Genomic DNA, 72,089 nt, shown 5'->3' with positions numbered 1-72,089 from the left:
TACTTCATGAGGATTATAGAAATCAAGAATGACCTATCTATTAGAGAATTTTTTTCTGACGGGGAGCTCACTCTCATCGCCCTTGGAGGTCTTACAAGAGCATGGGATGTGTTTAACACCACCATTCTCAACAATGACAAGATTCCTAGTTTTGATGAATTATTGGCTAGATGCACTCAAGAAGAGACAAGAATGATGGAGAGAGACAAGTATTCAAATGGAAATGAAACTACTGTTTCTTCGCTGATGCAAAGAGGAAGAACAATGATGGTCCAAAGAGACAAGGTCAAAGATTCAAATAGGAATTCAAAGAAGGAAAAAAAGGAAGGTGACAATTGCAATAGGTTTGGCCACTATGCTGGAGAGTGTCCTCACAAGAAGGATGCTCCACGGGATGATGACAACAACAACCACAACAATTTCAAAGGCAATGGCAATCAAGGGAACAACAGGTTCAATAATAAAGGAAAGAGAAATTCTCCCACTTCTCAATATGGAAATGATTGACTTCCCAAAAGGACGAGAAACTCCACGTATGAGGAAACTAATGTTGTAGAAAAACAAAATGAATTTTATCTTATTTCCACCCTCACTACTGCTTCTCCTCCGAATACTTTAGATCATTGGTTGATTGATAGTGGTTCTTCAAGGCACTTCACTGGGTACAAGGAGGCCCTCTCAAATTTGATTGAAAAGAAAACTAATTTGGAGATCATACTTGGAGACAATGGCACCTACCTCGTGAAATGGATAGTTACTGCCACTCTTCACATAAGTCAAGGTCAAACCTTTCACCTACAAGAAGTATTGTATGTGCCCGATTTGAAGAAGAACCTGGTGTCCATTTCTGTGATGGAAGATAAAGGCTTCAAGGTAGCATTCATTGATGGAAAGGTACATATTTGGAAAAGAAACCCTAAAGATGCATTTACACTTAGATTTAGGGTTAAAGGTCTCTATCAAGTTGGAGGAAGTCCTTTGGGAGCTATGACTTGCGATACTTCTCCTCAATCTGAATTATGGCACCGGAGATTTGCTCACCTTCATTACAAAGCTTTACATGGGTAAGGAATATTGTCACAGGCATGTCCGAGTTCAACATGAATCATGAAGGAATTTGTCAGGATTGTGAAGTTGGGAAACTTATAAAGGGACCATTCCCTTCAAGTGAAAGTCAAACTATTGGCATTCTTCAATTGGTTCATTTTGATCTATCTGGTATGTTTCCCGTAACATCATTAGGAGGATACTTAAACTATACAATTTTTGTGGATGACTTCTCTCACAAAACATGGATCTATTTCTTGAAGAAGAAGGACAAAATGTTCAAATGGTTTCGTTCTTTCAAAGCCTTGGTGGAAAATCAAACAGGGAAGAAGATCAAAATATTGAGGACCAATAATGGAACCGAATATGAATCAAATGAATTCAATGACTTTTGCAGAGAGGTTGGAATTAAGAGGGAGACCACTACTCCATATACTCCTGATAAAAATGGAGTTGTTGAATGGAAGAATCGAACAATCATAGAAACCATCCATGCCATGCTCCATGACCAAGGCCTACTGAAGTTCTTAGGGGAGAAGCTCCCAACACTGTCGTGTATGTTCAAAATAGGAGCTTGCATCAAGCATTGGATTTCAAGACACCCAAAGAAGTTTTCACTGGTAAGAAACTTGATGTTTCTCATTTTAGAATATTTGGTTGTTCCATGTATTTTCATGTGCCTAAAAATAAAAGAAACAAGTTAGAAGCATCTGGGAAGAAAGGTACATTTGTGGACTACAGTGAAAATTCAAAGGCATATAGAATCTATGTGCCTGGTCAAAGAGAAGTGGAAATAAGCCATGATGTCACTTTCGATGAAGATTATGCCCTTGGAAAAGCTAGAGATCTCCCTATCCCAAGGAAGGACAATGATAATGTTGTAGGAAAGCGGGATGAACCTCCGACAGATGAGTCGATCGCTGATGTTGAAGGCCCGATGGATCCCATTGATCCACCTCCCAATGATCCCTCTACCTCAGGGAAAAGAACTTTGTGGCTCAAAGATACTCTCGAAGATGCTGAAAGACATATTGCTCTAAGAGGGACATTCCATGAAAGTAAGAAGTCGAACAGGTACCAAGGGTACTTAGCTGCTATGAGTACTATTGTTCAATTAGAGCAATGTACATTCGATGAAGTTGTAAAACATCAAGTATGGAAGGATGGGATGAATGAGGAGTATGAATCAACCATGAAGAATAATGTCTGGGAAGTGCTTTCTAGACCCAAGGTCAAGTTTGTGGTCACTTCTAAATGGCTTTACAAAATCAAACATGGAGTTGATGGGAGTGCTGAAAAATATAAGGCCAGGTTCGTTGCTCGAGGCTTCTCTCAAAAGGAAGGAGTGGACTATGACGAGATATTCACACTGAATTCCCAATATACCACTATTTGATCTATTCATTCTCTTGTTGCCTCTCAAGGATGGAGCCTACACCAAATGGACATTAAGACTGCTTTCTTGCATGGCTCGCTTAAGGAGGAAGTCAACGTGGAACAACATCAGGGGTTCGAAGGACGCGTATGCAAGTTGAAGAAATACCTCTGTGGGTTGAAGCAAGCCCTTAAGGTTTGTTATGAGAGGATTGATAGCTATCTTATGAAGCTGGGATTTACAAGGAGCGATGTTGATCCTAACTTATACTTCAAGGTTGAGAAGGAAATGCCTCTCATTCTGGTACTTTATGTAGATGATCTTTTTCGGATAGGTGTAAACCCTCTCATTTATCAATGCAAGAGGGAGTTGGCTTCCGAGTTTGAGATGAAGGACTAGGCATGATGCACTACTTCCTAGGCCTCAAGGTCTAGCAAAAGTCAGGTGCTAATTTCCTTTCTCAAGGAAAATACATTGTAAAATTGCTCAAGAGATGTGGGATGGTGGATTGCAAATTTGTGTCTACTCTGGTGGAACTCAACTTCAAGAAGCTACGTGGAAGTGTTGTTGCGCCCGCATTGGCAAATCCTTCTAAGTATCAACAACTTGTGGGGGCTCTGATGTTCTTGTTAAACTCACGTCCAAACATATGCTTCAATGTAAATACATTGAGTCAATTTATGGTCGAGCCTCATCACATATATTGGATTGTTGCTAAGAATCTCTTGAGATATCTTCATGGCACAATAAACTATGGATTGAGATACACTGTCAGGAATTTGAGGCTACATGGATATACTGATGCTGACTAGGCTGACAGTGTGGTAGATTGTAAAAGAACGTTTGGATGTTGCTAACTTACTTCTCATTGGGGTCTGCGTAAATTTATTGGATGAGTAGGAAGCAGAAATTGGTTGCTTTAAGCACTGCTGAGGCTAAATACATTGCTACTAGTATGTCCTGTTGTGAAGTTGTTTGGTTGAGGAAGCTCTTTAGTGAGCTATTTAAGCATGTGTTGGATACCAATGTGATCTACTGTGACAACCAAAGTGGGATTCGCCTTTCATAGAATCTTGTGTTCCATGATTGCTCCAAGAACATTGATATCAGGTACCACTTTATCTAGGATATGGTACAGTGAGGAGCAATAAGGCTCCAACACATCAGGACTGATGAGTAGGTCGCAGATATCCTCAAAAAGCCCTTAGGGAATGTCAAATTATTAGCTTTTCAAGAAAGACTTGGAGTCGTGGAAAGACCCTCCTATGAGGGTCTCGTTCGAGTTAGACATTGAGCTCTAGGAGCTCCTGGGGGCTTGGGTCACTTCTTGGAGCTATGAGTGACCATAGTGTGAGTGTTTCACCTTCCCCTATTGGTGCGTTGTGTACATGGCGAGTGGTTCACCTTCCCCTATGATACCCCATGATGGTTGACATGTGTGTAGGGTGATTGGTTCACCTTCCCCTACGATTGACATATGCATAAGATGAGTAGTTCACCTTATCCTACTGATGCCCCAGCATACATCCTACCCATGTAGTCTGGGACTCATGGGAAGTACCTCTCATCTAACCAATGAGTTGGGAAAAGTTGGATAAGGACCATAGAACTACCAATGGATGCATCATGTACTGTCGTACTCCCTATGTCTAGGATGCATGGTGTTCAACAACTTGATCTAGGATCAAGTCTGATTGAGGTTCTACCTCTGGATTGACTTTTGTCAGTGGAAAGTGGTAAGGTCTTGTGACTCACTCTCGATTAATTCTTCTTCATTATTCATATCAGTGTTCAATAGAGCAGAGATGAGATGAGATACAGAAATGGTACATGACGACAAGATGGCATAATGATCGATGATGATGGATGGATTGGCAGGTGGAATTCTCCCTAGTTGAGAGGGAGTGTTAAAATTGGAAACTAGGGCCAAATTCAGCTTGGAACAACTCATTTGATGGAGATGATGGTTGTATTAAATTCCTATTTTTGAGAGGACCAAAATTGATATAAAGATCATCCAATTTGGACAAGCAGAAGTGCATTTTTGAATTTATGTACACACATGTGCAAATTGTTCAGGTCAACCACATCATCATGTAGGCTCATGAAGCCCAACGGACATGACTCTTCACCCTCAATGAATTGTATAAATACAAGTGACCTCTCACCTCATTTGGCATCATCATCACTCACACATTCTTCTCTCTCCTTCTCTCATTGGTTCATACAACATTGGGCATTCTCTATCTCTCACACGTGTGGCACAAGAAGGACGAATTTTTGGGCTGAGTTGCAAGGCCGAAAATTTCAGGAAGCTGACCAAGTTTGACCAACGTTGACTAGGGGTTCTTTAACCAGATTTGTCTGTGATTTTTGGAGGATTGTTTCTGTCTTTTTAGGCTACATTTCTAGGCACAGAAATCGAGATATTCTGGGGAATTTGACTTTTGTTGACTTTAGTGTTGACTGCAATTTTGACCGCAGAAAATTACAACACTTTTCTCTTTCCTTTGACTGAATTTGACTGGATTGTTTTGGGATGATTTTGACCAACAAGGAAGGTCGAGTTTGACTATGGTTCACTAAGCTCAAGGAGGCAAGTTTGACAGTTGTGTTGATCATCTTTCATTTTCTAGTTAGGGCTGATTTGACTGTAGATTTTGAGAGGGTTGTTTTGACTTTGAATTTGGCAAGTCAATTTGATTTGTTTACTCTCTCTCTCTCTGCTAAACATTTTGATATAATAATAAGAAGAATTGATCAAAGGGTAAATTTGCCCACATTGGGGTTTTTCCCTGGTATCCTCTTGTCTTGGCGTGTCTTTTGCATTTTGTTTCATGTTCTATGTAATTTCAGTGTCAATTTGATTAATGGTTAATGTGATTGCTACTGGAAATCTAAATTGGAAATTGTCATTAGGCTGCTAAAGGAACATTGAAACAATTGTGCTAAGCATAGAACATACTATTGTTAACTAAAATTAACAAATCTGAATCTGTTGTAACTATTCCTCAAAATCTATCCACCTCCCTTTAAACAGGGTCAACTCTGCCGCCTGTTCTCCAACTATCCTTTTATCCAATATTGAAAAAGTAATTTTTGTCATTTGTTGAAGTATGTTGTACAAAACCTTTTGCATCATATAACTTATTTGAAAAATATACTCCTGCTTTATCCATGGCATGGGTTATTTCCTCATGTAAAAATATAATTATTGGTAAATTCCATAGGAGAAATTGATTACTTTTTATCTGGACATCTAGCAAAACTATAGAAAAAGTGTCTAGCGATCAAACAACCCTGGTTTCCATATATCTGATATCCTAATGTCACAAAAGAAAGATATAGGAGTTCATCAATAATTGGAAATTCATTGTGTTTGGTGTTTCTCAAGATCTATACAATATTTCCTACCCTCTCTTTTCCAACAAAAGCTAAGAATTACATGTGCTTCAAGGAAAAGAAGCCCCTTCATGTGAACAACTTGGTCATAGACACCATTGAAGCCACCTCTTTTATCGACATTCTGCAGCTCAGATTTGAATCCATGACCAAATTGCAGAGGTAGCATCTTCTCGTGCCGAAGAAATTGCATAGATTGAGATTGATGGAAGCCATCATCACCTTAAATACATAAACTTGCAGCTGACATATACATTATACAATATTAAAAATTGAATACTTCTGTATAGACCTTGACCCCATAGCAGACCTATAAACAAAACATTTTTGACCTTCACTTGCTCATTTGCAAACACACTCCAAATTATCTAAAAAGCTCCTTGGATTGGCAAGATCTAAAATCTGGATTAGCATCGAGATGATACCAAACCAAAGCATTTTCTTTAGCTTCTATGGCAAAACCATCAGTAGTCTCAGTACATAATTTCATAACAGGCTCTGCTGATTTCTTCCAGTCAAAAACTTGCAGTGGGTTGTTGTTTTTCATTCAGTATCTTGGTTCATTTTGCAACTAAAGGCATTCCTTTCTTGCACTACTTCTGGCTATTGCTGAGTCCTTTGGTCTTTTGAGCAGCATACTTCGTTTTATCCTCTCGTCCAGCTTTCACAAGAGCTATCCTTTCTTTTTCTGCAAATATGTAAACTAAAGGCCTGGGTGACCTAGAAGGCTCGCATAATATACTTTCTCAATCAGAGGATGAGATAACAAAAATTCTGCAAATTTCTTTGCATTCTCCTTGTTTCTTAATGCACAAAGTCATTGTCTTGATTTTTCGTAAGCATAGCCAAGTGTCAAATGAAGTTAGACCGAACCTTCTCACATTCTGTAGGAAATAGATGTCTTTGGCCTAACTTCCCCCCTGAAATTGTATCTTTTGGACTCACGATTGTTACCAATACTACAACAACTGCCTGTTGATGGAGAGCCTCAAAACTTTGTTGCGTATTTATACTACACCGAAGTGTTTTTTTTGGCTTGCTTCAAAATATTATATGAATTCTTGCCAAGGTCGTTCTCTGGTGCTTGTGGATCTTCAACCAAAAGTAGATGTCGTCACTTTAAGTTTGAAAATCCTCCTATTCTTTGAATAAAATTGGCTACCAGATCTACAAGATACCCCAGATTTGATATAGATAGAACTTCAACATTCCCAACTGTTAGTCAAAAACTGAACCAAGATCTTAGAAATTCCCTTTATAACAAATGCAACTGGTTAGCAGACTCAAAAGATTAGCTATTAGAATGTGCTCAAAGCCAGAAATATTAAGCTGTGCATGCGATGAATAGAACTGAATGAATACAAAAAGTTCTAAATAATCTTCTCTTGAATGTCAGAACCAGTGACTTCTAAAACTCTGACAGAAGATGTACCTAGATCTAAAACACCATTTTCATGATATCAAAGCTTCTAATTCCAAGCCACCAAGGAAACATGCACCCAGCAACCAACCTGAAAATAAAGGATCAATCGTTTTGCAAAAATCGGCCATGCCAAAAACTGAGTATATACCCTTTAGAAAACCAACAAAATCTCCCAAACTGTTGACGATTTTGCAAAAATTCTCGCCTCTCGTCTAATTGAGACCATTCTGCAAAAACCCCAGGTTTGGAATTTTGAAATTTTCCTTCGATTGCTCGGAAACTACGCCCGAAGTTCACCGTGTGAAAATGCCCACCAAATTTTGACGGGTGGTTTCCAAAAGCAGTTTCGCAGGGGGGCTTCCTAGCATTGAAAACCGTGAAGGGGGCACCGCCATGAACCTGCTGCTTCCACACCGCGAACAGTTGTTTTCACTAGGAAATCATTATAAAAAAATTTCAACAAATTTGGGATAACAGTGTTTAATCAAGTTTATCATGTTTTTGATGTTAGATATTAATTAGCACTATTATAAATTTCTGAAACACTTAAAATCTTTAAATTTAAATTTAAAGACTGTAACTTGGATTTACAGAAATCCATACACTTAAACAAAATATTACCCAAAAACAATCTGGTTAGACTACCGCCTTTGCCTTTTGCAAACATCGAGCACACGGAAGGGGTCCGCGATTTATAATAGCTATCGATCTGCTGCAATGAGGCAAAACGTGCAAAACGGATTGTGATTATACTCTGCCTTTGGAACTTTCTGCTAACAATGTGACCAGGTATAATATCTAACCATATGCAAAATGCTTATTCTGCATAGCCAGATGCAGAGCATATAAGAGTTCTCACATTTTTGTAACAATCAGATTGGCTTATATGCTCCCCAAGAAATTCTGATTGGCGTAGTGTCTCAGGTGGCAACGATCCATAAACTACATAGCATAGATTTTTACTTTTTGATTCAATCGCTCTCTGCTTTTATTCGGTTTTCGGTATCCTAATCTTTCCAAGTACTCTTCAATCATCATGCCATAAACTGATTTCTGTGGAGATGCCAATTCTTGATTTAGAAAACTTCCTTCAAAGAGGAGGCTCAACGAAATATAGAGACCTAGAACCTTATGAATAGATTCTAGTTTCTAACAGTATTTGTGTTTTGGGTACAGGCAAAGTTGCATGTTTAAAAACCTTTTTCAGGTTAACCTCACCCTTCTTTGCATAGTCTTTCACAAATTGAATAAGCCCTTGAGCTGAAATGCCATCATCCATATCAACGGGACGGACACAGAAGAGACATCTTGTTTGCAATCCTAATGGAAAATCTTCAATGACTTACGGAATTTTCGATATGGCTTCATAATTGGTAATGAAGTAATTTGAAGACAATTTCGCATTTTCTGCAAAATGTTTCAGAATAGAATATATAATTTGGATTTATTAGACTTTGTGTAAACTGCAAAAATGGATGAGAGCAACTAATACCATTATGTTGTAATTTTTAGATAATAGTACTCATGGATGTAAGCAAAGAAGCTTTTTCCAAAACCGTTTATCAACCTGTGTATAACTTAATAAGAACAATTTGCCCATCATAAAAATGTACTATTTTATCTATAATATTAAAACAAACAGTTTTTTTCTGGTTAAAAAAATGTATACTTTGGATGCAATCCAGAATATTGAGCCAAGAGGAAACAACGCAACAACCTCCAAGCAAGGTGAAAGAGCATTCAGTGAAGAGTGAAGTAAAAAAAAATCATAACCTGACCTGCATGACTTCCCATGTGTAAACATTAAGCCATATCTCCCTGCCATGCTCGCTATTTGCTTCATCTCTCAAGCATCCATGCATACTATATAAAGCCAATCCTAACAGATCAATACAGAGACTCCCCAATCTAATATCAATTTCTGCATAGAAATACCTGTACCTGGTCATTTCATAGCTGTAATAAACTTACAATCGAATTATTATCAAGTAGTGTGCCTTTATGTATAACAAAATTAGAGCATCTCACCGGAACAATGATATAGTAAATTCAGTAAATTTATTGGAAGAGATGCTGTAATTTTTTGTTGTACGTGAAAGTAAAATTTAAAAACACTTCAGCCTTATATAAAACTGATGTTGTAATTTTTAATATTTTAAACAAAATTAAATTAAATTTAAAAAACTAATGATTATAATTATTAATAAAATATTTTGAATCAGTATAATTACATTAAAAATAAAATAATAAAACCAGAAATAATAATATAAAAGTAAAATAGAATTAAAAATAAAATAAAATTATTTAGTTAAAATAAAATAATCAATTTACTACTATGAGATATTTTAACTTAGGGTTTCATCCAAAGTGTTCTTCTCAAATCTGGCCTATAAAATAAAAAATTAAAATTACTTAATTAAAATAAAATAGTCAATTTACCTTTATGTAAACATTTTGAATCACAGTGTTCACACTTCATGGTTTTTCTAATCTCATGGTTTTTCCCCATAGTATTCTTCTGTAAGGTAACCTATTTAAAGGCATAAAATTCTAATGAATTTTCCACACATAAAAATAACAAATTGTAAATTTGTTGTGCCAAATTTGAATATTTTTGTGTGAGAGCTATATATAGACGCAGAAAATTCAAAACGCAATTCAGGGATGTCATATTTGAATCTTTTTGTGTGAGAACTATATATAGAGGCAGAAAATTTAGAGAGCAATTCAAGAATAGGACCTTGAGTTGACAATCTCACAGGTGACTATTATTGGTAAAGGTAAGCCTTCTTCTGGAGAACACCATACAAAGTCTAAAAGAAAAAGGGAAAATTTTGATAAAACTTTTCATTATAATTTCTTAATTTAAAAAACAAAATAAAAAATAAGAGTTATTTTCTCTTTGTTTTTATTATTTTTAAATTATATTTTAAGTTTCTTGCCAATAGTTTGTGTAATTAAAATAAAATTGTCAAACCAAAATCACCTATATTTTTGTATTAGAGTGCCTTATAGACAAAGTAAAATAAAAAAGGAAATCCCTTTTCAATGATTTTGTTTATTTATCTAGTCTTTATGTCTAAAAATTAGACTTTACTTTTGTATAATTATTGTTGTTGGCCAACATTGGTATCTTATAAGCAATTGTGTTTTTTTTTACATAGGGAAAATTTTGATAAAACATTTTTCATTATAATTTCTTAATTTAAAAAATAAACAAAATAAAGAGTTATTTTCTCTTTATCCCATTTCAATGATTTTGATTCATTTATCTATAGTGTTTTCGTCTGAAAAATTATGCTTTATTTTCGTATCAAAGTGTATTATAGGTAATGTTTTTTAAAAATTTTAGGGAATCTCATTTCAATGATTTTGATTTATGTATCTATAAAATTTAGTGTTTAGATTTGTATAATTATTGTTGTCTTCCAGCATGGAAGTGTTTTATAGGCAATCAAGGGTCAAGTTGTTGTGCCAAATTTCAGATTTGAATAATTTTGTGTGAGAGCTATATATAGACACATAAGATTCATGAAGTGATTTAGGGATTAAGACCTTGAGTTGTCAATCTCACAGGCAACTATTATTGGTAAAGGTAAGTCTTCCCTTATAGAACACCAAATTAGGCTTTATTTTTGTATCAGTGTCTTATAGGAAAAATTTTAAAAATTAAAAAAATAAATAATAAAAAATAAAAAATTTGATAACCTTGATAGTAATATTTTCTTAATTTAAAAATAAAATAAGTTTTAAAAAAAGGAAAATTTTGTTAACTTCATTAGTTATAATTTCTTAACTTAAAAATACAAATAAAAAAAAGAGTTATTTTCTCAGACCAAAACTACCTCTATTTTTTTTCTCCTACATGAGAGTGTTTTAATGAAAGTGTATTAACTTCACTCTTTAAAGTTTTTGTGAGAGTGTTTTAATGAAAATATATTAACTTCACTTTTTGAAGCTTTTGTGAATGGTCCTTATGTCTGAAAAGTTAAACTATATTTTTATATGTCATATAGTTGAAGTTTTCAAAAGAAAATTAGCGAGTCCCATTTTAATCACTTTGATTATACTCCATATGTCTAAAAAATTGTGTTTTATTTTTTTTTATGGAATCCCATTTTAATCACTTTGACTCATGTATTTATACTTCATATGTCTAAAAATTTGTGTTTTATTTTTGTATAATTATTGAGTTTAAGAGGCTCATTCTACACTCCATTATGATGTTATGATGTGTAACCCTATCCGTCCATCATCAAAGTTGAAATTTTACTCATGTTAGCCCAAAAAAAAAAAAAAAACTATACAAAATATTTAAATAATTTCAGTTCATAAAAAAAATTACACGTGAAGAAATTGGATCCCTCTCGGCTCATGTTGGATCCATAATTAAAGATGGATCTATGTTGGACTATTACTTAAACCAACTTAGATCTATCTTAACTCCGGATCTATCAAGCAACAAGAGGGATCAAATCTCTCGAGGTGCAAACCTTTCCTCAAGTTTTGGAGGGATCAAATCTATCGAGGTGTAAACATTTCCTCAAGTTCGATATTTAAATCTCTTTTTTTGGGTGCAAAACTTGAGGAAACGTTTTCACCTTGACAAATTTGATCCCTCTTGGCTTGATCAGCGTACAGGTTAGAATCTGGGAAATTTGGCATATTTGTGTGACATTGGCATGTTTGTGTGACACTCAAAATTCTCAAGTTGCTTGATTGATTAAAATGTATTCCTTAAACATATAATCTAAGTCAAATTTGTAAGACATAAATGTATGCCATTTAAATATTCCCAATTTTTATTACTATTATTCCTCCACTTCCTGACAACTCATCTGAAAGCAATAAGTTTGTTGTCAATATTTATTTGTCTTCATTATGTTGCCTCAAACTATATCATGTATGACAATATAATGGAACCTTTTATATAAAGGATAGCTACCATACAACCTTCAAGGCATCACAAGCATAAATGAAAGGGGTATGATCAAGGTAATGAGAATGAAGAAAATGCCACAAAACAAATTGAAAGAAGAATATGTCATTCGAAAATGCCAAAAAACAAATCGAAAGAAGAATATGTCATTATGCTACATCCTTTCAATGCCCAAAATATTGTGAGAGGTCAAAAGATTCTATTTGAATCCTTTTGCTAAGAAAATGTTACAACACATGGGTAGGATGCAAAGCCTCCCATATTTTGTCACGGGAATTAAAAACACACCTCAAAAACTAAAATATACATTTTCTTAAAGAGTTTTGTGCACACTAGTAGAGTTCACAATGGATATACGATAATAAATGTCCAAAGGGTCTAGGTTTGAATGGTGTCTTGGTAGCGCAATGGAAGGCGTATCCTGAAAGGTTTGGTCCTAATTAGTGTTAAATTAGACCCCAACAAGATAAATCAAAGTAGCATGGGAATTCAATTGATAGTAAGCTATGTTGTAAATCTAGGAAATACATGTTTTCCAATGATATGCAACTTGAGCTACCCTGGTGGTGGAAGCAACTTTAGAAACTCAAGGCTCCCTATAAAATAAAACACTTATTTTAGATAGATCTTGAGAATAAGGTTCCAACTTGGGAAGTACTCCATAAGAGAGCTCAAAATGGCCCTGTTCTAAGTTTTCTCTATAGGGAAAAAGGTGAATGTATTTCTCATTTCCTTATTGTTACCACTTAAGGTGAATGTATTTCTCATTTCCTTATTGTTTACCACTTCACGAAGTATAGTTTGCAATTAAAACATTGATTAGAGGATTATGGGTATAAGAAGTTTAAGATTTAGTTGAATCTTTGAGTTCTCAGTGGAAGGACATATAGGTTAAGGACTTGAGGTTTTTTCCATTGATTCTCGATTGTGGCCTATGCCCAGATAGGAATGAGTCATTGTTTTAGTGTGGAGTGTCATATGTTGTCTAGGTACTCCAAATAGTTAGTGTTTATTGAGAGAGTTAGTGGTCATGTGAAGGTAAAAACTCCGAAATAGTTGAGCTCCTTAAATATTGATGAAGGTATGGTATGGGGTTCCTTTGATAGACCCTCTTAAGGAATGTAGGTCCCTATGGTGCTAGGGGAGTTACACATTTAAATATGACACATTCTTTTGCCTTCCAGATCAAGTGGGTTGGACAAGTGGGTTGGACTAGTTTTCCTTCATACTAGATATTTTTCCAAACAATTATTAGTTCGTTGTTTTTTTATCTTATCAATTGGATGAAAATAATGTGGTATCCAACCAATAACATGAAAGACAATGAACCAATCATTAACATTACTTCTTCAAGATAAATACACTGTAAAAGGCACATGTTCAATCTCCCAAGAACATTAACCAATTCAAGCACATAAAACATCTCAAATTCATTAGCTTAGTCATTAAAAAGTATGAGAATCATTTACATACTCCATCATTCTCCAAGCTTCCAAGATTCATGTTCAATCTCCCAAGAACATTAACCAATTCAAGCACATAAAACATCTCAAATTCATTAGCTTAGTCATTAAAAAGTATGAGAATCATTTACATATCTCCATTATTCTCCATGCTTCCAAGATTCACTCCCTCACTTTAGCACAAACTGTTATTAATTATTTATATGTTTCCACCTTCAAACTGTAGCTATGAAGAACAAACAGGTTCTATGTTTCCACCTTCAAAAGGTAGCTATGAAGAACAAACAGGGCAACACAATGATGACAACTTTGATTCATTGGCATACTCTTGTCATGGCGAATGGTCCTATCAAAGAGTCATTCAAGGCTCCACACTTGGACTAATAAATATTGGTAAATAGTATGCAAATCCTGATTAAATTTTCACCCAATTTACAGTGTATTTATAAAGATGCTCTCTTGTTTGATCACTATTGGTGAGGTATAGGGAAGAATTCAAATTAAATGTATGTAAAATTATTTGTAATATGTTAATCATATGTAATATTCATTTCTATATTTGAAAATCATATTAAATTGTAATATTGAGTCATTAGATATTTTAATGTTATCAATAAATCATAAAAAATTTACTTCTTGATCTAAAATTTTCTTATATTATGATCTGGTGTGTATTTTGGTATTGAGTTGTTGGGAGCTCTAATTAATATTATTGATGTTTATGTTAGCTATTGTTATTAGAAATGAATTGGCCATCTATCTGGTTGACTTTAAAAATGAGAATTACACCAAAAGAAAACAAAAATAAATAAATAAAAATTGGACAACAGATAAATTGAAAAAAAAAAAAATATATATATATATATATATATATAAATTTGGAAGAAAAACCATATATATTCATGTATGCAGAGTTGCAGGATATATATTTTTTATCCATAATTCATACAAAAGAAATTGGATATTTGTTTGTGCATCTAAAATTTTACTATATTTTGGTTAATGTATTCCGTTGTGGAAATAGGTATTGGGTTGTTGAGAGCTACAGTTGATATTATTGATGCTTAAATCAGCCAATGAAATTAGAAAAAAAAGGGGAAAAAGACCAAAAAAATCTATCAAAACATGTATAAATATTCAAACTCACACAAAAAAAAAAAAAACATATACATACCATTTGCATCCATAAAAACCCACACCATTATACACAATTATGCAAAATTTCTCTCATATATATCTAGGATACATAAAACCAAAATAACACCCAGTGCAATCCATTTTTAAACCAAAAATACATCAACAAAGAGACTCTAGATAGCCTCTAACATCCAAAAAAATCATGCCACAACAAATACCTACATATCATCAAAATCATTGCCTATATTGGGATTCTCATTATCAATATGACCTAAGAATTAAAATAAGATAGTAAAAGCTTAACATGTTAAATCGAGATTTTGATAGTGATGAATACAGCATTTACTAAGGTCATGACAAAAGAGTTCAACAATCTATACCACTAACATCAAGCTACATAAAAGACTTGGTATTCTTTATTAAACATTTACATGTGCCAAAAAATGAAAATAAAAAACATTGAATAGCTGTGTGTATTGCCACCCAGCGACTTGAATTTTTTTTTAAATATACAAAAGAAAAAACACATCCTAATTTCCAAAAATGGAGGCCGAGTGCAACTGTTGCATATGCAAGTCCCAATTTGGCAAGGCCTTGGAGCCCTAAACAACATAAGTCCGTTGAATGAATGAAGAGCGGTCAAAATGCTTTTCGCAACAATCTGGTGATATAACGTTAGATAGATCATTAGTTGTTGCGGGGAGGAATCAAGTGAGTCTTAGGAGTGGATTACATTCTTCATGATGTTGAAGCTTCTCAGAACCTTCTTCTCCCGCTTGAAGTGCAACTTCACCCTCCACCTTTACTCGGTCTTGCTGCATCTGAGAAGACTCTGTTTGGGCATGCTTCTCTGATTCTTTTACAGGTGCTGACTGTGGATCCCCAACAGTTGGCATTCCCTGAACATTTTCAATTTGCATAGAATTACTCGCTGTTATCTTCTGTTTTGTTTTGGCAGTCTCATTCTCTTCGGAGACTGATTGTACTCCTCTATCCCTTTTTCTTGGAGGGGCTTCAACTGGAGAAGGCAAAACAACAGAACCAACACCCTGAGAGGGAAAAATGTTAGGTACAGTGCCCTGAGAGACAGAATCATCTGCAATATGACTGTCATACATTAGTATCCCAATAAAAAAATAACAACAGTATCATCAAAGCAACATGCAAGATAAAATAATTCACATAACAGAATATGTAGCAACCCACCAGCCTGTGCTTCAAGTGCCTGTAAGGCTACTCGGGCAGCGTTCGTTTGTGCTTCCTTTTTAGTGTTTGCAGCACCCCCGGTATATTCAATCCCAGAGACTTCAACAGTACATACATAAGTTGGCGAATGCAACTTTCCAGAACCTTCGCAGCGATAGTTAGGAAGTGGTAAACTACGCTTTTGTGTATACTCCTGAAGCAGATTCTTATATCGTCCCATCTCATGCTGGCATGACAGAAAATAAAATGCCTGAGCATTGCCATTACAGCATTCAAAGAAGGAGCTATGGCAAAGTTCCAATTACTCTTTTTTACAGAATGAGCATACATCAATTCAAGAAAACTTACGAAAAAAGATAACTGCATTTCACTATTTAGCAGGGATTTTATATTTCCACATCACCATGGCATTTGACACAAATGGCTGTCTATGATCATTTATAGTGTAATTTAAGCATAAGTGTTGCACCAGAGGAAAGGAATGAACAAGCTTACCTTCTTGTCTGGAAGGTAAGAAAGAAAAATGTACCTTGTGTTTGTAAAAAATAAAGACAGAAAAGCTACCTATTAAATGACAAAGACAGAATGAATAGCTACTTTATTAAATGACAGAGATAGAATGAATGGCTACTTTGCTAAATGACAAATATACAATTATTTTTTTGTTGCAAAAAGCTTCCAGAAACATGTCCATTGGGACAGTAACTCATAACAGGGATTTCCAGCTTGGATTCCATGTCTGAGGGGTATTTACTCAACCATATTTGCCTGGCACTTGCACCCAGTCTCGTCCATTTCCAGCATTGCGTTAGGGTGGAGTGGAGTACAGTTAGAATGGAACGAACCCTAGTAAATGGCTCAACACTCCATCAATCTGACCAATAATCCAAGGCCCCTTGCTAGTTTTTAAAAGCAATCACTGCCATTTTTAAGAAAAATCTAGGTTTTTCTAGCTACCTAGGAGAATCCTGAAGAAAACAGGACAGATTTCAAATATCAGCATCATAACAGAACAGCCTCGTCTTTAGAACCAAACCTTTATGAACTGCATATGTATGCTTTGATAGATGAATCAGAGAATAGAACTAGCAAGGTAAAGACCAGAGTATGCGGATCAAGTATAATCCTGAGGAGAAGCAATCAATCTTACAAAGTGAATTCAACCCTGACAAAGTGAATTCAACCCTTATAAAATTTCTCTTTAACCCGAAATACAAGAAATGAGTTCAACCCAAGCTCCCTAACCCAACTTAACTAGCCCCTAGTGAATTCACCCATGAAATACAATAAACCACTGCAAGTTATTTTAAGAACCCATTGTGCTTGTCGTTTAGTGGAAGCTCAGACTGATTGTCGTGAAGATGATCCAAGTTCGAATTCAGGCTGGCAGGCTGCCGGTAAAACTGTCAGAAAGCCCTGGAATTCTCACAAAGCAGAAAGAAAACGCTGGAAATACCACAAAGAAGCAAGCAGCTGCAGTTGCCAGGCTGAGGAGGGTTAACACTAACGAATTTGCAGAGCATGAGTGTAAGTCTTAAGATGCAGGTACAGAGAACTTACCAGTGGATTAGGAACGAAACCCAACTCCTCTAAAGCAACTCGCGCTGCAGCATGCTCAGCAGCCTTGCGGTTCCTGAAATCTGAGGGAGGAGAAACATAGCTGATCCCATTGACAATAACAGTTGATGTGAATTTCGGCCAATGGGCAGGCCCTTCTTGTGTAGTCTCGTAAGAAGGCTTGGGCAGGGATGCTTTCTGCACATATTCCTGCAACTGGTTCTTAACATATATGAAAAGGGGGAAAGAAAACCCTGTAAGAGAACAGAGAAAAATTTACACAGAAAAATGAATCATGTAGAAAAGATAATTCAAGACATATGCTAAACCAGGAAAACAGAATAAATACTTCAAGTGTTCACCTCCTTTGGTCATGGAAATTTGGTGGGATCTCTGCCTCTTCAACCTCTACGAAGACTTCTCCTGTGCCCTTGTAATGGCATGAATGTTGTGACAGTGCATCATAATAGTGCCTGCGTTTCCTGAGAAGGAGGATAAGCGGGTGAATTCACTAGGGGCTAGTTAAGTTGGGTTAGGGAGCTTGGGTTGAACTCATTTCTTGTATTTCGGGTTAAAATAATTTCTTGTGAATAAATACAGTAATTTATTGGGGTGAATAATTTCTTGGGTTGAACTAATTTCTTGTATTTACAGTAATGTCCCAGAATGCTTTTAGTTCAATGCGACATGGTTTAGGGTTTAAGCCAGTTTTACTGGTTCAGATCAGACCGCAAGTGGAGAGGAAGGGCTGCATTTAAGAAAATAAATATTTTCCTTCTAATAGCGTAGAGGCTGACCGGCTGAGTATTCATAAATACTTTCCCTCTAATAGCGTAGAGGCTGACCGGATGAGTATTCATAAATACTTTCCCTCTAATAGCGTAGAGGCTAACCGGATAAGTGGTCAATGAACTGAAAATTTAATATTTTGTAACTTCTAATTTACGTTTTTTAAACTGAATTTGATTTTACGTAGATTTGGGTAAAGACTCCATTATTTATTTTCATGTTTTTAATATATATATAAAGAGAAATTGTTTGTAATATTTAAGGTTATTAGCTAATAACATTTAAAATAAAAAATCAAGTATTTATGAAGAATATTGGATTTTTTTTAATTATTATGTTATTTTTTTTAAAGGTGGGAAAATTTATCATGTCAAACTACTAATTACGAAAGTTATTTTTTTGCTGCTATCTTGATGCAAGCTGACGAAAACTAGGCCACCATTATTCAAGGAAGACGAGGCCATCTGGAATAACCCGATGTGGTCCTTAAGGGGGGCAGGGTTCACTACTATCAACCAGGTCACAGTTATTCAAGGAAAACCAAGCCACCTGGAATAATCCAATGTGGTCCGTAAGGGGGCAGGATTCACTACTACCAGATGCCTTTGGGGCAGGATTCACTACTACCAGATGCCTTTGGGTCTTAGGCAGTTAACCTGTTTCCTTACCTCCAAGAAAGACGAGCTCTTAGCCAAACATAAGCAGTTTTAAGGCATACTCTCGTCCTAGTCATTTCTGGCTGTTATATACTCTCGTCCCAGCTATTTCTCACTGTTATCCTAATGCAAGCTGACTCATCACCTTTATCCTTATTTAAGGAAAAACAGACCACCGTTATTCAAGGAAAACCAGGCCACCTAGAATAACCCGATGTGGTCCGTAAGGGAGCAGACTTTCACTACTACCAAATGCCTCTGGGTCTTGGGCGGTTAACATGGTCTTGGGTGGTTAACATGTTTCCTTACGTACGAGGAAGAGGAGCGCTTAGCCAAATATAAGCAGTTTTAAGACATACTCGTGGTCATTTTATATGGTATTGTTTTTTTACAAAAAATAGTTCTTTAATTTGTGTTTATATAATTTTAAGAGTTCAACACATTGTACTATTTTTTTAAAGTGGACGATTGAGTTTTAATAGACTTTTTTTAAAGTATTTGGAAAAAGTTATTTGCTTAATTTTTGTTGATATAATTTTAAGAATTTGATTTATAATAAAGTTGTTATGTTTAAACCAATTGAAATCTATTTTAGAATGTTCACAGAGTTTGGACTGAGAGTGAATAGGTGCATTTTTAAGGCACTCCATCCAAGTGGGTGTTAGCCTACTAAAAAAAGATAAATATGGATTTAAGATGAATATAAGTTGGTTCATTTGTTTTAAATGTTATCACTTAGGTATATGTTTTAAATGTTATCACTTAAATATGTATGTATGTAGTTATTTCTTTTTTAATGATGATGTTTAAGATTTCTGGATAATTGTGTGTTCTCATTGAGATGTCCAACGTTTCTGGTGAACACTTCGCCCATCTTTAAGGGCATAAAACTTAATTTGATGATGGTTAAAAGTGTTATGCCATAAATAAATAGAGATAGAATATTACCATTAGAGATAAGATATAACAGTTATGAATAGTGAAAAGGATTTGGACGTGGCTATAAGAAATGTTAATTTATTTTATTTTATTATTAATTATTGAATATTTGGTGGATAGAGAAATATAATGCAATTAACTTAATACAATTAAATTAAAATGAAATCAAGTAATAAATAATACATTTATTTTTTATATGGTTGAATTATCACTGAACTGCAAAGATTATATTTAGAGACGAGAATGAGAGTAGTTAGGTGTTTTACAACCCATTATATGTGGGAGAAATGTTTTGAAATTTGAAAAATTACAAATCAATTATGTATGTATGTAGTTATTTATTTTTTATTCAATTTATTTTTTTGTTGTTTAAGATGGATCCAACTTCTAAATTCGGGTTTCTGTGATCATAATGAATTAAGAGTCGTAGAAATTGCATAAGAGAAATTTTTGGCCGATGCCTTTCGGACCAACAAGTGTGGTTCATCATTAGGCTCAGATGAATAGGCACACCATATTTTTCAAAAACTAGTTGTTTAATATATTCGTTACTAATTAATATTTGTTTTTAATAAATTAATAAATTAATATCATAATCTAAATATTATTTTCAAAAACTAGTCGTTTAATATACGCATTACTTAATATTTTCTTTTAATATATTAATAAATTAATATCATAATTTAAATATTATTGTTCAAATATAGTCATTACTTGAAATTATGGTCTCTACATTGCTCTCTATTTAAGCCTTTGCCATCGTCTGCCTCTTCATCTGGTCCTGATGATGAACCACACTTGTTGGTTCGAAACGCGTGGATCAAAAATTTATCTTATGGATCCAACTTGTAATTTTTTTATTGTAATGTTGTTCATTCCATTATGCCTTGACAACTTCTCTCCCATACTGGTTGTGTAAAGCATTTCGTTAGTCTAGGTATAACACAATTTCACCAAGTAAAATAACTCATTAAGACATCCACTTTTACCAAATTCATTTAGACCTTGGACCATTAACTTATTTCTTTAATTTAAGGAAGGCAAACTCTATACTTTAAAACCAAATTATAGTTTTAACTAATATTCATAAGACAATCCATATCCTCGTCTAAATTTTATGTACAAGGAGAAAGCTTAATTTGATGATACAAGGAATGTTAGTCCATGAAGAAAGCTTAATTTGATGATACAAGGAATGTTAGTCCATGAATAAATAGGATAGAATATGACCATTAGAGATAGGAATGAGAGTAGCTAGGTGCTTTACGACCCATTATGTGGGAGAAATGTTTTGAAAATTCAAAAAATACAAATCAATTGTATGTATGTATTATTCAATTTATCTTTGTGTTGTTGTTTAAGATGGATCCAACTTGTATTTTTTTTAATGTTTGAATGTAATGTTATATTCATTCCATTATTTCTTGACAACTTCTTCCCCATATGGGTTGTAAATCTCCTCGTTCCCCCATGTTGGGTTGTAAGGCTCCTTGTTGCATGTTGTGGTTGTGCTGGTGGCGGTAGTCTGAGGTGGCTTTGTTGCTGTTGTTGGATGAGTTGTAGCATCTGCTGGAATTTTCTCCCTTCAGTGTCGTTGCGGGTGGATCATACACAGAAGGAGAGCATAGTCAAGGTTGATGATGGCAGGTACTGTGAAGGTTGTGGTGCATGTTGTGGTTGTGGTGGCGACGATAGTCTGAGGTGGCTCTATCATTGTCGTTGGATGAGCTGCAACATCTACTAGAATTTTCTAACTTCAGCATAGTTGCGGGTGGGTCATATGCAAAAGGAGAGCATAGTCGGGGTTGATGATGGGATGGTAGGTAGACTATTCTTATGTTTCTACTCTAGTACTCCGACCTAGTTTTGTATGGTCATTTCTCCTAGGTTTTTGGATGCTTTTACAATATCTTAGGAGGGACTTATAAGTTTCAGCTTTGATGAGTTATTACATGATATGGATACCCCCTTCTAATGAAGATTTGAATACCCTCATACTATTACAAATCATAGTATTAATATTATTGACCATTATTATTTCCTTCAAGATGGTATATCCCCTAGTTATATGATTTCTTTCACTTACGAGGACACCACACTCTACCATATTTTGTATTGGTTTCATAGTCATCGTTAATTGTTCATGTTTTCCACCTGCGATGAACCCACCCCCCCCCCCGCGGATCTCTGTTGATATGAAACCTCCGTCTGAACAACTCTTTTCTTGCAGCTCTGCCCTGAGAACCTGTGGATTGGGATACTCTTGTTGTAGCGACTATGAAGGTTGTGGTGCATGTTGTGTTTGTGCTGGTGGCGATAGTCTGAGGTGGCTCTTGAATCTTCTGCTTAAGAGTATGAACTTGATCCCTGAGCTAGACCCTCATGGATACAGATTTCCCATCCAGGGATTTTATAAAAAATTGGAGAGGTACTCCCTTTGGCAGATCTAGGGCTCGACATTTTGGTTCCATCTACTCTTTTGACATGACCTGGAAATTAAAGGTGGAGTGGGGATCCGATAATGCTTTCTTGGATCTGTTGATAAGACTACCTATCCATTCAACTAAAAGAAAAATTTCCAACCAAAGATGGCATATGATTATGCATATAGATCTGGCTCTGGACACGGGGGATTCACTTAGTGAACCTTTGACATATCACGTGCATTCATGGCATATTAAACAATACCCTTAATTTGGCTAAATATTGGAAAATCCCTCTAAAAATCACATTGTTTAACCCCTTACCAATATGAACCCAATACAACTTCCAAATTTAAAAAACCCCTACTTTCACTAGATATTGTAGGTATCCATTTTTTCATTAACATTTTTTATACCCCTTTATATTTTTTCATTAACTTTGAGCTCCATTGTTTATATTTTCCAATATAAAAACCCTTTACCCCCTATATACCCCCAATATATTATGCCATTTTTTCCTCAATATATATCTCCCAATATGAACCCCTGTGGTATGATATTTCTCCCCCAGTGAAGCCCTCATGGCTCTGGAAGAGAAAGGAATTGAGAGCATCCCTGCCACCAAAAGTGTCAAGGAACAATATCCAATCCTTTCGATTCCCAAATACCGACAGATCTGAATGGAACCCATTTTCTTATGATTGGATGTGATCCATTGGATCTTTGATGGGAGGTTGATCCGGGTTTTGCGACTAAGCTTTCTTGAAAAGCATGCTCCCTCATCTTTGATCAGGGCCTAGTTGAAACCGAGACATCACTCTTTGTAGTTGTGAAACCCGCCAATCATTTTTTCAATCCAAGTATTGCATCGAAAAATACTGCTAGCATATCCTCTATAAGTTGTCACACACACGACATCATTGATCTGGAAAATCCGTCAGTTATAAAAACTCCATATTGCGACCCTGACCTTAGATCCACACGAAATAGCAAGGAGATCATCCACTGCAAAGCCTTTGAGCCTGCAATTGAGATAAAATGATCAGATCCAACAAAGAGAAACGATGTTGTCCATAGATCCACTTTGTAAGAAGCATGATCTGTCCCGATGATAGAAAGAGCTTCAACATTCATCAAACTAACCCTCCAAATATTTGCGAGACCCCTTTCATTTACTTCCCATTTGCATAGATTTGAATCAGGAAACAACCTCCATGAATCCCATGATCAGATCCACCCTTTGTGGCGACGATCCTGCAGATCTTGCGTACATAGAAAAAACCCTAGCAGAACTCATTGTTCCCCCTGAGTAGCTAGGTGCTTTACAACCCATTATGTGGGAGAAATATTTTGAAAAACAAAAAAAATATGAATCAATTCTGTGTATGTATGTAGTTATTTATTTTTTATTCAATTTATCTTTGTGTTGTTTAAGATGCATCCAACTTGTATATTTTTTTTTTTTAATGTAATTTTATATTCATTCCATTATTTCTTTTGACAACTTCTCCCTATACTGGGATGTAAAGCACTGTGTTACTCCAGGTACAACACAATTTAGCGAGCTAAAATAACTCATTAGAACATCCACTTTTACCAAATGTCTTTCAATCTTAGACAATTAACTTATTTCTTTATATTTAAGGAAGACAAACTCTATACTTTAAAACCAAAATATAATTTTAACTTAAATATTATTCACAAGGCAATCAATGTCCTCATCTAATTTTACATTCATGATATATTAAAAAGTTGAAATCTTAGACAATTAAAATATTTTAAAATTAAAGAAAATTCTAATCTAAGTAATCTTTATAAAAAAAATCAACACCCTAAATTATTATCATTATATTATATACAACTCTAATGGATCTTTAAAAACATTTTTTTAAACAAAATGCAAGTTGACTCCATCATAAATATCAAAAAAATAAATTAGATAAAAAATAAGAACATGGTCTAACTTATAGACGAAATGATCTTTTTTCGAGGCATTTTTCCAGGTTAATTTTAACAAAATTTTGTAGAGATTTTTTTTTTTTTTTTAGTTTAAGTTGTTTATTTTGTAGGCTTCGAGTGCCATAGGGGTTTTCAAGGTGTTGAATCCATTGATGTATTCAAAAATGAATTTTAAATAACAAAAAATCACATTCTTTCTTGAAATTATTTCATCAAAAATGAATTTTAAATAATAAAAAATCACATTCTTTTTTAAAATCATTTCATCAGATTCTCATGAAAAAAAAATGTGTTAGACTAGGCCAAAAAGAAGTAGTTATGTTTCATCTTAAATATTGAAAAAATAAATTAAATAAAACATAAGTAATTACTTTGTTATATATGTATGAGATGATAAAAAGAAATGTCTTAGACTACGCCAAAAATAAGTAGTTATGTTCCATCTTAAATATTGAAAAAATAAAATAAATAAAACATAAGTAATTACTTTGTTATATATGTATGAGATGATAAAAAAAAAATGTCTAAATCCATATTAAACATATATGTATTAAGTAATTTAGAGAGTATTAAGTAATTTAGAGAGATTAAATTTGTTGACGTGCAAATTTTTTTAATAAAGAAAAACAAAACACATTATAAAAATAATTATTTAAAAAAATTATACACCTAAATAATTAAAAAAATTATACATCTGAAATTTGGTATCTTTATTTGATAAATCTACATTTAAATTAAATTATGTTACCTAAATATTATTATGTAGGTCAATAACATATAAGTTTAAATCTATATATAAACCAAATATTTTTTATAACAGTAAATCTTTAATATATCTCAATTACGATTACCATTATTGATATTGTGGGGACGGTCTTTTAATGTTTTTGGATTAGTTTGGCATGTAAAATTCATTAAAAAAAAGAGCCTTAAGAAATTTAAATATTTATATTATTTATTTTAATATGATTCTAAATATTTAGATTATTTATTTTATATTTATTTTTTTCAGTACGGAAAAAAGCTGTATAGATTAAGTATAATTAAATTTTATATTTAATTTAATTGTTTTGATTTACCATTTTATAAATTAAATTATAATTACATATATTATTAGATCATTTATAAAAAATACTCATTTTCAATTTCATAGATTTTGTATATTATATATATTTTGAGGATAATTTTAGAATAGTTTTTCTCAATTTCATTATATAGTTTATATGAAATAGTGTTTGGTTTTGGAATTGTTATTTTTCTTTTGATTTTTTTTAAATGGCTGACTAAATTGGGAATGCAATGGTTCTCGTATTCTCACGACACGCCCCAGCACAATAAACGGGTAAGTCAAGGTTTGAATCTGTGACTTGCACAAAGGCACGAAAGCTTTAGTAGTGTTCCATGGCCAATAAGTGGCACTTTTAGGGTTTTTTTTTTTACACTTTAGTAGTGTTCCATGGCCAACAAGTGGCACCTTTAGAGTTTTTTTTTTGGGAACTTGTTAACTTATTATAATAATAATTAATAGACTTAAATGAAAATAAATATATTAGTTATAATAATAGCATTTGATAACAACAAATAATTAAAAACCTACAACAAACATATAAATTAAATGGCTAATAAATAACCATAAGAATCAATCCATCCATGACAAACATCAACCCACTTCATATATATCTCATTTTGTTAAAATTAAAAAATCATAAAACAAAAAATAAATTATAAATTTATCCGAGAAGAAATCATTTGGCCTTTGAGGGAAATTTCCACGCATAGAATTCCCCTCTTAGATACAGTCCACAAAAGTCCTTATAGAATGGGCATATTAGATTTCAAATGCTCCTTATAGAATGAGCATATTAGATTTCAAACATAGGGCACACTTCGAACTAGTATATGAAAATTATTGACCTTTATTGGAAAGTGAAATTTTTACTAAGGCATGTGCTTATGGACCAGCATGAGCACCATGAAGATGTTCTTCATTCCTTGGAACACTTACACGAGCACTTGAGGGAGTTGGATTACAGAATGGAAAGAATTAAACAACATCTAGACATATTTCTTACAATAGAGAGAACATCCAAGGACCCAAAAGAACCCATCTAGGTTGCAGTCTTAGATTCAAAACCTTAAACTCATGTGTGTCATGTCCATATTTTGTGTCTCTTTTACCACAAAACTATCATGTAAAGCTTTTTAGGCTAATACAACTTTTTAGACTAATACTCCAATCATATTTTGAGTAAGGTAGTTTTTTAAGTTTTCTGTTGTCATTGTTCTTTTTGAAAAATCATTCATACTAATGCACATTTATTTTCATAATAATTAATTTTCATTTTTTTAAATTACATATTTAAATTTAATATATATATATATATATATATATATATATATATATATAATTTAGATAAAAAAATCTCATATACTCTTTTGATATATAATTTAATTATTAACCAAATAAATAATAATTAAATTTATCTATAACATACAAAACTTTTATTAATACTCACGAAGCATTTATTTAGTTGTCATCAAAATTTCAGACCGTGGAAATACCGTGTTTCCATATGCCTCAAAGTTTTTAAAGTTTTTGAAGACATATAGAGTTTGGATATTTGGAAATGGTATGATAGGTAATTGTATAGTTTCACTATAAATATAAGATATGACTTTATATATGCCAGTTATATAATAGTTTTTGTTTTAAATTGTATGTAATTTTCTAATATAATTTGGATTTTTTATTAAATTTAAAGATGTTTTTGATAATTTTAATATTATTTTATAAAAATAAAAATAAATTTAAAACATTTAAAAATTTTAATACTAATTTTATTAAACATTTAAAAATAAAAATTTATTTTTAATGAGATTTGGTGTTTAATAAACACAAATTATTTTAAATGGTTTTTTTTTTTAAATAAAAAAAATAACCAATACACTTATTACATAACTTATTGTTTTAGTATTTGCTTATAATATTGAAATCAAATTATATAATTAATCTTTACTCAAGTTATATTAGTCTTTACTCAAGTTACATTAGCATTATCGCTTATGTACGTGGGATATGAGTGAGGTTTTTTTGGTTGAGTTCTATAAGTTTGTTTTTGTTTTTTTCACATCACTGTGTTAATAAAAGGGATAAACTTATTTTTTTTTTAATGGTTATATAAATTTTGTCTGGAGTAAATTCATTTTTTTCTATAATAATACACAATGACAAAATGACAAAGATAGAATGTGGTAGTTGACATTCACTTAATGTTATTATACCTATCATTTGTTAATGTCAATGTACCTAATTCAATGTTATAATACTAGGTTGTAGAAACTCCAATTCATAATTAATTTTTTTTTAATAATAAAAGTTGTAATAATTTTTTTTAGGAGTATATATATATTGTAAGGAGCTTCCAAGAAAATTTTAGCATTTCATGGAGGGTACCTTGTGTAAACCTATTAAGACACTTAACTCAATAGGCAAATCAAGTAAGACATGTAACAAAGGCACCCGACCTAGGAGTAATATAGATATTGCTAAAAAAAAGAAAGAAGTTTCGAGGTGGAACATGGACATAAAATTATCCTAGCATTGAGGCCCTATAAGGGAAAATTGAAGCTTGGTCATACACTTGAGGAAGCTTTTTTTGTATGATACCTAACTAGTTACTTGGATATTTAGGCTTATATTCCTCATAGGTAAGGAGAGTGTGGAGCACATCCAAGGGCTCAATTTGTAGCAAGATGGTATGTCCTAACACCTCTGGGAGGATGGAGGGATATCACATACGAAAAGCTATAGTAATATGCACAAGGCATAGGGTGAATCTTTAGTAGTTATTATGTCTAATATGGGACGTATGCGTGATCTCCTCACTAACAACTTAAGGCAAGAGGCATTTATAATTTGTAGGATAGGTTCTTACACTAATGTGATGTTTACATTGGAGTAGTTACCTCATTGGCCCACCTCATTAGTATTCCCCATCTATTGACCTTAGACTCTTCCAAGTGTCACAATAGCTTGATTATGGAAGAGGGTGTTGAGAATAGCAACAAAAAATGCTAAAAATAGCATTCAGAATATTTCAATTTTAATTTGTCCTTGAATTAAAATTCAGATTTAGTCTCATCAGCTGCTTGAAAAATAATTAATTAATTCATCTTGGATTAATTAGTTGGAGAAATTCAAGCTAGAAGTCTTTGTGAAGTCATGCAATAGTTATCCCTTAAATTAAGGAGATTATCCCTTAATTAAGGAGATGAGGATGAGTTGTAATTAGTTAGCTCAGTTAATTGAGTTATGTCCAGTTAAATTAGTTCCAAATAGTTTGAGGAACTAATTGTGAGTTCAGTCAGTTAATGCATGCATGCAACAAACTAGTGTACTCCAGATAATTGAATATTCTCTCATAAATAACTCATGCATGTTTATTCAGAGAAAGATCCAGTTGAGATTAAAGACATGGACAGTGTACTATCAGTTGGAGGAATTTTCCTATAAAGGAAACTCATCCATGCAGAAGGAACAAGGTTCCTTGAGGATTGCGCAGTTTTACAGGGTGTGAGATCGGTGTGAGTGATCAATGTTACACTTGGTAACAGTAGGATCACCCAGGAGAAACGACGCAAGGAAATAAGCGGCTTGGAGGGCAGAGGAGAAGGTTTGTGAGAAGCCTTGTTTGCCTGAGAGCATCTAGGAGGATTGTACTGAGAGCTGGCTAGCTGTGGGAGCTAAGGCTTTGTGTAAGTCTGAGATATTTCCACCTTGTATGATAATACAGATAGCGGGGTTTTTAGCCGAGGCTTTCCCCATAGTATTCTTCTGTGTTTCATGTGCATTGATTATGCTTCTGGTTATATGTGTTCTGCTTGATCTTTCTCAAATCTATTAAGCTTCTGCAAGTTTGATTGTAGAAGTAGATTAAGTATTTTGCTTTAGTTATATTGCATTATCAGGTTAATCTACAGTCAGAATTTTTACAAAGGGTAGTTGAAAAGAAATCGACATTGAACATGCTTTTGGAAAAAGAAAATAACCTTGTAGTTGTCATGAGGGTTATCAAGGGGGGACATATCTTGCTCAAAGAGATATGAAAAGGAGGAAACACGAACACCATGTTAGAGCGCTAAAGGAAAAGCTTCATCTAATCTTAGGGGAGGATATCCTTTCAAACAAAGCAAAGAATCATTTGAATTTTCTTGGTAAGGAAGTTCCATCATAGATACATCTCTAAAGCATTTATGGATTATTGGATTAGAATCTAGTGAAGGCATAGCCTAGCTTATTATTCATTTTTTCATATCTTAATGAAAGGATCATTGAGATTTCTCTTTAGGGATACATAATGCTATGAAACATACTTAAAGATACCTAATGTTGAAGTAGTCATTTTATATCACTGAAGCCATGGAGTCCATGTTTTGACCACTTGACCAAAATAGTAGTTTCTCAACTTGTTCAGGAAAAACTACCATCCTTACTAATGGAATTATGGCACCCACGTATTCTAATAATTATTAGGAATACAAATAGCAGGTTTCTTTCTTTGGATGAAAAATAGAAGGATAACATTTAAATGTCAATTGTACATATTTTCATGGAGATGAACTTCAGGTAAGGGTTTCCACATATCCTAGAGATTAAGTATGGTAAGGGTGTGTATCCCAAAACTCTAGACTACCAGGGTTCCCATGTAGATGACCATATTATTGGCAAGTACGACATATCAAAAGCTAATGTTGGATTATTTTCTATATCAAATGGGAAGAGGCATCTTAAAATGATATTTTCAAGATGTAGGAGGAAAAATAGAGGTGCAAATATATCAAGAATGTTTAAAGAAATTCAAACCAACCTAACTATCAATACAATCAAAAGAGGAGGAAGTTGAGCATCTTCATTAGAGAGGTGAAAAGGATAATGCACAAAAGGAGGTTTCATCCCTCATTCACTCGCAAAAGGCTAATCAAGTGGAGTAAGTTTGGTCATCATAGAATTCCTCAAAAGGTGAGCATGATCCTATGAACATCGTCTTTATTCCTTTAGGCCTTTGTTGTGAGAATGTAAAAGAAAAAAAGCCTCTATAGGGTTTTATAGGCGATGGGAATTGGTAGTCCATTCTCAAAGTTAAATAATATGCACATGTATTTTAGTGTGAGTGTTAGAAGGTTTGGGGTACGTGTAAGCACCATGAATGGGCTTAACAAGAAAAGTGATAATAGGGAAAGGAAGAAGATGATTTGAATCCTCAAAAAATCATAGGTATATTTTAAGATTATCTAAGAAGAAAGGAAATGATGATGGGAACCTGGGAATTGAAGAGAGCTTAGGTTAATTTAACAAAATAATAAGGAATGGGATTGTGGATAGGAGATATCATATGCATCATGGAAAGAAGAAAGAAAAGAAGGAGATTAAGTGTAGGAAACAGAAGAAAATCCATAGCACCCCTAGAGTGGGGCATGCTTAGGAAGGTGAATTTTTTTTCCTTGCTTCCGTAATGGACAAATGATAATAGAAATCTAGGATTGCATAAACTGGGAAGTCAACTAGGAATGCTTGCTCTTTTAGTTCAAGGTTGAGACCCATCCTCTCTTTCCTTTTCCTAGTTTCATGTGCATAGGTAAAGGTTTCCCAATTATACATCAAGTTTCGTGATGATGAATGAGTAGGAGAATTCCTATTCTTACTCATCCATGATATCAAGAGTTAAGGTAATTATTATTTCATTAAATTCTAAGGGTTTGAGTGCTTCTCCAAAAAAATGCAATTAGAAGGTTTGTGTTAATAAAACATAGAAATGATTTCTATTCAAGAAACAATATGTATTAGTTTAGGTTCTATTGTATCTCTAAAAGGTATATTAAATTTTTGGTTTTCCTAGCTCAAGGCTCCAATGGGAGGTTAGGGGGTTTAATAATCACTTAGATAATTTCAAGTTAAGAAAGTCAAGTATGTCACCATATACCATCTAGATAGAAATTTTCTACCCCATAATGGATAACAAATATTTGTTTGTTATACATATGGTCCTTGTATTAATAGACAAGTTTGCTAGGATGAATACTTTCAGGAACAACAATTATGAAAAGGATTTTGTAATAACAAGAGGTGCCTTGGATTTTGTGTTGTGTGAGAGGGAAGTATTAGGTGACAACTATAGAATGGATCTAAGAGCTCCATAGTTGTACACAAAATTTAAGAAACCAATTTATATGATGCAAAACCTTTCAAACTCACTCCTACTTGGAAGAATAATAGACTCGTTGAGGAAGGCATTCCAAAGAGAATTAATAGATTCCTAATTAGCAAGAAGTTAATGTCTACAATGAAGAGGAGTGGACCATTATATAATGAGTATTCCACTTATTTAATGGTCAAGGGATTGTTTATGGTCACATGTCATGCTACCACTGGCCATGATATTGTTGATGTGTGCACTTTACCTTGTTATGTAGCCCCACATAACAATAATTGACGTGGACCAATATAGTTATGCCATGTGTACTTGAGCTAAGCTATCACACGATCTTTGGAATGGGGGTGCATTTATCAACATCCAATTTTTCTATAATTTGAAGGAATGATTCAATGCACCAAGGGCCTTTTGAAATTAAACCTTCATTACCTCAACAATGAGGAATTTAAGGACATTGCAAAAAGAGAATGCAATGGTTATAATCCTGAAAAATATGAGTGAGCTATATACATTGTGGGCAAAGGAAAATTTTCAAAATTCTTAGGCTGACTTAGTGGCAATTGAATCTCATATTTTTTTAGATAAATGAAAACAATTCCAGTGGTGTTTTTTCAAAATATGAGCTATTGGTGCTAAAGAAACAAGAGGATGCTAGGAAAAGTCTATTGTCTTGGTAAGCAGTAAAATGGCAACAAAAAAAGTAGAGTTGTTTAGTTGGCTAAGTTAGATTAAGGCACAAAATTCTCTCATCATTATGAAAACATGAGAGAAAAAAATACCATTTGGGACATTTGTGAGGAGCATGGGTAAAAGGTGACAAAGTTCCATGAGATTGCTAAAGAAGGGGTAAGTTACTTTAAAAACTTATACAATGATTGATCGAAATCTGGACTAGGGGCAAAAATTTGCTCAAAACTCAAAGTGCTCAGAATCGCTCAAAAACTAAATGACCGCATCTATCTTGGCAATACGATCCCAACGCAACTCATTTCACTCAAAACGGAGATCGTATGAGAAAGATAAAGACTTTTATCCACTTTGTCAAACATACAAAATTTTGGGTATAGGGTTGACTAGGATGCTGACTAGGCATCTGTACAGCCCAGTCAACAAAAAGAATATTCCAAGGAATATTTTAAGGAATATTCCTTGGAATATTCTTGAAATAGTTCTTGGAATATTCTTGAAATATTCCCAAAATATTCCTTGGAATATTCCCATAATATTTTGACAGGTGGCTCAATCGCATTGTGACAAGTGTGGACATGTTATTAGTCAACGACATTTGAGGTGGACCAATGAGAGGTTGACACGTGGCAAGCCCGGAGGCCGCCACATGCCCTCTCAAAGGTAGGGTAAAATGTTATTTGGGAGGCCGGCGGAGTTGAACCCACGACCTCGCTTGCACAAGCCCCACACTCCACTGTTATGCCACAATCATTTGACTTAACAACTATGCATTTGAGGTTTTATTTAAATCTCAAGCACTGAAGGTTTGGAGGTAAGGGGACCAGCCCCGGTTCCATGAGTGCCATACTACCCAATGTTGAACATGAGGGTGCTAGCGGCAGTTGGTGGTGGTTTTAGCAGGTCCGACACATCCGACACTGCTCCAAATTTGGCGGGGTTAACTAGAGTTTCTCGATATTTGGTGGAGTTTTCCTAGGGAAAACTAAATAGATCATAACTTTTGCAATTTTTGACAAATTTTGGATCAGAAAGAGTCATTACTAGATGATTTGGATGCTCTGAACACAATAGAACAATTGTTAGAGACAAAAAGACACTTATGTATGTGATTTCCTACGTTGAAGTTTAAAAGAGCCTAGGGCCACCAAGAGAGGAGGTCAAGCCTAGATCAGCTGAAGTCTAATTGTAGAGCTTGGATAGTCATTTTTGGGGTTGTTTAGTCTTATGAATCCAATGGATTAGGTTGCAAAGCCATTGGAGCACTACAGGTGCATGTAATCAGAGAATTGACTATTAATCCAAAGAGGGGCTAGCCATTGAAGCAGGTCTAATGAGATGTAACCCAAGAGGGGTGAACTACTTTATCAACTTTGTGTTATGAGTTTATGTGTTTACTTCTCTTCAATTTACTTGTTGTGAATGTATTTTAAACAACCAATTAACCTCATAAATTTCTCATAAAAGACACTCAACACTTGACACATAATTCCTCACATTTTGGTTAATTTGAGATGATCCTAAACACATTTTTTTAATACTGATGAGGGAGCTTGCATAGCATTAACAAGTTTGCCCAACATTTAGATCAAGTTGGTATCAGAGCACTATTAGCTCATTTTAACCCTGAGATGGTTTTCCAAGGTTAGCTAGAAAATTAGCTATTGGTTTTGTATTTGTGCAAGGAGAATTTAACTGTGTGCAAGTTTATGTGTGTAAGGTGAAGAAGGGAGATGGTCTGAGATGATTATTTGTTGAGAAACGTTTTGAAGCTTTTTGATGCATTACAAGTGTGATGGCAGCTTCAACAAGTGATGTTTCTAATCCATCTTCCTTAGAAAGACTCTTTGATTTAGAGATGTTGCAAGAGCTTATCATCATGAGAGATATGGTGTAAGAGATGAATGAAGATAGGAAGGAGAACACTATACTTCAAGAGGAGTTGATGGCCATGAAGGAGGAGAAGCAAGAGCTTCTTGAAAGATGCATGAGATGGAGATTCAACTCCGTGATGCCAAGGAAACCCTAGCCATGTATGTGCATGAAAATGAGGTATGCAATTCAAATTTATCTTTAATTTCCTCTCAAAATGAATGTTTTGGTGCTTTTGAAAGACACACTAGAGGAATAGGGTCCAAATTATTGATGAAGATGGGCTATGAAGGTAAAGGGTTAGGAAAACATGCACAAGGCATATTTGAGCCAATTGTTGTTGAGGAAAGGCCTAGGTATTTGGGTCTTGGTTATGGACAACATGATGGAGAATGCTCCAAAGCCAAGGAGGCACATGAAGGTGTTCCAAGAAGGAATTTCATTACATGTTCATTACCTCAAGCTTGTGAAGTTTTTGTTCATGAGGAATGCAAAAGTTTTATACCCACTTTGCAAGAAGATGCTCATAAGCATGCAACTAGTGGAAATGGCAAACAAGAGGATGTTGAAAGCTCTAAGGTCATTGAAACCATTGTTGGTATTTCGAAGAGAGTCACTACCTCATCAAATTCACCTCTTCAAGATGGCGTCAAAGGTGAATGTGCAAGGTATAAATATGCCTTTAATAAAGTTTCTTTTGATTATGATAAACATGGTAAATCTTCACATAAGATTTGGAGAAAATTTACATGTTCCTTTTGTGGTTTGAATAACCATATTGTTTCAAGGTGTTGGAAGAGGATAGCCATACATAGGAAAATTTCAAAACAAAAGGGACAGAAAGCCAAAGGTCCATTGGATAATGGAAACCATGTTGAAAAGAAGATGCAATTATTTTTCACTCATTGCCATAAGCAGGGTCATCTTGTATAGAAGTGTTGGACTTTGCATCCAACAAGTCATCCACGACATTTGAAGAAGGTGGAGAGAGATTTTGGCAAGAATGGAAAAGAGGATTCCATATTTGATGTAGGTCAGGATGATACACAAGATGAAGTGTAGCTGAAAGAAGCGCCATTGAAATTGTTTGGAAAGAAATGGTTAGATTTCTTAACCAATTAAGGCCTTGCATTTATTTTGATAATTGATGCAAATCTTGCCTTATTGATGCATTTCCTTGTTATTTGGATGCATTTTTTTTCTCTTGAAAGTGTGCTACATATTGCATGAAGCAAGATGTTGGAAAAGTAGAGTTACGTTGACTCACTTAGATGCAGCAAAGATGGAAATTTATAACTACAAATTTGCATGCATGTTGCATTCTTGAACTTGCATGTTTATGCCAGGAAGGTGTTCGAAAGTGGAGTATGTTGACTCACTTTATTGCAGCAAATTTGGTCATTTCAACTCTTTAAGTACTCATACATACCAATGGGATTCTTGTACTTGTGATTGTACTTGTGAGAGAGTTGAGAATTGTTATACATACATGAGAGTTTGTGTGTGAATAGTGGAATTTTTAATAGTTTCATTGTGCTTGAACATGCATGAGTGATTGACTTGTGTTGGTTGATTGCTTTGTTAACATGTATGTTGTCAACTTGAGAATGTTGATCATTTGCACATGCATGAGTGTCGGCTTGTGTGGTCGATTGATTGTTACATGTATGTTATATCAACTTGGAAGAGTTGATTTTGTCTCCAAAGATGAAAGGGAGATGTGACGAATTGTTTCATGAGAATGTGGAATTCTTGTTGTAAATCGTCAAGTTGTTGTACATGCTTTTGCTTGACTTGAAAGTCAGTTGTTTGAAGAAGCATGTTTTTTCGATAGTTATTACATCAAGATGTAAGAGTACATGGCGATGTTCACATGATGTGACATTTGTTGCTTTGAAGAAGCAAAAGGAAGAGGTCGTCAAGTTATATTCTTGCATGAGTGTTTTTCAAGGTTAATGGTGTTTCTTGTGACAAGATGTCGCAGGATTTTGGAAGGTCCACACTTGAGCAAGAGGCTCATGATTAGCCTTCATTCTCAAATCATGACATGAGCAACATGTTAATACTGGAGGATGATGGAATCAAGAAGCGAAAGTGGACAAAAATTCCAAAAAAATTGCAGCCATTGTAGACCATTTGATGTGTTGACGCCAAGAAGCGAAAGAGATGGCGAATGCATTCTTCCAGATGTGGAATTTGGAACCGTGGAGGTAAAATAATGGTCATTTATTTTCTTGTTATTACTGATATTGGAACTCATTGCTGTAGTTCACTCAAATGGGCTTAACTTGAAAAAGTGGTTTCTAAGGAGAAGCTTGCATCGAATGCATGTGTTGCAAAGGAGGAACATGATTCTCAGTGGGAAAGCCATCAGTCAGCTTTCCAATCGCCGAGGGATCGCTTTGGTACAACATGGTGTTTAATCAACAAGCAACCAACAAGTGTTGGAATGGGTCAACAGCAAAAGGAGAACATTGGTTGAAGTGCCAAGCCATTTGCAAAGGCAAAGCATGTCAATGAACCCAAGTGGTTGTCATGGAGATTTTTCCAAGTAGAATCAATTGATAAACTTGGGAAGGAGAAGAGTATTCAGCTCTCATCAGATAACCAACTTTTGTGGGTCCAAAACCTTGTCAGTGGGAAGGAGTGATCCGAATCTGGATTAAGGGCAAAAATTTGCTCAAAAGTCAAAGTGCTCAGAATCACTCAAAAACTAAACGACCACGTCTGTCTCGGTGATACGATCCCAACGTAACTTGTTTCACTCAAAATAGAGCTCGTATGAGAAAGATAGAGACTTCTGTCCACTTTGTGAAATAGGCAAAATTTTGGGTACAGGGCTGATTGGGATGCTGACTAGGCATCCGCACAACCCATTGAGAAAAAAGAATACTACAGGGAATATTCCTTGAAATATTCCGAGAACATTCTGACAAGTGGATCAATCGCATTGTGACAAGTGTTGGCATGTTATTGGTCAACGACATTTGAGGTGGACCAATGAGAGGCTGACATGTGGCAAGCCCGAAAGCTGCCATGTTAGGCCCCTATAATACTAGTGACTCCCCCATTACTATTGTCATTGTATCCCTTATTGTTATTATTGTGCCCCTATTGTCCCCATAGTGTTATTAGTATGCCCCAAAGAAACCCACTATTGTTATTTTTGTGCCCTTATGTTATTACTGTTATGTCGGCTTGATTATATTGTGACCCCTTAGACTCCTATATATAGAAGGGAGGTTTAGTCATTTGGATCATTGAAGAATTGTTCATTTGTGTAATGTAAAGGAGGTTTCCCCCTCGAAGAGGCTTATTTCTAAGGCGTTCATCTATCTTTTCTATCTTTTTGTGAGCTGATTTCATAACATTTGGTATCAGAGCTTTGGATTTGAGGGTTTCGCTGCTCCAAATAGGCCATCGTGGCATTTTCGCTATAACTTCTTCTTTTTTTTTGCGATGGTTCAGAAGCTAAAAAAAAACCCCTTTGAGACAAAATCATGTTGAATCTTCGGTCCTAATTTCAGATCCTGTCTCGCTATATTTTCGGAGATATAATCTGAGGAAGTTAGGGTTTTTGCAGACCCCCGAATTACATTCCAAACAGGTCACCTTGGGAAAATCATCATAACTTTCTCTCTGAGCATCAGATTTAATTTTCATAAGAAGTTATAGAAAGAGGACGGACTGTATTTTTTTGGGTATAATTTTCAGAACCTAAAGTTGAAATAGTGACCCGCAGCGCATCGTACAAGTTCGCTCTACTGAACTAGTCTATACTCAGGTCATCGTGGGAGATTTGGCATAACTCTTCATTGGAGAATCCAATCTTGATTAGACTTGCGGGGTTAGAAAGATTACTCAGAGGGTTACCACAAGAAGCAATTTCAAACATGGGAGATCCAAAATAACAGAGATACATTAAATTCAATATCGAGCTCCTACAAAGTGAAAAAAGGTGTGTAGTTTTTTTAAAAATTTTGCATAAGCTTGGTCTGAAAAATTAGTTTAAAGGAATTCAAAGGGCATAGTAAAGCATTATTATCGGTAATTGATGCCCCGAAGAAAGAAAATGGAAACACCTAGTAAGCAACCTGAAAGCTCTAGCATGACTCATGAAGAAGAGGAAGAAATGCAAAATGATATATCAAAATTACGAGACCAAGTGCAACAAATTTCACTCGCACAAAAAGTAACAGAAAATAAGATGGATGGTTTAAAGAAATGCGTAGAAGCTAAGATGGATGGTTTAAAGAAAGGTGTAGAAGCTAAGATGAATGATGTGGAAGCTAAGATGGACGGTGTGGAAGCTAAGATGGATGGCATGGAAGCTAAGATGAATGGCATGGATGCTAAGATGAATGGCATGGACGATAAGATGGAAGAATTGAAGATAAATTTGAATAAGTTTCTACAAGAAATGGTCACTAATGGTGAAAGGGTAGTAAAGGAAACTCATGATGAAAGCAAAAGAAATGTTAATCATAATTTCATAGACTCTAATGTTGGATTGAAGACCCACCATGTTCCAAAAATCGATATGAGGAAGTTTGATGGCAAGGATCCCGGAACATGGATACTACAGATGGAGCAATTTTTCGATCTCCATAATGTGCAAAACACACAAAAGGTACGTATTGCAACTTTATATTTGGAACCAAATCAGTTTGTATGGTATCGATGGCTTTGCTCTCGTAAACAAATTGTCACTTGGGCAATTTTTATGGAAGAAATGATAGCACATTATGAGGATACAAAAAGAAACACCTTTTTTAGCCAATTGATAAATCTCAAACAAAAGGGTTCAATGATGGAGCACATTGAGGACTTCCAAAAATTGAACATAAGGGTAAAAGATATTCCAGAGGAGCATAAGATTGATGTGTTCATAGGGACTTTAAAGGATAATATCCAACATGAGGTTCGCCTTTGGGAACCTGATTCATTGGAGAAGGCATTTAGGTTAGCAAGAAAAATGGAAAGAAAAATTATGGCAACCAGGAAGCCTACCACTCACAACTATAAAGATGGAAGTGTTGTTTCCCCTAGCCTTCCATAACCTACAAGGTTGACACCACAACAATTGGAAAAAAAAAAAAGAGCAAAAGGGCTTTGTTATAGTTGTGATAACAAATACACTAAAGGTCATAAGTGTGCTGAGAAGAAATTATTCTACATAAATTATGAAGAGGAGGAAGAAAAGGAACAAGAAATGTCAAAAGAAGAGGATATACTCCAGGAACAAACCCTAGATAAAGAAGAAATGAATCCGACCATATCTTGTAATGCATTGGCTGGAATTACCACTCCTCAAACTATCAAGATAGAAGGACATATCAAGAAGAAAAAGGTAATAGTGTTGATCAATTCAGGAAGTACCCATAATTTTATTCATTGTAAGATAGCAAAGGAATTGAATTGCTTCCTATATCCAGCACCAGAGTGTCAAGTGATGGTTGTAAGTGGAGGAACCATAAATTGCTCTAGAAAGTGCCATAATATCAAGCTATCCATGGGAAAATATGTATTGAATAGCCCAATGCTTTCCATTCCAATGGGTGGTGCTGATGTTGTACTAGGAGTCCAATGGCTATAATCCTTGGGTACAATAGCTTTTAATTTTCAAGAACTTTTCATGAAATTTTGTGCAGAAGGAAAGGAAGTTGAATTAAGGGGTATTGCAGGGAAACCGGGAAAGATAATCAGCTCTAACAGTATGACAAAGCTTCTAAAGAAGGAACAACGAGGTGTAATTGCACAATTATGTTCACTAGAGGTTCCCACATCGAAATCATCTATTTCTCCAGATCTCCAAAAAGTCTTGGACAATCATTCCAAGGTATTTGAGACTCCCAAAGGTCTCCCACCTATTCATGATTATGATCATGCTATTCATTTGATTCCAGGAAGTGTTCCTCTAAACATCAGGCCATACAGATATCCCTATGCCCAAAAGAGTGAAATTGAACGTATGATTGCAGAAATGATAGAGGCTGGTATAATTCAACCTAGTCAAAGTTCTTTCTTTGCTCCAGTAGTATTGGTGCACAAGAAGGATGGATCATGGCGCATGTTTCCGGATTATAGGGAGCTCAACAAGCTCACTATTAAAGATAAATTTCCCATTCCTGTCATTGATGAATTATTGGATGAATTACATGGATCAATTTACTTCACCAAGTTGGATCTTCGTTCAGGATATCATCAAATCAGAATGAAGACTGAAGACATTCCGAAAACAAATTTAGAACTCATGAGGATCATTATGAATTTTTGGTCATGCCTTTTGGCCTTACCAATGCACCTTCTACATTTCAAGGTTTGATGAATTCCATTTTCAAACCCTTCCTTAGAAAATTTGTGTTAGTATTTTTTGATGATATACTAATCTACAACAAGTCTTGGAAGGATCATGCTCAACATGTTGACAGGGTGCTCAAACTATTGGAGGAGAAACAATTATATGCAAAAAGCTCCAAATATTTCTTTGGAGTACAAGATTGGAATATCTGGGTCATATTGTATCCCATGAAGGTGTTAAGGTAGATCCTAGCAAAATTAAAGCCATTAAGGAATGGAAAATCCCCACATCCATAAAGTATCTGCGAGGATTTCTCGGGTTGACAGGGTATTATCGCAAGTTTGTTAAGAATGATGGGAGAATAGAAGCACCTCTAACAACATTATTGAAGAAAGATGTATTTTCATGGACTCCAGAAGTAACAAAGGCCTTTGAACATCATAAAGAGGCAATGTGCCAAGAACCGGTCTTAGCTACGCCAGACTTCACAAAAACCTTTATTGTGGAATGTGATGCTTTAGGAAATGGAATTGGTGCTATTTTAATGCAAGATGAAAGACCCATTGCTTTCGAAAGTCGTCCAATCAAAGGAAAGTATTTACAAAAAGCTATTTATGAGAAGGAAATGTTGGCAATACTACATGCACTTAAGAAATGGCGACCCTACCTAATGGGAAGACACTTCAAGGTAAAAACGGATCATGATAGTCTTAAATACTTTTTAGAACAAAGATTATCCTCTGAAGAGCAACAAAAATGGGTCACAAAGATGTTGGGTTATGACTTTGAAATCATCTACAAAAAAGGGAAGAAAAATGTTGTGGCAGATGCACTCTCAAGAAAGGATGAGGATGTGGAAGCATTGTTGTGTGCCATTTCTATTATCCAACTGGATTGGATAAATGAAGCAAGGGATGAATGGAAGAATGATGAAGAAGTGTGGGCACTCATTCAAAAGATACAACAAGATCCTAGTACATCTGATACATTTAGCTGGAAAAATGATTTGTTATGGTACAAAGATCGCTTATACCTATGTAAGAATTCCCAACTCAAACAAAAGATTCTTATGGAATTGCACACTTCTCCCTTAGGAGGGCACTCAGGATTTTTAAAAACTTACCACAGGGTTAAGAAGGAACTTTTTTGTGATGGCCTTAAATCGGATATTCAAAAGTTTGTGGCGGAATGTTTGGTTTGCCAACAAAATAAAGTTGAAACAATTAAGACCCCGGGTCTATTACAACCTTTATCCATTCCAAGCCAACGTTGGGAGGAGGTTTCAATGGATTTTATCATAGGTTTACCCAAGTCCGAAGGAAAGAGTGTCATCATGGTGGTAGTTGACAGACTTACCAAGTATGCACACTTTTGTGCATTATCACATCCATTTAAAGCCAGTGCAGTTTCTACTGCATTTATGGAAACAATTCAAAAGCTACATGGAAACCCAAAGATTATTGTAAGCGACAGAGATCCCATTTTCACTGGAAATTTTTGGACAAAATTATTTTCTTGTCTCGGTACTCAGTTAGCTTATAGCTCATCTTATCATCCTCAATCTGATAGGCAAATTGAGATAGTAAACAAATGTTTGGAAGGATATCTTCATTGCTTTGTATCTGATAAACAGACAAAATGGGTCAAATGGTTGCCTCTGGCTGAATGGTGGTATAACACTTCCTTCCATACTACAGCAAAAATGACCCCATTTATGGCACTTTATGGATATCATACACCATCCATCACATCATATTTAAGAGAAAATTCTAAGGTTCAAGCAGTGGAACATCACATCGAGCATCAACAACAAGTTCTCCAACTCTTAAAGGATAACCTCACGTTGGCGCAGAATAGAATGAAACAATAGGCAGATCAACATCGCAACGAAAGAAGTTTTGATGTAGGTGACTGGGTATTCCTACGGCTACAACCATATAAACAAGTGTCCCTCAAGCAAGCTAAGAAGGATAATAAATTATCACCAAAGTATTATGGTCCATACAAGGTGTTGCAAAATATTGGTACTATGGCATACAAATTGGAGCTTCCTGCAGCTTCCCAAGTGCACCCAGTTTTCCATGTTTCATGTTTAAATAAGGTTATAGGTGACAAGCTCCCAATTCAAACAATATTGCCAAAACTTGACGAGGAAGGAAAAATCATATTGGAACCGAAATCAGTTACAGAAACAAGAACTCGACAACTACGAAATTGATCGATTTCGGAGTATCTCATCAAGTGGAAGAACTTATCCTCTGAAGATTCCACATGGGAGGATGAGAATTTTATACAGAAGCATCCAGAACTACTCAAGCGTTGAGGACAACACTTTTCAGAAGGAGACAGGCATGTTAGGCCCCTATAATACTAGCGACTCCCCCATTACTATTGTCATTGTATCCCTTATTGTTATTATTGTGCCCCTATTGTCCCCATAGTGTTATTAGTATGCCCCAAAGAAACCCACTATTGTTATTTTTGTGCCCTTATGTTATTACTGTTATGTCAGCTTGATTATATTGTGATCCCTTAGACTCTTATATATAGAAGGGAGGTTTAGTCCTTTGGATCATCGAAGAATTGTTCATTTGTGTAATGTAAAGGAGGTTTCCCCCTCGAAAAGGCTTATTTCTAAGGCGTTCATCTAACTTTTCTAGATCTTTTTGTGCGCTGGTTTCATAACACGCCACGTGCCCCCTCAAAGGTAGGGTAAAATGTTATTTGGGAGGCCGACAGAGTTGAACCTGAAACCTCACCCGTACAAACCCCATGCTCCACCGCTATGCCACAATCATTTGGCTTAACAACTATGCATTTGAGGTTTTATTTAAATCTTAAGCGCCGAAGGTTTGGAGGTAAGGGGCCAACCTTGGTTCCATGAGCGCCATATGACCTAGCGCTGAATAGGAGGGTGCTAGCGGTAGTTGGCAGTGGTTTTAGTAGGTTCGACAAATCCGGCACTGCTCCAAATTTGGCAGGGTTAACTGGAGTTTCTCCAGATTTGGTGGAGTTTTCCTAGGGAAAACTGAAGAGACCATAACTTTTGAAATTTTCGACCAATTTTGGCTAAGAAAGAGTCATTCCTAGATGATTTGGATGCTCTAAACACAATGAAACAATCTGTAGAGGCAGAAAGACACTTATGTACGTTATTTTTCTACATTAAAGTTTAAAAGAGCCAGGGCCAGCAGGAGAGGAGGTCAAACCTAGATCAGCTGAAGTCCAATTACAGAGTTTGGATAGTCATTTTTGGGGTTTTTGGGTCTTCTGAATCCAATGGAGCACTATAGGTGCATGTAATCAGAGAATTGACCATTAATCCAAAGAGGGCCTAGCCATTGAAGCAGGTCCAAAGAGATGTAACCCAGGAGGGGTGAACTCCTTTATCAACTTTGTGTTATGAGTTTATGTGTTTTACTTCTCTGAAATTTACTTGCTGTATATGTGTTTTAACAAACTAATTAACCTCATAAATTGCTCATAAAAGACACTCAACACTTGACACTTAAAAGGACACCCCCCATAGATATAAGACTATAGATCAATGTTAAGGGTTTAGCAAGAAGATTTAAACCCATCATATATTTTAGGGAAATTTCCACTAAGAAATTTGGTTTTTTAGGTGGTAGGCAAATATATGATGTAGTTGGTGTAGTATAAGAGGGTCTTCATATGAAAAATCCATGATTGTAATAAACTATAAACTATTCTTCTAACTAGTGAAATTTATTTGTCTTATGTTATTTAATTGATAGCAAATAATGAATAACTCACTACTACAATCTTCACAATTAAAACAAACGCCACGAAAAATAAATCAGGAAATGAGAAATAATGAATACACATAAAATGACACTAATATTTTGGGCTAACATCCCCGGAAAAACCCCAAAGGGAAAATCGAGGTAGCAAATGAGGGTTTATATTTTATCTCTTTAGCAAATTAGACAGTACATAAATATGCTTGCCAAACACTAGCAAAGTTTTTGAAAAGTTTCTCCACCTTTCCAACTGATAGATCGACCTGGAAACTCTCTATTTCCCTTGTAAAATCAAACTTGGCCTCCTCTAGTAAATATGCACAAAAAACGTTGTTATAGAAAATATGCACTAGCTGGAAACTGAGGTTTTGTTGATCCTGCACTCCTTTGGTGATCCTTAACTTACACTAGGAAACCTGCTCTATCCTTTGGAATTGATTCTCGACAACTAGAAATACGATTTGATGCCTAGATCTACGAACTGGAGAACTCACACCCACGGGTATGCCCTTCCTATATAAGAAATCAACCTTCCCTCTCTCTCTAGAAATATACGAAAAAATCTCCCCTATAAATCTCTCTCCAATTTCTACTGAACCCTCTCACTAGTGCTCTGTTGATTCAAAATATTCCTTTGTTGAATAATTCGCACTAGGAAATCTGCACTAGCTTGCTCCCTTACACATTTTATGCATCTTATGTAAGCCCCATCAACTTTCTCTTATAATTCTCTCAATGGAGCACCAATGACCAAGATCTAATCATGATCGATGGCTTAGATCATCTTAGACCCCATCAAATTACTTTTGAGAAGTCTCTAGAGAAAAATTCGATTTCCTTAATTAATACACTTTAATTAACCAATTTTCCTAAGTTAGACTTAGGAAATTTTAAATATTTGGTTAATTAATTTAATTAAGGTGTTTGAGAGCCATATCTCGCAAAACCATTTGTGGGTATTGGAGATCTCATGTTCCTTAGATTCTCTGACACCTTATAGACTAGAACACATGTCCAATGCTACCACAATAGACAAAAACTAACACTCCCTCTTAGCAAGGAAGGTGTTCTCTTTTCTCTAACATCTTTCTCCTCTACAACTTGTAGTTGGAAAAATCACGTTGTTGATGTGTGACATTTGTTACACCTCCTTTCTTCACTTCTCATTGATCTAACTCCCTGTCGCTGGAAATCACTGTGAAGAAACTAACTAGCAAACATTGTCCATCAACTACTATGCATACTTTGATCTCACACTGTTGATGCCTCTATGTTATTGTTGATATGTTTCTATTGTATCTACATTGATGCCATCAGTGCAACTATGTACTGATCTCCTCAATACCTAAAGCTCTAATCTTCCATAGGGTTGATCCCTTTGAAGCTAGACTCCCTATGAGTCTCAATCTCACAATGGGAAATCACTTTTGTTGGAACTACATCTACACGATGCAAATGAGAAATTCACACAACTTGTGCCACTCCAACTAGCTCTACACTATCTCTTGAGAATTGACTGCAACTATCTCTGCTAACACTGAACCTACTACTAAGATACTGTGGACCCCTGTGGCAAGGGTGATGGTCCTATTGCAACAACTGGAACTAATCTAACTGATCTCCATGTTGCACATGCACTTGACCCTTCCCATCTTCACACGCTAGGGTATCAAGCTCCTTCTCCACCTAGAAGTATTGTTGTTATCAGTGCAAACTACTCCAATTTAGCGGCTAACTCATCGATCTCTGCTAAAGTTGTTATATGCTCCTGCTTCTTTTCCTTTGTCCTTTGAGGACATGAGGAGATGTTGTAACCCCCCCTCCCCACATTTACCCACTTTTACAAGCACTCCAGTTAAATGTGAATTAGATCACTACTATGACATGACCCGACCTCCAAGTTCCAATTATGGAAGTGGGTCTGACAAAATGACAGATTTATTCACAACCCTCCGAGACCACATACTAATAAGAAGGCTGCAAACCACCCCAGGTGGTCAATCCTTGATATGGACCCCTTTCTACTGACCCAGACCCATAATCAAACCCTTGACATTGCTTCCATATGGTTATGAGGCTATAACCACACTCACATGCTTTCCTCCATGCGATTATGGCCCAAAAGCTCTAGTTTTATGCTTGCAGATCCAGGATCTGAGCCACCCTTTTAGGATAGTCTCCAGACCACTACCCAGAAATGCTTGTAACTTTCCATAAGCATAAATAAGATGCTAACAATGCTAATCATTCATAACTTGAACAAGAACTTGACCTAACCATGCTTAACCATGACAAGCATTTCGTCAAACATATGACAAACATAGAAACTATAGGTCATGAATGCATATATGATCTTATGAGTCTAAACTTCATCTAAGAATCACCAAGAAGGTCTAATTCCCTCTCATAATAGTTGCAATAACACTTGTTATCCCATGCATTCATCAACCATTCATTAGCATCATATCAATTCATGAACAAAAGCCATAACTAGAACATATTATAGAACCATGTGTATAACCAACATTTAACCAAAATGTTAACCACGACATAACAACCATTAAATCAACATAATAGCAAGTACAAGTGCTCATAGATTACAATGGGAAAATGGCTCTTATTAATGTATGCAAAAGCCAACCAATTTAGGGACTTCCACCTACCACTTGACCATATATTAGGTTGAACCAAATATTCCTTTCAACCAATCACCCCCGTTCCATATTCCAAGCATGAATGTGGGATCTCATGGGATAAACCAAGACATAAACAAACAAGGGAATCCAGAGGTTAAACCACCTCCACCCTCAAGCTACCGTGATCTCACCTAAATCAATCCTGAGATAAAAAAAATAAACCAAGCTTGGATGCCTCAAATTTATTCACCATACCTTGAGGAATTTTCCTGTATCCACCCACTTGTCATGGGATTCTCAGAGAAAACCATCTCCACCCCCAACCCTTGGGAATTTTCCTAAGACCACGTCCCCCGGTTCCAAAACCCTCTGGCAATCCAAAGCTCAACAAAGAATGAATCCCATCACACCATGGCTATCCAGGAAATGGTAAGGAAAGGTTGAAACCATTGTCAAACCAGGAAAAATGCTTATCGATGACAACAAATGAACAAAATAAACAAATGCATGTACCATGCATTCACACCTTGGCTAGGAAACACACATGCAACCTATTACTTGCAAAATCTTCCTATTGAAGTCATTGATCTAGCCTTTTCCTTGCTTTACTTCGCTTTCCTTGCTTTCCTTTACTTGTTTTATTTCTCCTCTTGGAGATCTCTCTCTCTCTTTCTCACTTGACCCATGAAAACACTGACAAAAACTAAATCAACAAAGTTGTGAACTAATTCTATAATGCCTTTTTATCATTGATATCTCCCTTTTCTTCATTTTCCCTCTAATTTCCTTAGCATGCAAATATGTGTCTCTTCACATTCCTTTTCTCCTATTTTCCTTTATTTTCATAATTAAATGCAAATTATTGCCTCTTTGCCTTTGCCAATGCGTTTTCCAATTTCCATAGCCATAAATAAAGCAAAAGTGATGCCCGCTATAGTGTTTTTCTCAACATTCAACTTGGAATACGTGTCCCATGACCTTGGTCTTATTTTTCCTTTATTATCCTTCATTACATGAAACCTTAACTTGAGGCTATTATAGACGCGATGGATGAATTTAGCACACCTAAAGCACTTGACCTTTGACAGGTCTTTCTTCTTCTTTTTTCCTCCCATTGAGCCTTGTCCTTGACTGGGACCCTTCTTTGCCTTTCCCTTACTTGCAAGGGCTACGTTCTCCTCATCCTCCTCCTTTGGTCCCTTGCTACTATTGTTGATAGTAAATATTGCAAGATTAAGCCTCAACTCATCCCGAGTGAAGTTAATCCACAAATGATCCCATCCAGGTAGCATATCTCGCCCAAAAATAACTTGGACAAAATTATGCTACTTCTTGGTGAAATTGTTGAGAGTTGTCCATACTAACTTGCTATCTTTTGGTTTCTCTCGCATTGTTGTGAGGTCATCTTTGACCATCTGAATTATAGTGAGATAGGATGTAAACATTTCTCCCTTCTACATCTCGATGGTCCTAAACTTCTCCTTGAGAATCATCTTATAATTCTATGATAGATTCTCATACAACTTTATGATGACATCCCACAAATCCTTTTCCATATTCTTGTCTGCAATGTGTGGGGCAATGTGATCCTGAACCCAATCTAGCACCATCCTCTTAGCTTTGGACTTGAAGGTTTCCAACTTTTGTGCATATGTTGGCTCTTCCATGACATTTGTCATGAATTCCTTTAGACCGTGCTCATCCAACAGGAATTGCATTTTGGCCTTCCATGTGCCAAAGTTAGAGGCATGGTCAAGTCTGCGATATTTATCCCTAAGTCTTATAGTGGCCATCTTTGTGAAAATCAAATATGTGGAGTTAAATAAACTGAAAATCCCTTTCTCCTTTTGGTAACTAGATTTGGCCTCCTTTGTTACTCGCATTCCCCCTGGAATGTGCAAATTTGATCCTGTACTGACACGTTTATTCTTGCACTGGACTCCAGTGACCTTCCTGAAAGTCACACTACCTACAATTTCCTTCTAGGTAAATCACACTGTTGGCCCTGAAACTTGCACTGGATGGACTAGTTAGTCTATACGTCCTTCCCACTACTAGAATTTCAATCTTGTCTCCCTAGCTGGAAAAAATGGAAACCCTATGAGAAATTGCGGGAATTCCTCCTGTGTGTTTTCCTCTTCTTTCTTAGCGCAAATTTGAAACTACAAACCCTACTATAAATATTTTTCACCCAATTATACTATGTGAACTAACTTATCTACTTATTGGAAATACTTCCTGGCAATACCACTACTTGCTACCACATATCTGAAGCAAAATCAATTTTTTTCTCCTCCTGGATTTGAAAATTGTTTTTCTCTCCTCTGCAAATCAAACCCTAGCTTGGCCTACATAGATCTGGATCCTATGCTTTAGATCTCCATCTGAAACTGCAAGATCTTACTTCTTCCAATTCCAAGGCTCAGATGTGATCAACTACTGCTCTGATACCATGTGAAAAATCCACGACTACAATAAACTAGAAATCATTCTTCTAACTAATGTAGTTTATTTGTCTTATGTTATTTAATTAATGAAAAATAACATATAACTCACTATTGCAATCTTCACAAATAAAATAAATGTTGCAGAAAATAAATCAAGAACTAAGAAATAATTCACACACATAAAATGACACCAATTTTTTGGACGAACATCCCTGGAAAAACCCCAAAGGGAAAGCCAGTGCATCAAATGCGAGTTTATATTTTATTATCTTCAACAAATTAGAGAGTACATAGATTTGCTTGCCAAACAATGGAAAATCTCTTGAAATATATCTCCACCTCTCCAATTGACATATTGACCTAGAAACACTTTGTTTCCCTTGCAAAATCAACCTCAGCCTCCTCCAACAAATGCGCACAAAAACGTTGTTGCAGGAAATACGCATTAGCTGGAAATTGAGGTTTTGTTGATCCTAGACTTGCACTAGGAAATTTTCTCTATCCTCCAAAATTGATTCCTGATAACTGGAAATACGATTTGCTACCCATATCTATGTACTGGAGAAATCGTACCGACATGTACGAACTTCCTGCAGAAGAAATTGACCTTCCCTCTGTCTTTGGAAATCTGTGGAAAATATCCCTTGGAAATTTCTCTCTAATTTTTGTTAAACCCTCTCACTAATGCTCTATTAGCTCAAAGCCTTCACTTGTTCAGTAGATCACACTAGGAAATTCATACTTCCTTGCTCCCTTGCTCATTTGATGTGTCTTCTCCAAGCCCATCAACTTGCTCTTATAATTCTCTCCATGGGAGCACCAACGACCAATATCTAATCATGATTGATGGCTTAAATCATCTTAGACTTCGCCAAATTACTTTTGAGAAGTCTCTGGAGCAAAAGTTAATTTCCCAAATTAACACACTTTAATTAACCAGTTTTCCTAAGTTAGACTTAAGAAATTTTAATCATCTGGTTAATTAATTTAATTAAGGTGTTTCAAAGCCATATCTCATGAAACCATTTCTGGGTATTGTAGATATCGTGCTCCTTAGCCTCTTTGACACCTTAGAGACTAGAACACATGTCTGATGCTACCACAATATCCAAAAACTAACACTTCATACAATTAAATCAAACAAAATATAGCTTTTCATTACAAAGCTTAGCCTTCCAAAACATATGATATAGTTATTTGGCTATTTCTAAGACTTATTTCAACCCACATTGGGTTTTTCTATACGTGGTTAAGTGTACTAAAGGTTGTTTATATTATGTTACCCTTGTTGTGCTAGTGAATGGATCAACCTCTACTTTCTTACTTTCTTTACTCCTTCTAGAGGGCTTTAACAGGTTCATCCCTATCACATTTATTATTTTTACTTATAACAAAAGGTATTAGTAAATTGATTATATCTTTAAAGAAAGAAGGAATATTAAGGGGATACAAAGGAATATTATTTTGATACACCTATTTTTTGTGGATAATGTTCTCTTTTTTGATAATGAGCCTTGTTGTGATGCTTTGAGATACAAAAAGGTGTTGGAATTATATATGTGTGAATGTTATGTAGATAAAAGGTTTAAAATCATCCATCACTTTTAATGGTATTCTTAAGGGTAAAGAAGCTTCCATAAAGGATGTCCTTCCTTTGATGAAGATTTCTTCAACAAAGGAATGAAACATATAGGGTTATGTTTAAGGCCAAATAAATCTAGAAAACATAATTTGATATGGTTATATTCTAAGATTGAAAAAGAGAATTGTAGTGTTGTACAATAGATGGGTTTCATTAGGTGGAAGACTAACCTTAGCAACATCTATGTTAGAAACAATTTCAGTTTACTAACATGGTATCCAAAAAAATACTAGGAAATATTGTTTTAAGTTCCTATAGAATGGAAAACAAGAGAAAATTGATTTCCATTGGGTTTAAGTGGCAACATATCTCAAAACTCAAAGACTTCAATGGTTGGGGGGTTAAAAAACATCCAAAAGCTCATATGAGCCCTAGTTGTCAAAATTTATGGACACTATGTATAAGAAATAGGTTGTGGCATATGGCAATTAGTCAAAAACAAATGGATCCCATGAATGTAGAGGACTAGGTATGATCACATATGAAGAGTTTTAAGGTCACATATAGAAGGTGTTAGTGCTATCATTTCATTTTATTGGTCCTTGGTTGACTTGGTACATCCTAGATGGTTCACATATTAGAAATATGAGTGATCCATGGTGTTGTATCTATTTATTGAAGATAGTTTTTGGCTAGGAAACTATGCCAAGAAATCAACTCAACCTACTTTAGGCTCAAGCTGGCGCTTGAACTAGAGGGGGCTCCCTCAAATTTTAGGAGGAAAATTGACTATTCATGGCAATGAATAATATCCTTTTAAGCATAGTGGCCAGATTTAGGGGTTTTTTGAGAGGTGGTTTCTTAGGGTTTAAAATCCTTGTTTAAACAAATCAAGATGCCAACATCCAATCATGACAGAATAATGTTTGCTTTAAATATGAGGAAGGAAGACTAAAAAATATACCAACCAACAATCATACTCATTCTAACTATATAACCCAACCAATAAGATTAAAAATCATGGAGAAAGACTTTCAACAACTCAACACTAACACAGATTGTAATTATACAAAAGTCATCAATCGTCAGATTTAGAGAAAATAACATAAATAAACAGTTTATTTAGCTTGCTTAGTAAATAATATCTCTTCTGAGGAGACTAAGTGAGGTTGATATTCGAGCTAACCTCTCCTTAAAATCTATGCAACTTCAAATTGTACAAAAGAAAAGATAATGAACACACAAGAAAGCACTTACACAATAAATAAAGTTTGTCATAAGCTAAAGCAAGAAGCCAATAATTAAATTTTGAAAGTAGGATAATTCTTCTTATGTGTAGGAGCTCTAATACAAGGCATTTTCTTGTATGGAAGAGTCGAAAATGCACCTAATATCACATTGTGGTAGCACTCTCTCTATTCGATGATAGAGGATGGACACAATTGTTCTATCATATCTAGGAAAACCAAGTATGTAATGGGCATCCTCCACTGTGGGGGTCAAAGTGCCAAGGTAGCCCTTAGCTTATGCTGTTAACAGTAGCCGGTTTTCTAGGCATAACAAGGAGTACTTTATTAGGTATCTACAATATGCAAGCCTGTGTTTTTTACACCACAATACAAATGAAAGAATATATAGGAAAAACATAATCCTCAAGCTATTACAAGCTTTTAGGAATAAAATCCCAACAGTAAAATAAAAATAAAACAATCTTTAAGTTACTACAAGGAATATGGAAATGATAGAAAATCCTCTACCATCAAATATGGAAATTGATTCTTTGATGGTCGATATCCTGCTTGCAAATTTGAATCTGTTGTAACTATTCTTGAAAATCTATCCGCCTCCCTTTAAACAGGGTCAACTCTGCCACCTGTTCTCCAATTGTCCTTTTATCTAATATTGAAAGAGAAATTTTTGTCATCTATTAAAATATATTGTACAAAACCTTTTGCATCATATAACTTATTTGAAAAATATACTCCTACTTTATCCAAGGGTTATTTCCTCATCTAAAAATATAATTATTGGTAAAATCCATAGGATAAATTGATCACTCTTTTCCTAGACATCTAGCAAAACTATAAAAGAAAGTGTCAAGCGCTATTAAAAAAAAAAAAAAAACTGGGTATCCATCTCTCTATCCTAATGGCATAAAACAATGATATAGGAGTTCATTAATAATTGGAGATCCGTTGTGTTTGGTGTTTCTCAATATCTGTATGTTATTTTCCTACCCTCTATTTCCTGCGAAAGTTATGAATGTACCTATGAAAACATCACTGGCAGTCGTTTCCCTCATATATGGCTCTGCATGTGCTTCAAGTAAAAGAAGCCCCTTCATGTAAATAACTTGGTCATAGATGACACTAAAGCCATCTCTATTATCAACATTTTGTTGCTCTGTTTTTTAACTCATGACCAATTTGTAGAGGTGGCGTCTTCTCGTGCCTCAGAAACTCCATAGATTGAGATTGATGGAAGCCATCATCACCTTAAATACATAAAATTGTAGCTAATCTACACATTATATAATATTAAATCTTGAATATTTCTCCATAGACCTTGACCCCATAGTAGACCTATAAACAAAAACCTCAATAATATGTTGGACAATTTTGACCTTCACTTGCTCGTTTGCAAACACACTCTCCAAATTATCTAAAAAGCTCCTTGGATTGGCAAGATAAAAAATCCAGATTAGCATCAAGATGATAACAAACCAAAGAATTCTCTTTAGCTTCTATGGAAAAACCATCAATAGTCTCAGTACATAATTTCATAACAGGCTTTGTTGTTTTCTTCCAGTAAAAGTTTGTAGTGGGTTGTTGTTTTTCATTCAGTATCTTAGTTCATTTAGCAATTAAAGGCGTTCATTTCTTGCACTACTTTTGGCTATTGCATATTCCTTTACTCTTATGAGCGACATACTTCATTTTATCCTCTCATCTAGGTTTCACAAGAGTTGTCCTTTCTTTGTCTGTGAATATGTCAACTAAAGGCCTGGGTGACTAGGAAGGCCAACATAATATAATTTCTCTCTTAGAGAATGATATAACAAAAATTCTGCAAATTTCCTTGCATTCTTCTGTTGTTTCTTAATGCATAAAGTCATTGTATTTATTCATCGTAAGCATAGCCAAGAGTGAAATGAAGTTAGACCAAACCTTCTACATTATGTAGGAAATAAATATCTTTGGCCCAACTACCCCCCTGAAATTGTATCTTTTGGACTCACGAATGTTACCAATACTACAATAACTACCTGTTTATGGAGAGCCTCAAAACTTTGTTGCATATTTATACTACACTGAAGTGTTTTTTCACTTGCTTCAAAATATTATATGAATTATTGCTAATATTGTTCTCTGGTGCTTATGGATCTTCAACTGAAAGTAGATGTCGTTGCTTTGATTTTGAAAATCCTCTTATATTCTTTGAATAAAATTGGCTACTAGATCCACATGATACCCCAAGATTTGATATTGACAGAAATTCAACATTCTCAACTGTTAGTTGGAAACCAAACCAAGATCTTGGAAATTCCCTTATAACAAATGTAATTGTTTAGAAAACTCAAAATATTAGCTATTAGAATGTGCTCAGAGCCATAATTATTAACCTATGCATGCGATGAATATAATTGAACAAATACAAAAGAGTTCTAAATAATCTTCTCTTGAATGTCAGAACCAGTACTTCTAAAACTTTGGTAGAAGATGCATCGAGATCTAAAACACCATTTTCATGATATCAAAGATTCTAATTCCAAGCCACGAAGGAAACATGCACGCAAAAACCAACCTTCAAATAAAGGATTAGTTGTTTTGCAAAAATTGGCCATGCCAAAAACTGAGTACCTTTAGAAAACCAATGAAATCTCCCATCTTTGGAAATTTGAAATTATCCTTCAACTTCCTGGAAACTGCACCTGAAGTTCACTGTGTGAAAATGCCCACGAAATTTTAATGAGTGGTTTCCAAAAGCAATTTCTCGGGGGCAGGAGGGCAGGGGGAAGGCGAGAAGGGGTGATGGGGGTGATGGGCTCCTTGGTATTGAAAACAGTCAAGGGGGTGATGGGCTATGAACCTACTGCTGTCACATCACCAATGAGGCAAAACGTGCAAAATTGATTCTGCACACACGATCAAATCTTCCTTTCGAACTTTCTGCTAATAATCTCTAACCATATGCAAAATGCTTATTCTAAATAGCTAGAGGCAGAGCATATAAGGCTTCTCCTATTTTTGTAATAATTAGATTGACTTATATGCTTCCCACCAAATTATGATTTGTGTACTATCTCAAGTGGCAATGATCCAAAAACTATAGAGCATAGATTTTTACTTTTTCATTTAATCGCTCTCTGCTTTTATTATGTTTTCGGTATCCCAATCTTTCCAAGTACTCTTCGATCATCATGCCATAAACTGCTTTCTATGTAGATGTCAGTGCTTGATATAGAAAACTTCCTTCAAAGAGGAAGCTAAACCAAATACATAGACCTAGAACCTTGTGAATATATTCTAGTTTCTTCAAGTCCTTTTGTGTTTTGGGTATGACAAAGTTGCAAGTTTAAAAACGTTTTTTAGGTTAACCTAACCTTTCTTTGCATACTCTTTTACAAATTGAATAAGCCCTTGAGCTGAAATGCCATCATCCATATCAACTATCAACAAGGCTGATATAGAAGAGATATATTTATTGCAATCCTAAAGGAATATCTTCAATGGCTTCTACAACTTTCAGTATGACTTCTGCAACTTTCAGTATGGCTTCATAGTTGGTAATGAAGTAATTCGAAGACAATTTGGCATTTTCTACAAAATGTTTCAGAACTGAATATAATGTATAATTTGGATGCAACCCCGAGTATAGAGCTAAGAGATCAAACAAAGGAAACAACACAACAACCTCCAAGCAAGATGAAGGAGCATTCAGTGACAAGTGAAGTAAAAGATGATCATAAGTTGGCATGCAAGTGACTTCCCCATTTGTAAACATCAAGCCATATCTCCCTGCGATGCCCACTATTTGCTTTATCGCTTAAGCATCCATGCATACGGTATAAAGCCAATCCTAATAGATGAGTGCAAATACTCCCCCAATATAATATCAATTTCTACATAGAAATACTTGTACCTGGTCACTTCATAGTTGTAACAAGACTAGTATGGAAGAGATGTTGTAATGTCGTATCAGGTCAGGTCTTGTTAAACATTTTTACTCAGTAAAATTACCTAAAAATAAAAATAAAATAAAATTTACCCCAACCTAATATCGGAGAGATGTTTTAATTTTTCCCATTTGACTCAGTGAAATTACATAAAAATAAAATTATATATATATTGTAATCTTGGTAATTCCTTTCTATTCCATTTCAAAAAAGTAGGCAAGTTTTACATCCATATCCAACATGATTAGATGGCCTCAGCCTACCCACTGGGAAACGAGGTATGTTGGCCATATGACCGCATTATATGCCATCCAAAATTTGAAAAGTCTGATACTGTCTCACAACACTATATGAGTCTGAGTGCCCTTAATTCTCCTATTAACTATATATCTATACCAAAACAACAAAGTCTACAAATTAGTCATATATACTTATAAAGATATAGGAAACTAAACTATGCAGATCAAACAATTACTCATCATATGAGTCTAAGGGAACTAGGTCTTTTGCGTTGGATCTCTACAGTTCAGTCTGAGGGAGGCAAGGGATATGTTTCTCTTTGCGGTTGAGGTGGTCATTTTGTTGTTGAATCTAGTGTTGGATAAGTTGAAATTCCCTGTGGATTTCTTGAAATTCTGTTGATGGTTTAGATGTTCCTGTAGAAGAGGTCGTCAAATATTTTTCCACAATGTTTTCATAATCCAATATAGGTACAATATTTGCTGAAACTGGGTATACCGGCCTCTGGAATGTCCTAGGTCCAGGACTAGGATCTACCAGTCCTCCATATACAACTCTATGCTTTCAGCCTGCTATTTTAGTTCAAACTCCCACCCTGATATCAATTGATGAATCTATGATGGCGTGTTAACATGAAAGGCCTGGACAGCCTCCTAGATTAAGCCTGTAGTGCTTCGATGACCCCGACCCCTGACTTGTCGTGGTTGGGTTTGTCGACCAACACACCCCTGTCCATTGCCCCGACTCCGGCCATGACCTCCCCATGTTATGGTCCTTCTGCTCGAGGAGGGCTGCACCAGAAGGATATGATGCAAACCATAAATATGCAATAGAAACCATTATTCCAATGCCAAGACCACTGCCACCAAGGACCTCATCTGAATTGGAGACCAAATCACAGAGAGATGGCTTAGTGTAGGGTCCCTATGAAGTTGAGGAAGATTTAGTCCTATAAAAGTGAAACAACATAATATAATAGGATAATAAGAAGTAAGCCTACAAAATAAAGCATTCCTCACTACATTGACCCGGGCTCATCGAAACAAGCCACCAACATTAGCCCATAGGTCACAAAACCTTCGTGAGAGAGAAACCATTATAAATTCATGGATTTTCCTCCCCAAATTTCCCCATATCATACTAGGAAAATGGTTCATCCCAAAGATTAAATTTTGAGAAAAATCCCACATGTAAGAGAAACAAACCGAAATCTAATGCTTATTCCAAGAATGCATGCACATCAAGGGAAGCCAAATTCCGTAATAGATAGAGAGAATTCTACAATACTCATACATTCCATCAACATAGTAGTTTCTTGCCTCCCATACTTCCTGGGAGGTTTTGTTACTATCCCATGATGCCATCTCAAAAACATCTATCCAGAGTATTATGAAGTAGCATATGAACACAGGGATAAGGGTATACACAGAGCAATCTAAATAAACATACCTACAACAGTCACTTACATATTGAGAAGCAATGCCATCTACACCTGGGTTGCTAGTATAGAGAATCCCCTTCACTATTTCCCTAGAGGTTTCAGAGCAACTGTTTTCAACACCTGCAAGCTAGACTAAAGTCTCTGCATAAAACCCTAGAGGTATTCCTTCTGGTCGAAGCCAGTGCCATAGTTTAATTGTAATATCACTAGTTGACACCTTACACATGAGATGGTATGTGTGAGGGTTGCCATCCAGACACCCACTATCATTTCTCACAACTCCTCTTACCATGGCACAGATCCCACTGGTGCCCTTTCATCGGTTCTCACCCTAATCGGGGGTATTAGTGTTGAATATTGGTGTTTTAGGATTCTATCACTAACCTCTTCTTCCAAGATCTACTCCAACTTATCCATATCTTCTCTATTTTCCTTCTAGGGCCATGGCGAGTCCAACACCCTTCTTATATTTTGGCAGTCGCAGTTCCCCAGAAGATTCACTGCCCTGTTGCCTTCTCATCTAATGTGGGATGGAATTAGGTAATTAACCTCAGAGAGGAAATTTCCAATGTTTTTCACCAAGCGAACCGTTCTCCAAATGTGGCTAATCTTTTCACTACTAGAGCCTTGGTTGAGTTTCTTAAGTGCCTCGATCACTAGGCGAGAGTTACCTTCTATCATCAATTTCCTGTATCCTTCTCCTTTAGCAATGAGTAAGCCTTTATCCAAAGCATTGACTTTAGCTTTGTTATTGCTGGTAAAGCCACAGTCCGTTGCATAAATGATCTTAGTGTGGTTCTGATAATATCTAAATATTCCCCCATACCCAGCATCCCCCATATTGCCTTTGGAAGCACCATCGAAGTTGAGCTTCACAAATCCTTCAGGAGGAGCAGAGTAATGATTATGAGAAGATTTAGGAAATACCATGAGTTTCCAGGAGAAAGGGGCTATCATTTGGGGGGAGAGATTCAATTGGTGGAGGATTTAGGCCTCATGGGGAGAAACCTCCTAGTCATCAGGGTGCCATTGGTCTACTAGAATTGTTTCTCTTATATTTTGGACAATTCCCTTCCATATCCCCTCCTAGGTTGTACATTGAGCCTTAAATATTCTCATGTTGTGTTCTTTCCATATCGCCCAGAGGAGAAAGCTTATTGGTATACCCCAAGCTCTCTTAAGGATTGGGCTCGAGAAAATCCCTTTTCTCCATATATCAATGGTTTCCTGAATGTTGTGATGGTCCCTGTCTAGATTTCCAAATAGGAGGGCTATCTTGCTCCATAAATTCTCAACTATGGGGCACATGTTTAGAATGTGTTCAAGATATTCTCCTTGAAGGTTACATAAAATGTAATAGTATGGTCCTTGAACGCCCCTCTTTTGAAGTTGGTCCCAAGTCAAGATTCTTCTATGATAGACAAGCCACAGGAAATGGGCAACCTTTGGCCAAATATTCTCTTTCCATTTCTTTCTCCACACAAATATATAGTGGTCTGGAGTTTCTTCCACTGCTAGTTTGTATGCCTTTCGTACATTAAACATTCCTTTGGTGGAGTAGCTCCATCTAAGGACGTCTTGGCCATCCTGTTTGGAAATTTTCTTGGATTGCAATTTTTTTTCTAGAACTTTCCATTGATTATTTACAGGAGGATTCACCCAATAATTATGATTTTTCCATTGCCTCCAGTTTGGATTGTTCTGTATGGGCTTCCAAAATTGATCAACTAAGGAGCAGTTTTGGCTGCTCGTGAAGAAGAATATTTCTCCCAAGTCTTGCCGACTGGACAACCTCCCTCATTCCTTCTAGAAATATTGCAAAAAGAGAGCACTTTTACCATCCCAAATTTCCCAGAATGTATGGTGTCTGATAAGATCTTTGTTGCTTGAAGCTAAGTTCTAGGTTGATGGACCCTTAGGGATATTCATGTGTCTTAATTTGTCCACTAAGGAATCCAATATCCTATATTTTCTAGTCCAATGTTCTTCCAAAGGTCTGGACCTCCCTTTAGCCAATGCCACCAAATCTTGGCCCTGAGCACTTTGTTTAGGATCTCCAGGTCTCTAAGGCCAAGTCCTCTTGCTAGTTTAGGCTTTACACCATTTTTCCAAGATACCAAGGCCCATTTTTTGGCCTGTTGGGCACCCCTCCAAAAGAATTTTTTGAAGATATCTATCATGGAAAGACAAGAGGATTTAGGGGCGATTAGGCCCAAGAGTTGATATACCAGAATGGATTGTAATACAAATTTCAAAAGTACCACTCTAACTACTAAGTTTAAGGTTCTAAAACCCCATCCGTTAAGCCTAGATTAAATTTTATGTAAGTGATCCTTCCAACAAGCAGTTCTTATAAAGCTGACCACCAAAGGCATACCCAGGTACTTGATAGGCAGGGTTCCAATACCAATGCCTAGGGTTCTGTCCAAAAAGGTTTGAATGGTCTTCGGGATATTAAAAAAGAAAATTTTATATTTTTCATTGTTTATCAGAGTTTCAGAGGCCTGCATAAACTCATGGAAGATGTATTTTAGCTTTCTTACTTCTCGCAGGGAGACTTTACAGAAAATCATGATGCCATCCACAAATTGTTGATGCATGATAGGAAAGATCACTTCCCCAAAGACAAAGACCTTTGATTTGAGAGAAATAGGTGGTTGATCGAATGTATCTCCCCAAGCCTTCAGTAGAAAGGATAAACAAGAAGGGAGACAAAGGATCTCCTTCATGGATGCCTCTTGAAGGGTTGAAGGTTCTCGATGGGGAACCATTGATCAATATTGAGAAAACAAGAGTAGAGATGAGGGAGGAGACCCATCAAACCCATATTGAATCAAAACCATAGGCCTTCAGAATTCTCAGAAGATAGGACCAACTGAGGTGGTCATAAGCTTTGGATACGTCTAATTTTATCATCATTCTAGGGACTTTAAGTTGTTTAAGAGAGTGGACCACTTCCTGAGAGGTGATGATTCCATCCAAGATCTTATGGCCTTCAACAAAACCAATTTTATTTGGGGATATAAGCTTAGAAAGAAGAGGTTTAAGCCTTTTAACCATACTGGTGGATATGATTTTATATATAACATTACAAAGAGCGATGGGTCCGAAACCAAACGAATCATCTGAGTGAGCCACTTTCGGAATTAATGTAATGAAGGTGGAGTTAAGGCTAGGATTTACCTTTCGGGTCCTTCTTGATTCTTCCACGATGTCCATTTCTTATAACTAATGCATTTTTCCAGAACAGAAGGCATTAGTACATTGATTATATCCTTAAAGAAGGAAGAAGATTAAGGGGATCAAATTGGAAGGAATATTATTTTGATGCACCTATTTTTTGTGTGGATAATGTTCCCTTGTTTGATAATGAGCCTTGTTGTGATGCTTTGAGATACAAAATGTGTTTGAACCATATATGAATGTGAATGTTATGGAGATAAAAGGTCTAATATTCTTCCATCACTTTCAATGGTATTCTTAAGGCTCAAGAATCTTCCATAAAGGAGATCCTTCTTTTGATGAAGATTTTATTCAACAAAGGAATGAAACATATAGGGTTATGTTTAAGGCCAAATAAATATAGACAACCTAATTTGATTTGGTTATATTCTAAGATTGAAAAAGGGAATTGTAGTGTGGTGGAGTAGATGGGTTTCATTAGGTGGAAGACTAACCTTAGAAACATCTATGTTTGAAACAATTTAAGTTTACTAGCATGGTCTTGCCTACATTTCCATTATATCCAAAAATATATTAGGAAATATTGTTTTAAGCTCCTATAGAATGGAAAATAAGAAAAAATTGATTTCCATTGGGTTAAGTGGCAACATATCTCAAAACCCAAAGACTTCAATGGTTGGGGGATTAAAAACCATCCAAATGCTCATATGAGCCCTAGTTGATTTTTTTTTATGGAGACTATGTATAGGAAATAGGTTGTGGCATAGGGTGATTAGTAAAAAACATATGGATCCCACAAATGTAGAGGACTAGGTACAATCACATATGAAGAGTTTTAAGGTCACATATAGAAGGTGTTAGTGATATCATTTCATTTTATTGGTTCTTGGTTGGCTTAGTAGGTCCTAGATGGTTCACATATCAGAAATAGGATTGATCCATGGTGTTGTATCTATTGCTTGAAGACAATTTTTGGTTGGGAAACTATGCCAAGAAATCAACTCAACCTACTTTAGGCTCAAGCTGGCCTTTGAACAAGAGGGGGCTCCCTCAAATTTTACGAGGCTAATTGAATGTTCATGGCAATGCATGATATCCTTTCAAGCATAATGGCCATATTTAGGGGTTTTTTGAGAGGTGGTTTCTTAGGGTTTAAAATACTTGCTTAAACAAATAAATCCCTCTCTTTCAGAGAGCCCAATCAATATGCCAACATCCAACCATGACAGAATAATGATTTCTTTAAATATGAGGAAAGAAGACTAAAGAAGATATCAACTAACAATCATACTCATTCTGAATATATAACCCAACCAATAAGATTAGAAATCGTGGAGAAAGACTTTCAACAACTCAGCAATAACACATTGTGATTATACAAAAGTCATCAATCTTCAGATTTAGAAGAACTAACATAAAAAACAATTTATTTTTCTTGCTTAGTAAATAATATAACTCTTCCGGGGGAACTAAGTGAGGCTGATACTCAGCCTAACCTTTCCTCAGGATCTGCGCAACTTCAAATTGTACAAAGGAAAAGATAATGAACACACATGAAAGCACTTACACAATAAACAAAGTTTGTCATAAGCTAAAGCAAGAAGCCTTTAATTAAAATTTGAAAGGAGGATAATGCTTCTTATGTGTAGGAGCTCTAATACAAGGAATTTTCCTATATGGAAGAGTAAAAAATTGCACCTATTACCCCATTGTAGTGGCACTCTCTCTATTGGATGATAGAGGATGGAAACAACTCAAACTATTCTATCATATCTAGGAAAAGTAGGTATGTAATGGGCATCCTCCATTGCGGGGTCAAAATGCCAAGGTAGCCGTTAGCAATAGCCAGTTTTCTAGGCATAAAAAGGAGTACTTTATCAAGCTTCTACAGTATACAAACCTGGTTTTTTTACACCAAAATCCAACCTCCCTTACATTACAAATATATATTCTAATGAAAGCATATATAGGAAAAACATAATCCTCAAGCTGTTACAAGATTTTAGGAATAAAATCCTAACAGTAAACTAAAAATAAGATAAATTTCAGGTTGCTACAAGGAATATGGAAATGATAGAAAATCCTCTGCCATCAAATTGGTAATTGATTTTTTGATTGTTGATATCCTGCCTGCAAATTTGAATCTATTGTAAATATTCCTAGAAATCTATCGACCTCCCTTTAAACAAGGTCAACTATGCCACCTGTTCGTCAATGGTCCTTTTATCCAATTTTGAAAGAGAAATTTTTGTCATCTGTTGAACTATGGTTTACAAAAACTTTTGTTTCATATAACTTATTTGAAAAATATACTCTACTTTATCCATGGGTTAATTCCTCATGTAAAAATATAATTATTGGTAAAATTCGTAGGACTTTTCCCAGACATCTGGCAAAACTACAAAAAAAAGTGTCTAGCTATAAAAAACCATGGTTTTCATCTCTTTGATATCCTAATGGAATAAAACAATGATATAGGAGTTCATTAATAATTGGAAATCCATTGTGTTTGGTGTTTCTCAATATTTGTACGTTATTTTCCTACCCTCTCTTTTCCAACAAAAGTTATGAATGTACCTATGACAACATCATTGGCAGTCAATTCCCTAATATATGGCTCTGCATGTGCTTCAAGGAAAATAGGCTCCTTCATGTGAAGAACTTGGTCATAGACACCACTAAATCCATCTCTATTATCAACATTTTGCTGCTCTGTTTTGAATCCATGACCAAATTGCAAAGGTAGCATCTTCTCGTGCCTAAGAAACTACATAGATTGAGATTGATGGAAGCCATCATTAGCTTACATACATAAACTTGTAGCTAACATACACATTATACAATATTAAATATTAAATATTTCTCCATAGACCTTGACCCCATAGTAGAGCTATAAACAAAAACCTCAATAATATGTTGTACAATTTTGACCTTCACTTGCTTGTTTGCAAACACACTCTCCAAATTATCTAAAAAGCTCCTTGGATTGGCAAGATCAAAATCCAGATCAGCATCAAGATGATACCAAACCAAAGCATTCTCTTTAGCTTCTATGGAAAAACCATCAGTAATCTCAGTACATAATTTCATAACAGGCTTTGTTGTTTTCTTCCATTAAAAGTTTGTAGTGGGTTGTTGTTTTTCATTCAGTATCTTGGTTCATGTAGCCATTAAAGGCATTCCTTTCTTGCACTACTTTTGGCTATTGCATAGTCCTTTATTCTTTTGAGCGACATACTTCATTTTATCCTCTCTTCTAGCTTTCACAAGAGTTGTCCTTTCTTTGTCTGTGAATATGTCAACTAAAGGCCTGGGTGACTAGGAAGGCCAACATAATATAATTTCTCTCTTAGAGAATGATATAACAAAAATTTTGCAAATTTCCTTGCATTCTTTTGTTGTTTCTTAATGCACAAAGTCATTGTATTTATTCTTCATAAGCATAGCCAAGAGTGAAATGAAGTTAGACCAAACCTTCTGCGTTATGTAGGAAATAAATATCTTTGGACCAACTTCCCCCTAAAATTGTATCTTTTGGACTCACGATTGTTACCAATACTACAATAACTCCCTGTTGATGGAGAGCCTCAAAACTTTGTTGCATATTTACACTACACTGAATTGTTTTTTCACTTGCTTCAAAATATTATATGAATTATTGCCAATGTTGCTCTCTGGTGCTTGTGGATCTTCAATTGAAAGTATGTCATCACTTTAAGTTTGAAAATCGTCTTATACTAGATCTACATGATACCCCAAGATTTGATATAGACAAAACTTCAACATTCTCAAATGTTAGTTGGAAACTAGACCAAGATCTTGGAAATTCCCTTTATAACAAATGCAATTGGTTAGCAGAGTCAAGATATTTGCTATTAAGCCATGCATGCAATGAATAGAACTAAATGAATACAAAAGAGTTATGAATAATCTTCTCTTGAATATCAAAACCAGTGACTTCTAAAACTTTGGTAGAAGATGCACCCAAATTTGAAAAAGCATTTTCATGATATCAAAGCTTCTAATTCCAAGCCACGAAGGAAACATGGACCCAACAACCAACCTTCAAAGAAAGGATCAGTTGTTTTGAAAAACTCGGCCATGCCAAAAGCTGAGTATATACCCTTTAGAAAACCAACAAAATCTCCCAAACTGTTGACAATTTTAAAAAAATCTCGTGTCTCATCTAATTGTGGCCATTTTTCAGAAACCCCATTGTTTGAAATTTTGAAATTCTCCTTCAATTTCCTAGAAACTGCAACTAAAGTTCATTGTTGGAAAATGCCCACGAAATTTTGATGAGTGGTTTCCAGAAGCAATTTCTTGGTCGAGGGGGAGAGGAGGGATGGGTTCCATGGTATTGAAAACTGTCAAGGGGGTGCTACTATGAACCTGTTGCTGCCACATCACCAATAGTTTTTTTCACTCCCTTTGTTAAAAATCGAACACACAGAGTGGATTCACGATTTATAATAACTATCGATCTACTTCAATGAGGAAAAACGTTCAAAATTGATTCTGGACACATGGTCAAATTTGCATTTGGAACTTTCTGCTAAATATGTGACCAGATATAATCTCTAACCATATGCAAAATGATTATTCTAATTAGCTGGAGGCAAAGCATATAAGACTTCTCACGTTTTTGTAACAATTAGATTGCTTTATATTCTCCCCAAGAAACTATATTTGCGTAGTGTCTTAGGTGGTAATTATCCATAAACTACAGATGTGGTATCCCAATCATTCCAAGTACTCTTCGATCATCATGCCATAAACTTCTTTTTATGGAGATGCCAGTTCTTGATATAGAAAACTTCCTTCAAAGAGGAAGCTCAATGAAATACATACATCTAGAACCTTATGAATAGATTCTAGTTTCTTCAAGTCCTTTTGTGTTTTGGGTAGAAACAAAGGTGCAAGTGTAAAAACATAGTTGGTAATGAAGTAATTTGAACACAATTCAACTTTTTCTACAAAATGTTTTAGAATTGAATAGAATGTACAATTTGGATGCAACCCTGAGTATAGAGCCAAGAGATCAAATGAAGGAAACAATGCAACAACCCCCAAGCAACATGAAGGAGCATTCAGTGAAGAGTGAAGTAAAAAAATATCATAATTTGGCATGCAAGTGACTTCCCCAATTGTAAACATTAAGCCATATCTCCCTGCCATGCCTGCTATTTGATTTATCTCTTAAGCATCCATGCATACTATACAAATCCAATCCTAATATATGAGTGCAGATAATCCCCCAATCTAATATCAATTTCTACATAGAAATACATGTACTTGGTTACTTCATAGTTGTAACAAGTCCACAATCAAATTATTATCAAGCAGTGTGCCTCTAAGTATAGCAAAATTAGATTATCATACTGTAGATATTATACAGTAAATTCATTACGCCGAGAGGTGCTCTCCAACCGAGTATGGAAGGGATGTTGTAATGTCCTGTCAAGTCCTGTCTTGTTAAACACTTTGACTTAGTAAAATTATATAAAAATAAAAATTAAATAAAATTGAAAAACTATTCGGCCTAGTATGGGAGAGATGTTGTAATTTTTAACATTTGACATTCAGTTATGTGCAACCCCACCATCAGTTAAAGGCGACTTGGTTGGTTATGTGCGACGGATGAGTGAACTTGTATAGTGGGTGCGTCGTTAGGTGGGTGTGTCGTTAAGCGAGTGCTCGCCCATTGCGACGAGCGACTGCGTAGAGGCGACCAATGGATAAGCTGTGCAATGGGAAAGACGTTCGACGGGTGAGTCAAGTTGCAGACGAGTTGGTTGACTTGGGTGAGTGAAGTGCGAAGTGTTGGAGTCGGCTGAATGATGGGTGAGCCAACCTGATGGTTCATATTGCGATGGGTGAATATTTGTGAATGGGTGCAATTTGGGTGGACAGGTAAGTCGATCGAGCATGAACATGGGTAGACTGACCCATAAGCAGCCCAAGCGACGCAACCGTTGGGAAAATTACATTCATTGGAGTGCGTAAAAGTATGGATTCAATGTGGTGGAGTTGGGATTATCCACCATCGCAGAGTTCATCAAAAAATAGAACCGAGCAAAGGGAGCGAAGGAAAAGGGGATAAGGCCATAGGGCGAAGGACGTTCAAGAGAATTCAGGTCGCAAGGTGGGCGGAGGTTTGGGCAGATAGTTGATAGGCGCATTCAGGCAGTCCATAGGCGGGGTGCAGGAAGACAATGTTGCCGACACTGTTCTAGGTGATGTTCTTGCCTGATAAGCAGACCAGGCAGCACTACACAAAGTGTTGGTGGGTAGAACTGAGTACGTGTTGAACGTAAGTGTGACACACATGTTTTGAAGAGGTCCGGGTGGAGAGACCGTCGAGTAGTAAGCTTGGGCCGCAATGTGGTTGAATGATGCGACGGGTGGACAGTACTAAGGTGGGCATAATCGACAGAATGTTGCATGATAATTTGGCAGCATGTAATTCAAGGTTTCTAGGTAGGCAGTGCGGACATGTGGCAATTGCAACATGGTGGGTAGCGCTGCACGACTTGGCCATGAATTCCGTGTGAAATCGCAAAATGTGCAGGTTGACCTTGGGTGGCTGGATGGACTTCTGTAACTTGTAAAATATTGCACATGTATAATATTTGAAGATTTCATATATTATTGGGCATACTTAACCAAGATTTTCCCCTCCCAAGTATATGTGTGTATACTTTTTTATTTTGATGATTTATGATTCTGGTGCATAATTGAAGATAATTGAAGAAGATAAGATGAATTTTATTTCCGATACATTCTAGAAAACTTAGAGGAAAACTGGTTAAGTGTTGAAGTAGGTGTAGTCTGAGTACTTGAGTATTGGTGAAAAGAAAAAGTACAACGGTGCCACACCCGCCTATGTGTGGTTGAAAGACAACCACCGGGATAGGGGCATGATATATGGTATCAGAGCTTGGTTTAGGGCAAGCTAAACTTATTTGAAGTTGTGAAGCAGAGATACGACAAGAGTGGTTGCAGTTGATATTGAAACTTGGGTACATAGGATTTGGTCGCAGTGTGACATAGTTGAGCAGGGGTGAAGCATTGAGCTTGGGCCAAGATGAATGAAGGGAGATGGAAAAAAGATCTTTTCAAAAGATTGAAGACATGAAAAATTATTGGAAGGATAAGAGGAAACAACACTATGAAGCTCTTGTGCAAGAGTGGGAACTCTTGGGGCACATTGGAGATGGGATAGTGGATGTGCGGAAGGCCTTGAACAATATTCATGGAAGATCTGCTGAACTTGAGGAACTTGACAAGAAGATACAACAGGGTGACCGAAGACTCCAAGAACTCATGGATGAACGAGTTCTCTTAAGGGAGAGAAGTGCCATGTTGCAGGATAAAGTCAAGGGACTTGAGGAAGAGATCAAGAGGGACTTTCTTGATCGTAAACTCGTTGTTATAGAAGAAGCTGAACTTGAATACATTGAAAAAATTGGAGATCACTGTTGAGCCATGCAAGATGACTTGCAGATGGTTGGGTCACTTTGAGTAGAGGAGGTAAATGTGTTCCAAGTAGGTGCACTTGAGCAACATGCAAAGAAGGAGAAGCTTGATGGAACTCAAGCTAGACCAGGATCGAATTGCTCAAATGAACCAAAAGGGGAAGTTGCATACCTTAAGAGGACTGTTAGGTCGAGGCACAAGTTGAAAGACAACTCTGAGGTGGAATTGTTGAAGAAGGTTGTTGAGATAAGATGCAAGACAAAGCCTATGGAGGATGGAGATGCCTTGAGGTTGAGTTTTGTGTAGGTGACCGTACATGGGAAGAAGTTTGCTGCATTGGTTGACACAGGAGCTACACATAGTTTCCTTAGCAAGAAGGTAGAAACATATTTTGGGAAGAAAGCTGAAGTGGAAAGGGAGTTGAGTGCTTTCAAAGCTATTAACTCAACCATGAAAGTTGTGACAGGTGTTTTGAAGAACACACAAGTGAGAGTGGGTTCATGGTTTGGAAAGTTGGATTTGAGAGTGATTGAGATGGATGATCATGCTATGGTTTTAGGGTAGGATTTCTTGGTAGCTACACAAGCCATACCGATGGTGGACCATGACATACTCTTGATTACAGCTGGAGGGAAAACCATGATCATTCCAATGACAAGGAAGAGTCACTTGGGATATAGACCAAGGATTGCTTCGGTGACTTTGTGTCCAATGGACCCGGATGTTAAGCATGACTATGTGGAGCAAAGTGGACTTGGATGTGTGAGTCAAGTAACGAATGAGAAGAGGATGAACAACTTTGTTGTGAGAGATATGAAGGAAAATAAGGATGAAGGTGGAAAGGCAGTTCCACCCATGATGGAGAAAATGACAGGTGCATCTTCTACTAGGAGACTTCACCATGAGGTTGTTGATGAGAGAGGAAGTCTGAGTACTTTTTATAAGGCAAAGGTTGGGGAAATTTATGTAGGTAGAGATACAACTGGCATTGTGGACTTTTGCAGGTATGTTATGGGCACATATGACTTTTAGTTGATGAAGGCCAAGCTTGAGAAGCTTAGGTATACACCGAAGGAGGTTATTGTTGTGCATGAGTACTTGAGGAAGCAACATCAATCTGATACTTGTGTGGATGAGAGTTAGAGAGGCAACTTCCTAGCCCTTGTCATGCACTAGACCTTTGGAGATGGGTGTGTGCAGTGCCTTGATTATGAGAAGGACTGCACAACCTGACAAAGGGGCCTTTGGGAAAGGGCCTATCTCACTTATGATGATGATGCTTGGATGGATGTGGCTGATTGGGACATGACCATGGAAAACACATGGACGATATCATTGATGACAACATATTGTAGACGAGATGGAGACTACTTCATGGACCTAGATATGGATTACTTAGAGAATTGATGGAAAACATGTTGCAGATGAGATGGGGACTACTTCATGGACCTGGATATGGATTACTTTACATTTGGATAAAGATGGGATGAATTCTTGATCAAGTTGATAGATGTGACAGGATGCTATAGAAATGACCAATGGTTGCATGAGGAGGAGCATTCTCACGATTTGGGCGTGATAGTTGGATTAGCTACCCAACTAGTTCGAGTCACAGGAGCATGTAGTGCATCAAGCTATGTCAGAGAGATATGTCGAGGTTTTACCGAGATACGTTATGTTGGGATGGAGCATCATGACATAGATTTAACATGATGATGATACATGATGGATTGACACAATATATGTTGCAGTGACAGCATGTAGTTGAGTTGGAGGGGCCAGCCTTGCATGATGGGGCAGCTTGAGGGGATTGTGACAAGATGTGGTTGATGATCATGGATTGAGGAGACTTACATGTCTATGGAGTGTTGAAGATAATGGAGAATATCCTAGAATAGGTTGAGTTGGTTCACGTAACCTCAGGATAGGAATTAGTTTCTATTTCTTAGGATGTTGTTCTAACTTCCCTAAAACCATGTTTTCTATTTAATGTGTAATGTGCATGAACAATGTAGAGAGTTCTGCAAAGCCAGACTCTCCTGGTTCAGACTCTCTTTCGTAGAGCTGACCAATGGGTTTTAATTCTTTAATACAAACATTGCCATTTTTATCATGGTATCAAAGCGTCAAGGCTGAGGAACCTGTACGTTGTCTGGTGGGTGCGACTAAACCGAAATCGTCATAGGTTTTTAGTGGATAGGTGCAATGATAACACTATTACACTTCTCGCGATTTATTAATAGTATATTGTATAAGACCTCAAAATAGTAGTGAGTTATGCCCTTCAAAGTTGACGAGGACAGCAGTTTTCCATGAATGAATAATGAGGAGACAACTGATATGACATTCTATTCTCACAAGCAAGCTGGGAAGGAATTAAGTGTCCAGGTACATTTCTGGTTCTCATATTCAGTGGGTTTTTCTGGTTGAATGAAGGATAAACTGGTCAAAACAAATTTACCAAGTTAAACAATATGCTGTACAGATAAATGCAAAAATTCGGGCCTTGAAGATACTTTGGCACATGCTAGATTCTAATCCCAATGACAATTTGAAAATCTGAGGAGACCGGAAGGAAAAAACGGACACCGAAAAAGTTTTCCGGTGAGAGGAGGAGAGACCGTTCAGCATAGGGGGGCTCGTGAGGATTAGAAGCTGTGATCTCAGAGGCATGCAAAACAGCAGCAGTAAATCTCAAAAACACACCATCATTGTCCAATTCTAAATCTAATATCTGAGCATGGCTTGTAAAAAACGATGAGATTCCTGAGTTTTTGAAGAAAATCCTTAAACATCGTGAGGAGAGGGACAGGGAAAATTTGCAATCTAGGGGACTTCCTGAGTATGGAGAGCTTGTAACGAATCTAGCATGAAAGATAGGCTTTCATAGGACTGTCCATAGTTCTAGGATAAGACATACATGGATAATTTAACTAAAAATCACTAAATCAATGATTCATAATAAGATGCTCCATACAAGTTCAGTAAAAGGAAAAAGCATATGCACGAAGAAGCGGGGAACTGACCTTTTACAGAAGCGAAACCCACGAGCAGCGTCTCCTTTTCGTCAACGTAATAAGCAATTCTGCATGGGAAAATAGCGAAAACCAGCGCTCAGTAGAAAAATGTGAGAGAGCATGGTAGAGACTTCTCTGATAAGACTCAGGGAAGGAGAAACGCCGAAAGGCTAAAACCATGTCTTAATATAATGCATTTCTGCTTTTTTTCTCTGAGAAAAAAATGCAAAAATCCGGGATTGAACGGTATTCAATTCCAGTGAAATTGAATGAAAAGGACAGGGACTGACATTTAATTGATTTGGGTTAAGCAGGATTGGAAGCCAAGAGTAAAACCCATTGCGGACAAGCCAAGATTAGGAGATTGAAAGGGAGGGGTGGTTGAATTCAAATAGAGGGAAAAAACATGATCATCATGATCTGCATGCCCCCTGCCTTGCTTTACTTGATGACAGAATCCCTGACTCTCCTGACCCGTATCTGGGTATCTAAAATAGAATGCAACGTATTTCACTTGCAACTAGTACCAACCCTAATTGTTTTGGCTAGCCCTTTTCAGGCATCAAACCCTAATTGACGGACTGTCGTTTCCTCTTTCAGCTTACCCACAAAGGCCCTCTGGCAAGCTATAATAATGAGACTAGGGTGGACTGGTTCAAAGCCCATTACTATTCAAAATATTTTATATATGTATATTTTGTTGATAAGGCATAATTTAGTTAACATGGCATGGAAGAC

The 72,089-nt window shown here is 35.9% G+C and overlaps 1 protein-coding gene across 1 annotated transcript; it reads right to left on the bottom strand.

Annotated features, from left to right (window-relative positions):
* Positions 1-15,230: 15,230 nt before the first annotated feature.
* On the bottom strand, positions 15,231-58,602 carry LOC149147812 (uncharacterized). The gene is made up of 4 exons (XM_089441956.1): positions 58,344-58,602; positions 17,553-17,803; positions 15,993-16,218; positions 15,231-15,882 (listed from the first exon to the last, which is right to left on the bottom strand). Exons 1-4 carry the CDS (start codon positions 58,600-58,602, stop codon positions 15,494-15,496), a joined length of 1,125 nt encoding a protein of 374 aa, XP_089298082.1. The 3' UTR covers positions 15,231-15,493.
* Positions 58,603-72,089: the final 13,487 nt, after the last annotated feature.

Source organism: Pinus tabuliformis, chromosome 9 (assembly GCF_031772625.1).
Source record: "Pinus tabuliformis cultivar Carrire ecotype Pingquan chromosome 9, CPIR1, whole genome shotgun sequence".
Lineage (NCBI taxonomy): Eukaryota > Viridiplantae > Streptophyta > Pinopsida > Pinales > Pinaceae > Pinus > Pinus tabuliformis.
The sequence above is the reverse complement of the archived record's forward strand: the minus strand, read 5'-3'. Positions and strand labels throughout refer to the sequence as shown.

Coding starts and splice junctions, on each gene's coding strand:
- LOC149147812 (XM_089441956.1), bottom strand. CDS start 58,602: ATGGTATTTCCTAAATCTTCTCATAATCATTACTCTGCTCCTCCTGAA. Junction 17,804..58,343: donor CAGGAAATTGATGATAGAAG/GTAACTCTCGCC, acceptor GTTCTCTTACAG/GGTTTTCTTTCCCCCTTTTC. Junction 16,219..17,552: donor GTTTCGTTCCTAATCCACTG/GTAAGTTCTCTG, acceptor CTGTCATGCCAG/CATGAGATGGGACGATATAA.